The sequence below is a fragment of the Bactrocera tryoni genome, chromosome 4 (assembly GCF_016617805.1).
Source record: "Bactrocera tryoni isolate S06 chromosome 4, CSIRO_BtryS06_freeze2, whole genome shotgun sequence".
NCBI lineage: Eukaryota > Metazoa > Arthropoda > Insecta > Diptera > Tephritidae > Bactrocera > Bactrocera tryoni.
In genome coordinates, this window is record NC_052502.1 from 22460743 (window position 1) to 22527338 (window position 66596).

General features: G+C 32.8%; 2 protein-coding genes across 7 annotated transcripts; one reads left to right on the forward strand and one right to left on the reverse strand.

Moving 5' to 3' along the window:
• Positions 1-10515: 10515 nt before the first annotated feature.
• On the reverse strand, positions 10516-60308 carry LOC120775094 (monocarboxylate transporter 5). Of its 6 annotated transcripts, none has more exons than XM_040105095.1 (11): positions 60269-60308; positions 53812-53912; positions 29083-29702; positions 21953-22072; positions 21313-21872; positions 20957-21115; positions 20448-20624; positions 20271-20384; positions 11568-11898; positions 11307-11507; positions 10516-11225 (listed from the first exon to the last, which is right to left on the reverse strand). In XM_040105095.1, exons 3-11 carry the CDS (start codon positions 29222-29224, stop codon positions 11065-11067), a joined length of 1965 nt encoding a protein of 654 aa, XP_039961029.1. In that variant the 5' UTR covers positions 29225-29702; positions 53812-53912; positions 60269-60308; the 3' UTR covers positions 10516-11064. The 6 variants fall into 6 exon arrangements, with proteins under 6 accessions (XP_039961029.1, XP_039961034.1, XP_039961035.1 ...); XM_040105100.1 differs by having other exon boundaries at positions 21041-21115; positions 60269-60307; XM_040105101.1 differs by lacking the exon at positions 20957-21115 and having other exon boundaries at positions 60269-60304.
• Positions 13822-16412, forward strand: LOC120775095 (fatty acyl-CoA reductase wat). The gene is made up of 10 exons (XM_040105102.1): positions 13822-13873; positions 13959-14086; positions 14151-14456; positions 14516-14604; positions 14672-14781; positions 15226-15430; positions 15491-15665; positions 15727-15917; positions 16061-16210; positions 16274-16412. Exons 1-10 carry the CDS (start codon positions 13822-13824, stop codon positions 16377-16379), a joined length of 1512 nt encoding a protein of 503 aa, XP_039961036.1. The 3' UTR covers positions 16380-16412.
• Positions 60309-66596: the final 6288 nt, after the last annotated feature.

Sequence of the window (66596 nt, forward strand, 5' to 3'; positions counted from 1 at the left end):
TTTTAAAAGTCTAACAAAAAAAATATTTATAAGAAAAAAAGGAATAAAATATAAAGTCATTTTTTTGAGTTTAAATAAAAACTAAAAATACATCAATTTTATATAATTATGACATTCTCAGTGTTTTATTATTTGATTCAGTGCAAATAAAATAAACGATTTAAGTTTCTTAAAAACAGTCATTTACTGGTTTTAATTTTTATCAAATTAAAAAAAAATAATAAAAAAGAAACGTTTGAAAATAACTAAAATAAAAAATAAACAAAAATATATTGATAAAAAATAAAAAAGTTATTTATTTTTATTAAATGCAAGAATTAGTCGGTGAAATAAATACATATTAATTTTTATTTGTTAAAAAAAAATCAAAGGTAAAGGAAGAAATAAAATACAAATCAAATATATAATGTATTATTAATATAAATTTTTGGAAACGAAAAATTAATGTTTTTTATTAATTTCAGAGTAAATAAAATTAACCTTTTTATTTCAAGAAAGTCAAATAATTATTGATTTTAAGTGTTGTAAAAATATTAAAAAAGTAATTTAAAAAATAGAATTAAAATAAAGATAAAATTAAAATGAAATAAAAACAAAATGTAATAACAAAAGAAATTAAAAAATAATAGAAATAAATAACTTAAAAATTCAACATTTGAAAAAAAAACAAAAATTATTGAAAATCTTTTCGTGAAATAAAAAAAAAATAAATAAATAAAATATATATAAATAAATAACTTCAAAATATAATTTTATTTATTAGAAAAAAATCTAAAAATAAAAACTAAATGAAAATTAAAAAAAAAATATTATAGAATAAACATAACAATAAATACTGTAAAAACTCAATTTAAAAAATAAATTATGTTTTTTGATAAGAAAATGGAACCACTTTTAGAAAAATAAAAAAGAAACATTATAAAAAAATAAAAAAAAATCAGGTAAATAACTTCAAAAATTATATTTTACTTATTTGACAACAAAATCGTGAAAGAAAAAATTTCTGAATAATTTAAAAAAATACTAATGCAAAAAGATATTTTACTTAATTAAAAAAAAAAATAAAAAATATTGAAACAATTTTCGTTTATAATAAAGTAATTAAACAACTAAAAACAAACAACACAAATAAAAAACTTGAAAAATTAAATTTATTTGCTAAAAAATTAGAAAAATAGAAATAAAAGGTAGTAAAAATATTAAAAAATTAAAACAAAAGAAAGCATGTCATAAAGAAGCTTTAAAATTCTACTTGAAAAAAAAAAACTTGTTTGCTAAAAAAATTGGAAAAAATTTTCTAAAGATAAAAAAGTGATATATAAAAAAAAAATAAAAAAATCAAATAATTAACTTGAAAAATTAAATTGTACTTATTTGATTAAACTAATTGAAAATATTGTTTTTAACAATTTAATCTCACTTATTTGAAAAACGAGTTATGGGAAACAAATTTCGTGAATATAAAACAAGTTATTAAAATACCTAGAAGAAAAAAATATAATAATTTTGGAATACTCAAAGAAAAATTCATATAATAATATAATATCGAGCTATACTATATATAGTATAATAATAATTAAAATATTTAATTAAAATTAAAAAAAAATACAATTTCAGTATTTTTAAGTAATTATAAAAACAATTAAAATAATACTTAAATGAAGCAAAGAGAAACAAATTATACATAATCTAAAAAACGGTTAGAAAGGGCCAAAAAGAAATGCGAAATACTTAAAAAGAAAGAAAAATTGAAGTTGTAAGTCAAAGAACTAAAATAATTTAAAAATAATGAAAACATTAAATTTGAAAAATAAGCAAAATTTAAACATAACCAAAAAAGTAAAACTCTACTCATATAATAAAAATGAAAGTAATTTAAATGCAAATGGAAGAAAAAACCTAAATTTTTCAATAATTATAAAAGGGTCTAAAATAAATAAGAAAAAAACTGCGTAAATATTATAAATAAAGTAATAAACAATAAGAAAGTGCCAAAAAACCTTAAAATAATTGAAAAAATTAAGTTATTAAAATTATTAAAAAATAATTTAAAAAATTTAATTAGAGAAATAATGGAAGACATTTAAAGGAAAATGGAAAGAAACTAAAAATTCAATTTTTTCCAATAATTATAAGAAATAATAATAAAATAATAAATATTACACTGAACAAACTTGCAGAAATATTATAAATAGAGTTACAAATGATTAGGAAGATCCAAAAAAATTAGTGGAAATATTTAAAAAATATGGGGTAGTCGAAAAAGTCTTTTCGTAGTTTGTCAATAGATGTCGTTTCAAAGCTATATATCCAGTGCTACCAATCACATTGGGTACCATATAGTGTTGGAACAGTGAGATTAAGCTTAATTTAACCAAAAATTAAATTCGGGGAAGTTGAAGAAAAGTTACAGCTGTTCAAAAATGAGTGAAAATAATGAAAAAATTCGCTATATTTTGAAATTTTTGTATAGAAAAGGGAAGAATGCGACGCAAGCCACCAATGAAATTTGCGAAGTTTATGGAGACGATGTTGTTCTTGTAACACAATAATGGTTCGCTCGCTTCCTTCTGGAAATCTCGAAATTTCGATTTACACTGATTAAAGTTGTATACTGATGGAATAATGTCTCTTTCGAAAAAATGGCAAAAAGTGGTCGACCAAAATGGTACATATTTGTGTATTTATTAGTTAGTATAAATATAAAAAAATAAGTTGAATTTTGTTTAGAAGTACGAAAAGACTTTTTCGACTACCCAAAACTTCAACATAACCGAACATAAATATAATTTTATAAAAAAAAGCTAAGTATTATTAACATATTTTCCTATAACATGCATCAAATTACAACATTGATAAATAAAAAATAATAATTTTATTTAACAAAAATATAAAATCGTATTTAAGTATTAATTATACGTTTGAAAAAAATATATATTTTTGCAAATTAAAATTTCGTACAGAAAATTAAATTTTTGTTTTTCAAAATAATTAAATAAAATTGATTACTTTTAATTCGAAAATGTCTCGTCTTCGAAACTGTTTTGCAATTAAATTTATTGAGTTTATTTGCCTTTATGTACCTACTATTCTGCATTTTATTAAAAATATATATTTTTTTGTTAATAACACACAATTTCCTCAATCATAAAATACCTTAAAACCAACTAAATAAACGCAGAAAAGTCAAAGAATTTGGTATTATGCCAAATGGTTAGTATTACTTGCTACTGCAACGCTTAATAAATCTGTCAGCAGGCATTTAGAATCGGACACTATGCAACAATGTTCACGTTCGTTGTGTTCGCGTTGAGTACCTCGTAAACTGGGCGCAAAGATTTTCGCAGATAATCGCAACAAATGCAGCAATGCAAAAGCGTCGACAACAACACACACACGCACATACATGTGCATAACTTAATTCTCAATGAAAATGCAGATTGTTATGTGGGTTGTGGGACACTTGCTGTGCCGTGTAGGGAATAAGCAAATATTCGGGTTGTTATTCTAGTTTTAATAAGAAAATTGTTAGGTATCTGTTTTATCGAAATTATTTCTATATTTTCCATAAAAAGAATTATGTCATCCAGAAGAAATTACGTCTTCAAATAGGCCCCGTTGTTACAGTTTTGATTTGAGTTCCCTTGAAGCCCTAAAATTGTTTATTAATTCTTTCTTTCTAAATTTCTTATTTTCCCAGAAAACCCTTATGACACCTCTGCATATTGCTTCCCTCCATTCTACTTGGCACCAGAAATAAGTACTTACAGTTGCAAATGATTAATGTAGCCCTGATTGAAATCAAAGAAATTGTGGCACACGGTCGAAAATAGCAACGAGTTCGTGCAGACGGTGAAAAAGGCCGAAAATAAATGCAAGAAAAGCTGAAAATTACCACCCCAACATTGGCACTTTGCAACGTAATTAAAATTTACAACTAATGAATAAAAATATATTTCATAATTTCAACGAGGAAGACACAATTGCATATTAAATGGTGGCATGTCTGGGCGCTGGCTGCAATTTTGATTAACCCAGTGTGTCTATGAACGCAAGCGCTCGCGTATGTAAAGCATGTTCTGAGCAGGAAATTCAAATAACGAGAGTCTGGGCTATTGTCTGGTGAATTCTAAAATAAAATAGTGGGTGACTTAGAAAATTAATTAGAATTTCAGTCTCATAGATATTGCTAATAAATATTAATTAGTGTGTAGTTGATTAAGGTATGGCAATAAAATATTTTTAAAAATAATTTTTAGTTTTTTAATACTAAAGATATATATATAAAAAATTTAAATATATTACTTATGATTTTCAGTACTAAATTGATACCAAAATTTGGCCTGTACGACATGCCTTACTATTTTCAATCGTTAACCAAATTACGTGCTTATAGTTTTTAACTTGCTTCAAACATTATTTTCTATATTGTTGCTCCACCTTAATATACAAACATATTATTTTCACATGCATTTTTCAATAATTATGTCTGCTTGCCAAATTTTCATGGCGCTTTCCCTTGAAAATGACAAATACCTTTTTAATAATTGAAAATATTATTTGAGCAAAATTATGACAATAACACACGAAATGCAGACACAAAGAGTATTCAAATAATAACTTTATAACAATTAGACGTATGAGTATAATACATATACCAAATATTTCGTATATTACAAGGAGATGGGAAGGAGAACAAAGAAACAGAATTCGTTCAGCGAATTTTAAGGAGTCTGCAAAGCTAAAAGATGTTAGATATAGAATCCATGTTCGTTATTAGAAGAAATGGTGAACCAATTATCATTTAAGTTGCCTGAATAATTTAAGATATATCCCACAGGCTAACTGATGAGCATAGTATAAAGAGAATCATGAGGACGAAATCATTTTAAATATTTAAAAATTTCATATATTGACCGATATATCCAATATACACTCAGCCGATAGCACATCGATCAACAAATACGGTATATCTAAGCTAAAGGCTCCTACATAGATATTGTTATATCTCGTGATTTGGCAACCGCTTAGAACCTTTTGTCATACGAGCTCTATTTGTGTTGTTTAAAGTTACTTAAAATATTCACCTCGGTCAAAAAATGGAATTGGAATGATGACTTTAATTCAATTTTCGATTTAATAAAGCAGCTCCATCATGAAACAGTGATCATCGATGGTATGGTGCATTCGGTCGAGACCGTAAATCTTTCCAAGACGAATTTCATGAAGGACTTCTCCAAAATCAGTTATTCCTCTGAAAACTATTGATGCTGTGCGTAAACTGCAAGATTGAGACAACCATAGGCATTAATGGGACCAACATACATTGAATATTGCACGAGCATTTGACTGTAAAAATCTGTTCACGTGGAATCCTACACAATTTGTCTATCGCTCAAAAAAAGGTTTCGTGTCGATTGGTCGAGAGAAATGTTAAAACTAGTACTTGAACAACACAGAACAGAAAATTGTGGATGGTACACAACCATTTGTTTGTCAGTTTTTTTCAAGAAATTAGGAAAATCTACGGCTGGAAACGGACCATGCTTCAACTACATTTTTGAACACTCAGAACATCGACTTGATGAGTCTACGTATAGTCCTGAATTGGCACCGAATGACTTCTTTTTATACGCGTTCGTAAAAAATAAACTGAGAGGTCAAGGTTTTTCGAGACTTGATTATATACCCACTAATAGGTGGCGCCACCAGAAACAGTTTTATTTAAAAAGTTCTGTTTCTTTTGCGACAGACCTTGTACACCCAGCCGATAGCACATCGATCAACAAATACGGTACATCTCGTGATTTGGCAACCACTTAGAACCTTTTGCCATACGAGCTCTGTTTGTGTTATTTAAAGTAACTTAAAATATTCATCTCGGTCAAAAAATGGAATTGGAGTGCATTGATGACCTTAGTTCAATTATCGATTTAATAAAGCAGCTCCATCATGAAACAGTGATCATCGATGGTATGGTGCATTCGGTCGAGAGACCGTAAATCTTTCCAAGACGAATTTCGTGAAGGACTTCTCCAAAACTATTGATGCTGTGTGTAAACCGAAAGACCATCATGCGACTTTTCGTGAGATTGAGACAACCATAGGCATTAATGGGACCAGCATACATTGAATATTGCATGAGCAAAAAATCTGTTCACTTTGGATCCTACACAATTTGTATATCGCTCAAAAAAAGGCTTTGTGTCGATTGATCGAGAGAAATGTTAAAACTAGAACTTGAACGACACAGAACAGAAAATTGTGGATGGTACTCAACCATTTGTTTGTCAGTTGTATTTCAAGAAATCAGGAAAATCTACAGCTGAAGACGGACCATGCTTCAACTACATTTTTGGACACTCAGAACATCGATTTGATGAGTCTACGTATAGTCCTGACTTCTTTTTATACGCGTTCGTAAAAAATAAACTGAGAGGTCAAGGTTTTTCGAGACTTGATTATGCGGACGCATGTTTCGGAGATACAGAATGACAAAAGTTCTTCGACAAATGGTTCAAGCGCATACGAAAGTTTATAGATTTTGATAGAGAATATTTCTACAAAAGTTTGGGATGTGAATGAAAAGTATATTCGATGCTAGTATGTACGGAACTCGATTTCTTTTGCATAGCCACCATGGCCACCACGGGCACGCTTGCAGAAGGCCAGACGCTGAGCTCAATTTTCGACGATTTTCAAGCATAAATCGGCCGATACTGTTGCAAATTCACGTTCGATATTCGTACGAAGTTCATCAATCATCTCTGACTTGCTGGCATAGACCATAGACTTGACGTAACCCCACAAGAAATAGTTTAACAGCGTCAAATCGCACGTCCGAGGCGGCCAATTGATTGGGTCATTTCGTGAGATAACACGTTCACCAAACTTGGTTTTCAATTAATCGATTGCGACATTCGCTGTGTGGCTTGTGGCGCCGTCCTGTTGGAACCACATATTGTCCAAGTCCATATCATTCAATTCGGATCAAAAACATTCGGTTATTGTTCAGCGGTATCGATTCCCATTGTCACTAAGGTGCCGGTCTTGATCATCACGGAAAAAGTACGGCCAAATGACGCCGCCGGCCCATAAACCGCACCAAACCGTAATTTTTTCGGGAGACAATGCTGACTCATGGAGTACGTATGAATAGCTGCCTGAGCAGCTAGGAATGAGCCTCATCGCTGAAAATGATTTTTCGATGAAAATCCGTTTTCCTCAATAGATGTGCTAGCGACAGCAATATTCACGACACTAGGGGCACTTCTTTGATTCACTGGCACAGAAACATTTTGTACTGTGCCTATAGATTAAATTTTTCCACTAGACGCTCAATTGTTAAGCTGTCAGAACGATTATGACGCCCTTAAATTGGACGCATTGCTCTGAATTTCGGTAGTAAGTTTTAATAATTTCAACTAATTATTGGATTGCGTATCTTTCTATGATGAAACGGCAAACATTATTGAAGAAAAAAGTTCCAAAGAGCGGGAAAAAATATGGCATCGTTTGCTGTGCCAATCGGTCGACTTCTGTAGCGTCCCTATTGAAAAACCCAATATTTAACAGGTGATTTGAAAAATACCCGACCTATCACAGAGAAATGAATATTTTAAGCGAAATTTGTTTTTTTTTTATTCCAGATAGTTTCTTCTAAGAGTTCTACATAGATGAAAGACCCTCCATTATTTTGATACCATTTTTGTAGTACGATTTGACCTTTGCTTCAAAGTGGTCCACAGTTTCGGTGATTACCTCTTCATTCGACGAAAATTCGCTGGGAAGCAACAATCTTTTGAGAGCTGAGAACAAAAAATAGGCGCTGGGGGCCAGATCTGGAGAATACGATGGATGAGGAAGCAATTCGATTTACAATTCATGAATCGTTTTTACTAACTTGTGACACAATGCATTGTTTCAGTGAAACAGCACTTTTTTCTTCAAATGCGGCCGTCTTTTGGCGATTTCGTCCATCAAATGATCCAATAAACACAAGCTAATCATTTGACAGCTATCAAATTTGTACCCGCGCCTTTTAAAGGCTAACTAAAAATCATATGAATGTAATTTTAGGAGCGTCATCTTCTAGGTGTGTCAGCCCAGGGACTTCACAATTGACCTATTTTAAATAAATTAAATATCTTATAAAAAAATTATTATCTACATATGTATATTTTTTAAAAAATGCATATTTCATTATTAATAATCATAAACTTATTATTTTACGTAGTTAAATCGTGAGTTTTTGATGCAAATTGCTTAAGGATAAAAAAATTATAGGTTACGATAGAGTATTAAGAGGTTTAAATATTCAAGCGCAAACAAGAATATTAGTTTACAAATTGTTCAAACTTCATAAAGCTAAAAAGAAAGTAATAATAATAATAGCCAAATATTATTTGGTTTTATTTTTCAATCCACTTTGAAATGTTAAAGGAAATAATTATTTTCAAATATAAAATAAAATATAGTTACCAGTGAAACTCAAAAATTTCTCTCATTAATTATGATGTCATCAATGATTATACTGTAAGTATGTATGTGCTATTTTTGAAGGTGGAAATAAAATACTCCTTAAAGTTTAGCCTAAATATGCAAAAAATATTTGAAACTACCTCGCTTTAGTCATTTAATTTAATTTTAATAAAACCTCCTTCAGTCGATGCCAAAATAAACAAAATTAGTTAATTTTTCTTCGAATCACTCAAAAAGTTGCAATCTGGTCACTCAGGTGCATTTCACAAAATTTTTCGTTGAAATCACAAACATCGCATTCCACCAGGCAACCAGGACGGCTCAGTAGGTTGCTGGTGCAAAAATATTATTATTTGCTGTAGCATACCTCCAAGGCGCAAATCAACATCCTGTCAGCAGGTCGGTATAGCAGTGTCACCTTGCATTTTACACATTTCTAACATACTTGCGTAGTTCATGCAAAACTCAATCGATTTTCATAATTTGACCCGCAAATAAAAGCTTGAACAAGCGAGCAGCGTTTACCGGTGGTTGCTTGCTTTCATCTCATATGTGGTTCTGGCAAATTATATTTTAAAAATATCATAATAATTTGCTTTATTTTAAAGTATTTCTTTAAATAATAACTTTGTATGTCTGATTTTCAGCGCAGAGCACTTGCTTTTGTTCTTTTTGAGAAATATCATTGAAAGGTGTCTTCATATAACGTTTAAGTTGTCAAATTGTGAATTTTACTTTGAAAGTGTCACTGCCGAGTTTGCTTTTAAATATTACTTTCAGTTTGGCTTTCTTAATATTGCTGTCGCACTAATCTGCTAGCTGCATGCTTGCTCTTTCATTAGCTGCTTCAACGCACGCAATCGGTGCAAAATTAACGAAGTTATAAGCAATTATTGCTAACTTCCGGTTATTGCGGTCACTCTTGCGGAAGTCGGCAGCGCAGTTCGGCTTGCGCCTTTTGGGTATGCTATAGAAGCAGTTAAAATTTTTGCAGCAGCCACTTACTGCGCCACTTTGCGCGCCTGGTGGAAATCGACCAAAATGAAATTCAGCGAAAATAATTTTTTGGCCGCTGGGGTGACCAGATGCGATTTGTGCATGCGGATTGGGTGAGTTATTTAAATGCATTTTTGGTGACTGGTGAATGGATTTTTGCACAAATTTGCTTGTGTATGCATATTTTATAAAACATAATTAATTTTTTTTACAAAATTATTATTTTTTTTTAAATTTTTTTTTAATAAAATACATTTTATATCAGCGCCATAACTAACCGAATAGGCTAGTGATTTGCGAAAATGGCTTTGTGACGTAAGAAAAATATATATTATATTTTTACTTACCTTTTCATAACCGTTAAGTTAAGAAGTGTAATATTTTTGTTATATATTTTTCTAATTATCTATTTATTTAATAAAAATTGTTTCTATTTTATAGAATATGAACATAATTAAGTTGTGTTTATAGTATTGCCACTTAATTTTGGTATAACTTACATTTTTGAATTAATTAAAAAAAAATTATATACATAATTTTAAACAAACTTTTATAAAAAAATAATAGAATTACGTATAATAAAAAAAAATTAATAAAAATAATAATTAATAAACTTAAAAATAAAAAAAAATTTATTAAATTTATAAAATTAAAAAAAAATTAATAGTATAAATTTAATTTTTTTTAAGTTCTATTAATTTTTTTTTTTAATTTTTAAATTTATTAATTATTTTTCATTATGTGTTTTATATTTATAAGTTTTTTAATTGAAACTGTTTTTTTAATGTTGAGCACTTGATTTTAATATTAGATATGTAAGCTTATTATATTTGATAACAATTTATGAATACCGTTTATAATTCTTATACATTCAGTTTGAGCATTTGATATGTAAACCTGAGCGTTTATACTATAGTTCTGTTGAATATTTTTGTTATATTTTTTTTTAAATTTTTTTAAAGAAAATTATTATTTTCGACAAGATTTCAATTAAAATAGTATTTTAACACTTAGAAATATTAAATTCTTCAGGTGCTGCGCTTACATATGTTTTTGTAAGATTCATATGTTTGTATGACAGTTTTGCTTATAAGCTTACAACAAAAACAATAGTAAAATATGACTAAATTCATTGCACTTTCAACGACAGAGTAAATTTGAAGATCCTAATAGGTACATATGTATGTATGTGTGTGTATCTTGTTGCTTATATGTAATTTAAAAAATTTACAGTTATGCAGGCATACATTTATATTACAGATTACATACTATATGTACTACATATTACATAAATATTAAAGGCAGAATTGTTTCCCTATTTTTGTGTTGCGCCGCAAAGGTCACTTCCTGCACAAACATAACTACATATGTATGTGTTTGTATGAGTGCACATATATACATTGCTATATAGTAAATTACAACTGTTTGCATATTTACATATATATAGATATATATTAACTTCTAAACAAGTCTAAAAAGACGCCTAAGCAAATGAAAAACATACAAAAAATCGCAGCCAAATCGTGCAAGCAGGCAGAGAGAACTTGCGCCTGGCTAGGTCTCAGGTCTCAGGGGCTAAGGACCACATTAACTGCGCGTAACGGTAATCTGCTGTTTCTGCTTAGCCTTGGACTCGAGGTGCCTTTGCAGCGGTGGAATGACGAAGAGCATGAGGCCGCTGATGGCGATTGTGATGCCGGCCATGAGGAAGGCGGGTCCGTATGAATTGGTGATGTCATACATCCAGCCTGAAACACAGAACCAAATAAATTAATAAAGTAACATAAACTCAAGAAAAAATCCAACAAAATATTACAAATATTACATACCGCCAATTGGTGGCCCAATGAATGAAGCAATGCCCTGGAAGAGCAGCAGCAAACCGAAAGCGTTGGTCAGCTTCTCCAAACCGAGCAAATCGACCAATATGACGGAGGTTAGGCCCACGTAGGCGCCGATGGTGAAACCGAAAGCGGCACAATAAGCAGCGAGCGTATAAAAGCCGCTGCAGAGCGGTGATAGCGCAGTGCCTGCAAATTAATATATGTTAATGTACAATTCAATTTAATTATTTCTTTTTGTGTCCTTACAGATGCCGCACACCGTCAGACAGGCATTGTACACCCACAAACGATTGACCCATGGCTTGTCCGCCAAGTAGCCGAGCACTATGCGGCCCACGGTGTTGGCCACACCGATTGTGGCAATCAGGTAACTGGACTGAGCGCTGCTGATGTCGAGCGTTTTGGCCTGAGCGACTATGTAAATGTAGGGCACATTGAAGCCGATGCTGGTGAAGAAGTTCGACAGTGCAAATACCATGAAGACGGCATCTTTTAGCAACGAGAAATTCATCATTTCGACGAAAGTGTCGTGGGTCTCTTGGGAGCAGCTGATGCAGCCGCAACATTTTATTCTTACCTGTAAACAAGATTGTGGAAAATATCGGAAATTTCTTATTAATATAAAGATAAGTGTCAAAATCGAGTAGTGTTTATATACATACATACATACATACATACATATGTAGATATTAATGTAAATGATGCATCTAAAGGTACTTTAAGGAAGTACAAATATATTATTGACAATAAGGTTATTGTAAAATAATACATATATGTATATAAATTAATTTAATGTTCTTATGACGTTTTTAAAAACTCTCCACTTTTGGAGATTTAGGGATTTTGGTAAGGAGCTATTAAATAGTACCATGGTTATGTTCAGCGTATTAAAACTTGGTGTTATGTATGTATGTTTGGAATTCTTCATATTTTTCATACTTTTAGTTATCACTGCTAAATTTCAATTCCGAACTAAAAACAACACTCTACAAATTAGAGACTTTCAAATCTTTCTAGGAAGCATTTTATATTGAAAATTTACACTAAAATTTCAATAATTAAGTGATTTGTAGACTTTCAAAATCTCTACACTGTTTTGGAGACTTTCAAAAACAACTTTTATGGCATTATAAGATGACTTGTTAAAATTTTCGTTCTTTCAAAAATTCAAAAAGCTTCAAAATACTTAATTCGTATAAATGTATATGTTTTGATATTTTTAAAATTTACATAATGTATGTACATATGTACATATGTAAGTAACCTAAATACATACATAAATTACATAGTTCATTCACGTATAATAAAATAAGTTTACATATGCACCCCTTTCCCAATTAAACCAAATTGACGCACCTGGCATATTTATTATGCAATTTAAAGGGAACCAAATGTGTGGTGTATTCGTTACTTATTTATTTTCGTATATAAAAGAGGCAAAGTAAATTTTTATTTCGACTAGACTTAAATAAAACGGAGATAAATAATTATATGCGAGCTATTCGGATTAAACTTAAATATACACTAATGAAATTGAACGTATGTATGTACATATGTACGTATAAAAACAGCGCTCTACAAACTGAAGATCTTCGAAACTCTTTAAAACTGGGGAATGCTTTGAAAATATTTTATATTGCAAATCTACATTCAAATTTTTGGAATTAAGTGATTTGTAGACTTTGAAATTCTATACACTTTTTTGGAGACTTTCAAAAATTACTAAACTTTTATTGCATTATATGAAAACAAGTAAAAATTTTAAAGCTATGTTTCAAAAATTAAGCTTATGAACAAATTTTTAAGTTTTTTCTATACATAATTTGCATGATATACATGTGTAAGTAACATAATTAAATACATAAATTAGTTCATTCACATACGACAAAATATGTTTTACATATGCACCCCTTACTCAATTAAACCAAATAGGCGCATGTGACATATTTATTATGCAATTTAAAGACAAACATTGTATGTGCAGGATTTTCGTTACTAATTTATGCCCAAATTATTTAGCTAAAGAAGAATGTACTATATGTACATATGTATATAAAAACGATAAGTCAATTTTTAATTCGCCTAGACTAAAATAAAAACGGAAATAAATAATTTATATGCATGCTATTGGAATTATACCCAAATAAAGAACAACGAAGTTGAATATTACACTTGAACGTGAACCTTCGTACCTTCAAATAAACAAAACCAAATACAATTTTATCAGAATTAATGTAAAATACAAAATGCAAACATTTCGAAACGTTCATTGTACGTTTGATTCGGGGTTGGGCAATTATTTTATTCGAAACTTGAGGGATAGTACTGGAAGAGATCTCCAAGTGCGTGGTAGTAAGCAGCAGGGAAAAGAAAAATACAAAATAAATTGAATAAGGACACCGAAAAGTGCTTCAAGTTGCCACAGAAGCATAGTAAGTAAGCGTTTTTGGAATTTCAGACAAGATTTCGAAAAAGTGGAGAGATAATACAATATTTCAAAATGATACACGAATTCTACGCGAATACGGAGATATTTGTGACTGGCGGTTCGGGTAAGTGGAAAGGCATTACTCCATGTACAGTGCAAATTTTTGTATTTTGTTCATTTCGAAAAATAATTAAAATAAAATAAACTAGGCGCCGTTGGCAAATCTTTGATTGAGAAACTATTGCGCTCCTGTGATGTGCGAAAAGTCTATATACTACTGCGTACCAAGAAAAATCTGAGTGTGGAGCAACGTTTGGAGAAGCTAAAGCAGGCGAAGGTTTGCGCATCAACAATAAGAATACCCAAATAAAGTTTGAATCTTCTCCACTCCACTTTCATAGATCTTCAAAGTATTACACGCCACGAAGCCGCATATGTTCGAACGGCTCATACCGATACCAGGCGATGCAGCATTACCGAATTTGGGTATCTCGTCAGAGCATATTGCTCTAATGGCAAATGTTTCGGTCGTGTTTCATTGCGCAGCGACTGTGCGCTTTGATGAACCGTTACCCGTTGCTTTGAAGCTAAATGTGGGCGCCACCTATGAGGCGCTGCTGTTCGCTGAGAAGCTGCAGAACTTGAAAATGTTCATGCACGTCTCAACGTTCTACAGCAATCCCTACTTGAAGCGCGTCGAACCGAAGGTATGTGGTGGGTTAAAGGTTGTACGCAGGAAGAGTGTGTGTAATTTTTACATTTTCAGCTTTACGATTCACCATTAGATTGGCGAATGTGCTTGAAACTATTGCAGGATGATAGCAAGCGAGATACTTTGGACTATTTAACAAAGAAGTAGGTTTTCACGAGTTTGTTAAATTTTATGTAAACTTTTTTTTATTATAAATGCATTTTATTCTAGGCTAACAGTTGGCTTCCCGAACACTTACACTTTCACGAAGAATCTCGCCGAGAGTGTGGTCAACGACTTTCGTGAACGTTTGCCGGTTGCTATATATAGACCGTCTATAGGTGAGGTATTGACTTTAAAATAAGTGAAGAGTATGTGCGTAAGCTTAGTGTTTATCGATTAATCGATTAATAATAACATCGGTATTTAGTATTTATCGATTGGTAATAACATCGGTATTTATATATGTTGGTTCAAAAAATCGACTAATTAAATAAGAGGTTTTTATTTCATATTTCTTACTAAATTGAAATTTATAGTTAGATCGATAGTAATTATCTGTTTAAAAGGAACGGATTGCTAAAATTTCATTCATGTAATCGATTATTTTCAATAAAGCAACCCGATAAACATAAATTAATTTTTTTATAAAAATGGTGTCAGAAAAATCCTAATTTTTATCAATGGTATATATGTTCACTAATCTAAATAATCGATTTTACTTCCATAAAATCCTATCAATAGAAAAAAATTTACAATAATATTTTTTTTTTCAAAAATAATAGTGCTTCATGCTCTCTCCGATCCCATACCCGGTTATCCACCGACCTTGATGGGTGCTATGGGTCTCTTCGTACTAGTCGGCGCTGGCATACTTAAAACAGTCTTCTTGTCGTTTTCAACACGCTTTGACATCACACCACAAGATATCGGTATCAAAACAATGCTGTACTATGCCGCACGCGCCGGCAATGAATATGCGCAGAAAAAGTAAGAAATATTAAAAAAATTTAAGAAAATATGAAATAAAATCTAAACCATATTTTACAGAGCAATTGCTGAAGCGCCCGTTTATATGTCCTCATCATCGAAACTGTCAAGTCACACCTTCTTTCAGATGTGTCAGGTTATGGAGGGTGGACTGTGGTATCAGGCGGCGTTTGAAAAGAATTTCATGTTGCCCACTTGTCATTACACGGATAGTCGTTTTGTCTACAAATTTTTGGTATGAAAAGGGTATGCGTATTCATGTATGATCATATATTTTTTGGATGCTCTACATCTAGGTATTCACCAAGCAAATACTGCCTGCTTTGCTGGCGGACGGTCTAATCATGCTTACTGGACGCAAACCGGTACTTATGGGTATTGTACGTAAGGCCTATATCTCTTTGGAGGTTATGAAACCATTTCTCTTTAACACCTACGATAGTCCGGGCATGACACATATAGAAGAGATGACGGAGGCAACAAAAGGGTAAGTCTGCTCGAATGTGTAAGGTTGAAAGGGCAGATCGGATCTCTCAAAAAAATTGGACTATATAATGCCTTAATATTCTATATTTTTGGTGTTGTTCTTTCTAAATTTATATTGTTCCTATTGTCAAACTTCACTTGCAGCACCGAATTCGATCTTTTGCCCGATATCACGCGTGCCAAAACCGACGAAGGACTCCTTGACATTTGTACTACTATGATTTTTTCAATTCGTGAAAATTTGCTCAATGAGAATCCAAATACCATTCCGATTGCGCAGAAGAGATTGAGAATGTAAGTCGTTAATTATAGCTTGTATTTTTTTATAGGACTTAATGATGTTTTCCAACCTTCCAGCAAGCGTTGGGTCTACAATATTCTACGTGCAATTATAGTCTACTACATTTTGCGTTGGCTCTATGCCTTTTTGCTCAATTATATTGAAGGACCTACAGCACAATAATTATTTGACATCAGCTTACTTAGTATCTATATACTCTTGGGATATATAATACATAAACTATACTATATGTACGACGTTTGGGACCATTTTTGCCTCCATGAAGACTAAATTTTATATTTTTTTGGGGGTTTGCATCTCTTTATTGATTTGTTTTATAGAAAATCACTTTATTATTGAAAGATTAAATTTTGTAAAATAAAGTCTTAAATTTATAATTATAAAACTTTTGTAATAATGAGTAAATTGTTGTTTTCTAAGTGACTTATGAGAAATTAATTTTATAGCACTGCTTGTAGTTAGTAAAAATTAAAAAACAAACTGGTCGAAAAATATTAAATATTTATATAAAAAATTATGCAAATTAATTTTTGGGATACTTTTAAAGATATAAAAAAAACTAAATATTTGGGATAAAGGAGCTTGTAAATGCACTGGTGAGAATGGAAATAAGCGAATTTTTGATGGGTTCAAGACGTTTTTCTGTACATCATATCCATCTAAAAGAGTTTTCGGAATTCACAAAGGATGGTCCTTAGAAATCGAAGTGTGATCGCTATCTTTGAGGATCAGCAATGGTATCTAACATATATTGGAACAAAAAAGTACCAGAAAAATGTAATTAAATTCTCCATGTAAATGATATTTCAAACAAAAAAACTGGAGCTGGAACTGGACTGGAAAAATCGTTGGCATAAGTGTATTACATCTGGTGAGGGCTTAATTTGAAGGCGACAAAATAAATATTGACGAACAACTACATTTTTTGAGTTTAATTTATAATTTCCAGGTATTTTTTTCTCACAAAATATTTAATAATTTTTGATACGAAATACGAATACGAAAACCTTTAATAAACATATAGACAAACAAAAGTAACAAGTTGCCACCCGAAACATAAATAAAGGCTAATTCAAAATTTACGTAACGATTTAAATAAAATCGACAGCTGATAGTTTAGGCTTAAATGAGCGGTTCAGGATAGAACAACGTGTCTCCATTATTGGACAATATTTCAAAAATAATGAAAGTTTGGCTTTTCATACAAACTATGGTGGGAATAGTGTTTTAATTTCGCCAACTGTGAAGAGATTAATTTAACTAACGGCAAATTTAAGTCTACTACCTACTTTTGGAATATGAATCCAGCTTGCTGTTACTGTTGATATTTGTATCCATAGGGACACAGAACATTTTCTTCTAGGTGAAAATGGGGTTTTTACGAGTTTTGAAAAGTTCCTAGTATCCTTTTTTGATAAATATATTTATAATGAAGTATAGAAGAACACCCATTATTACTCGTTAAAGGCAAATATAATTTTTCCTCTCAAATATTCATATATAATGGAGAGTTGGTAGAAGAAAAGGGAAGAGAAAATGTAAGTGGAAGTATGAAGAACTGCTTCATTATTAGATATTTTGGAAGACATACATTTCTAACAATATTTCTTAACCGACGCAATCAGGTCCGTATCGTTGTGAATGAAAACTCATGGTTTGTTGACAGATTTTTGTTCCACAATGCGAGAGATAAGCGGAAAGTTCTTGCAATTTTAACGCAAATTTTCTTAGAAAGAAATAATAAATTAACTCAAATTAGAGGAAATCTGATGCTTTAAAAAAAATTCTCTTTAATCCAAACTTAATATGAAATTGAGGTAAAAAAAATTGTTTGGGATCAATGGAAGGTTTCATCTCCACAATTACCTATCCTGGAATATGATTGATCTGTGATTTAATGATAAACTTGACTCGATGGAGGCGATCTTGTGGCTCATGCCCAAAGCATACTGAAATTATGGAGGGAACACTTCTCTAGCCTGTTGAATGGCAATGAAAGCTAACGCCAGGAGAAAGCGAATCCGATTCCCCAATCGATGACGATGGAGCAGATGTTCTATTGCCGGATCATGAAAAAGTGCGAATAAGTATTAGAAGAACAACAAAGCGGAGGGGCCGATAGATGCTATTCAAATAATGCGGCGATGAACTGATAAGGAACATGCATCAGCTTCTTTGAGAATATGGTCCGACGAAAGTGTGCTCTGTCTAATCCACAAAAACATAGACCCCACAATCTACGTCAACTACCGTGGGATAAGCCTTCTCAACATCGCGTAGTTGTATCGAGCGTATTGTGTAAAAGATCAAAGCCCACCGTCATCAAGCTGATTGGACCTTATCAGTATGGCTTTAGGCCTGGAAAATCAACAACTGACCAGATATTCACCATACGCCAAATTTTGGAAGAAACCAGTGAAAAAAGAGAAACACCTCCTCTTCGTTGATTTCAAATCAGCTTTTGATAGCTTGAAAAGAAGCTGCTTTTAGGCCGCTATATCTGAATTTGGTATCTCCGAAACACTAATGCGGCTGTGTAAACTGACGTTGAGCAATACCAAAAGCTTTGTGAGGATGGGGCAAGACCTCTCCGAGCCGTTCGATACTAAACGAGGTTTCAGTCAAGGCGACTTCTTATCGGCCGACTTCTTTAATCTACTCCTGAAGAAAATAATTCGAGCTGCAGATCTTAGTAAAGAAGGTACAATCTTCTATAAGAGTTTACGGCGATGATATTGATACCATTGGCCTCGACAATGGATAAGGAATCGAAGCAAATGGGTCTGGTAGTGAACGATAGCAAGACGAAATATCTGATATCAAACAAACAGCTATCAAACAAACAGTCGTCGCACTCGCGACTTAGAACTCACGTCACTGTTGACAGTCATAACTTCGAAGTCGTAGATAATGTCGTCGATATTGGAACCAGCATCAACACCAACAACAACGTCAGCCTCGAAATCCAACGTAGAATATGTCTTGCCAACAGGTGCAATTCGGGCTAAGTGGGCAATTGAGAAGTAAAGTCCTCTCCCGACGAACAAAAACCAAACTCTACAAGTCACTCATCATCCCCGTCCTGCTATATGGTGCAGAGGCATGGACGGTGACAGCAACTGATGAGTCGCCGTGACGAGTTTTCGATAGAAAAGTTCTGCGAAAGACTTATGGCCCTTTGCGCGTTGGCAACGGTGAATACCGCAGCCGATGGAGCGATTAGCTGTACGAGATATACGGTTGGCTAAGTCATGTCGTCCGAATGGATGAAAACATTCCAGCTCTGAGACTATTTGCGGATTACTGCGGCTACGCTGACTAGGTCATATTGTCCGAAAGGATGAAAACACTCCAGCTCTGAAACTATTCGACGCAGTGCCCACCGGGGGAAGCAAAGGAAGGGAAAGATCTCCACTCAGTTGGAAAGACCATGTAGAGACGGACATGGCTATAATTGGAATATCCGATTGGCGCCAAACTGGCACGTTGTTGTAAACTCAGCAATAACCGCTTAAGCGCTGTCTACGCCAATACAGAAGAAGAAGGTTGACTATTAACCAGATACTATTACATATTACATTTTTTTCTTAGGAGAGAACCTCATTGCTGAAAATTCTACTGGGTGATATAAGAAATTTTTAAAAGTTGGCAAGGAGTTTGTAAGGAAACGTCAAAGATCAAAAATAAAAATTATAAAAATAAAAATAAATAATAAAATAATATTAACTTTTTCAAAATTAGAAATATTTACATAGAAAGAGTTGAAAAGAAATTATATTAGTGAAATGTTTCCGCTCAGCATCGGTCTATCGTGGGAAACGCCCATCTACGTGCGAATCGTGATCATGTTTATCTTACTGCAATTACTGGGACTGTTCTCTTTTCTACTAAGGAATTACGTGCAAGAGTATTCTTATAAGTTTTGGCTACCAGATTGAACTAATAAATTTAGAATAACGAGTAAAAATGTAAAAGTCTCCACTTATGTGTCTAAATATTTATGTAAATGCTACTATAAACTAAATAAAAGCCTTATAAAGAATTGCTACTCACATCATTTTGACTGCCGCGCACACTGTGGCGCACCGAACCATAACGCTTCATCATGCCGGTGCTGGAAAGATCCTGACGAGAGGCTGTGTACTCCGGTATGTTGAGGATGGAGCCCTAGAAGCAACAAAATAATTATGTAAAAAATATCATACAAGAGTATTTAGTGTATGTGCCTACCTGATACAGGATATCCGGCCGATACATGGTGCCACTGCCCCAATTCTCATGCGGTGGCGTTAACTGATCCAAATGCGGCTGACTGCGATGACGCACCATATCCGTGCTGCTCGTGCTTTGTGCGATTGTTGAAGCTGCGATCTTGCCATTGGCGCCATTGCTCACAGCCTGATTGTTCTAGTGTCACATATATATGAAGAGAGGAAGATAGTTAGTTTAAAGCCACAATAAGCGCATGACAAAAACAAAAAGGAAAAAACAAACGTCAAGTGGGGATATAGAGAAAACACAACAATCACACGGGTTTGGGGGGTGGGTAGTGTTAGCATTTGGATAAATAGATATTTGCGTACTAGACCCCCTTAAGGGTGCAAGCTTTACTTGTGGGAGAGGTTTTCATAAAGATATCACAGCGTGCTTGGATGGCGTGCAGAGAGAAAGAGAGGTTGTACGATTATGTATATTGGTATTATTTTGTAAGTTGCGAGCGTGCTGGGTGGGGCACATACATTTGTATATAACAGGAGTGCAGTAAGGTCTGTTTCGATTGTTTGGGAATCAGCGTTAAGTGTTGGGAACGAACTACATTTTACTTGCGCTAACAGCATGGTCAAGTCGAGCGAGAGCATCCGGCAATGCGCCAACGAGGGACGCAACTGCTGTCGCAACTGAGTATGTATATGTGGTTATGTTGTTGTTGTTGTGAGTTGGAGACACGCGCGCACGCGCACCGTAAACGACGAGAATAGAATAGAAACCAATTAGAATAATATGCAGAGAAATTTTCTTAAAAAGTAAACTAAAACCACTAAATTTACCGAGAACTAAAAATTTCGTAAAATATCACACTTCCTCACACACTTACATTGTTGCTGTTGAAGCCGTGTCCCACGCTGTTCGAGCGACACAAAGCCGCGTCGGCCCGTTGCGGCAACTGTAAATATTGATCACCCTCCGGTGTGCCCGACTTCAACGGCTTCAGCTCAGCACTTGTTGTATTATTGTCGATAATATCACTTTTCTGCGCTTTAGATGGTTTTGGCGGTTCCAAGGGTCGGAAGAGCGCACCGAATAGTATACAATTCAGCACAATGCCGCCGATGATGAGCATAGCGCCACGCCAACCGAACGAACCGATCAGATGTTCGGTGAGCGGCGCAAATACGAATGTACCGAAACCGGAACCACACACGGCAATGCCGGTGGCAAGCGAACGTCGCGCCTCAAACCATGTGGTCACACTTACAATGGCTGGCAGATAGATGAGACCCAGTCCGAAGCCTGTGCCAATACCAATTGTAAATATGAGTGTGAGCACATTCTGCGCGAAGATACTGGCGACAATGCAGGCGGCAGCAAATATTGCGCCGGCTATGGTGACCGCTCGACAGCCGTAGCGATTGACAAACGATGACGAGATGGGACCTGTGAATCAAGGAAGCACATATAGGGAATATAAGATTTTTTTTCCTAAATTTTAACAGTTTCTTTATAACATTACGCACCTGAGGCATAAGTAACGCCCACCATAATGGACACGATCCAGGCCGTATAGCCTGAACCTTCATTGAAGTAGGTGAGGAACTCATCATAAAAGAGACCAAAAGAATATGTCATGCCATCGGCTGTAAGAAAAAAGAAAATTTGAAAGAGGAAATATTAGTTTATATTCTATAATAAAGCTGCTAAAGACTTCCTATAGGACTCCAGTGCAAAAATATTATAAGAATCAGCTGATGATACCATCATAAGAATAATACTCCAAAAGAAGATGTCTCTCAACAAAATTTTTATAGTATAGAGCGAAAAAATCGATCGCAAAAATAAAAAATCGATTATAACCCACGCTTATCACTATTCTATCGCATATACCATAGGAGTTCAATAGTTCAATTTGTTCTTGGGACGGTCAGCTTTTATTAACTAAGGCAGTCGGCAGATACGTGTTTCTTCAGATGTAACTTCCGAAGCTTTGAAGCACTTTTTTCTAAACGGCTAATCAATACGAGACCAGCTGGGTAAGAATGTAGCTTTTCTACAAGCTCCGGATCGCGATAAAACTAACAGGTCAAATGAAAATTGATTTGATTTTAGTCCTAGCTTTCAAAATGCGCTGGTGTAAACTTGACTGTGAACGCAGTGGACGCCCAAAAAAAGTTGTTACCGAAGAAAATATCAAAAAAGTCTACAAAATAATTTTGGATGATCGTAAAGTGAACTTTTTCGAGATCATTCTAAATATATCAAGCGAACGGGGTCATCATATCGTTCAAAGAAGGTGCCGCGCGAGCTCACTTTAACCAAAAACCACGACGACCCGCTGATTCGTAGTAGTTTTTATTGACTATCTGAAAAATTATTAATATTAGATAGCATTATTGGACCGTGTGCAGCACGAAATCCCCGAAAATGGGCTGCAATTGAAGAAAAAGTAAGTGCTGTGTCGCCAAGTCAATGCACAGTGTCACAAGTGAGTAAAACGATGGCAAAAATCCGTGAATTGGGCTTCGAGTTGCTTTGCTTCCCCCGTAATTCTTCATATCTGATCCCCAGCGACTACTTTCTGTTCTCATACCTCAAAAATATGAACTATTTTGAAGCAAAGGACAAGTCGCACGGAAAAAATGACATTGAAAAGTTGGAAAATCGCTATTCTCATTGTACCTCACTTGCAGGGAACTACATATGTTGAGTAAAAAAAACGAGTTTTGTCAAAAAAATGTATTTTACTATACGGAAAAACATAACTTGGTCAATGTCACCACAGGATATGTAGTTGGCTTAAGCCCCGAAATTTCCTTAGAACGAATGTACTTCGTCGATGGGTATAATAATTTTTTAACCAGTAAATGTTTGCCAGAAATATCCGTAAAAACCTCAAGGTTGTAAGTAATTGCTTAATGTTCATAGTCAAACAATTAAAATAAAATAAATGTTGTTAGGACTTAAAAAAAGTAATGAACTTTTAATTAGTCAAAAATCTGGAATTGAAAAATTTTAATAAAAAATTAAGAATTAAAAATTTTATTTCAAATGTAATTATTTATTAATGCTCTTTATATAGCCTACTCGTATTGACCTATTGAATGTCGGCAGTACCTGAGAATGTACTTGACAACGGATGATGAAATAAACAAACAATCTTGAAGAATTGTAACCAGTTTTCGCCGGTTTTCTTTAATTGTTTCATTTCCAAGCAGGAACTTTTGAATTGGCAGTGTTAACGATATTAAAAAAAAAAAAAATAAGCAAATAAAAAATCAAGTTTTGAGCTCAAAACAAATCAATTATAATATTTAGTTGTCAGTAGATTAGGCAAAAAATTAAATTTTGTGACGAAACACTTATGTTAAAAATCCCACCGCAAACAAACCACTTGAACAGTGAAATGATTGGGCAAGTGCTACTTGAATTGTATGTATTTAAATATTAATTTTTTATTTTAGTTTAAAATTAGCACAAATAATTGCGTTGAGGGATATATTTGAAGAGCTGGGGAAGCGAACGTACAATATTTTTGATTGTTAAGCAGCTTCCTAATTTAGACGATTAGCAAATTCAATATGCATATAGTTTACGATTTAGAAACATTTATAAATTATTTGACCCTCTGGAATGTCTACTAATTGTACACTGTAATATCCAATAAAATTAATAAACACTTATTTTTTATATCCCAAATTTATCTGGACGTTAGTAATATCCAATAAAGTTAATAAACACTTATTTTTTTATATCCCAAATTTATCTGGACGTTAGTACACTAATGTATATTTCTATAAAAGTACGATTTTAATTAAGGATATAAATGACATTTACAAAACTTATTATGTCATCAACAAACGTAGTGCCAAGAACTTTCGGGTATATTTAACTGGAAAGTATATGAATCTTTATAATTTGCAAATCAAATAGATTATTTAATAATTGAAAATTAGTAGTTTACATTACTTGGAGGAAAATAGTTTGTTCGATTCGTACTCTCTAACGCTATGCGTTTCAAAACAGAGTAGTTTAGTTTGAAGGAATAATAAAAAATTATTAAACTACTATATATATATATATATATATATATATACTACTCGTAATCCTAGTTTAAAATAATAATAATCGCTACTGTGTAGACATTTAAGGAAAACGAGCAAAACACATAAAAACGAACCACTTTTTCTTCATCAAAGTCCAGTTTATGAGATGAGAAACCTTCCCCGACTAAATCAATCACTTATTATTAGTATTCCTAATATGCAATATTGTCACATATTTGAAGAGGAGATAGTCCGTGAGAGAAAATTCTTACGTACATATATGGTATAATGAAGGATTGAAGATGGAGCATTGACAATTTTTTTTGAACGATGAAAAAATTATATTAAAAAAAAATTAAAAAAAAAAGAAAAATTGAAATTAATGAAAAATTGTTTCTAAAATTTAAAAAGTGTTGGGAGGTTAGATTTGAACAATAAAACTGTAAATTGTTCAACCATGTTCTCATAATAATAACGATAATGAACTCGCAAGTTTTTTAGTTGTATATAATATAATAATTAAATTTATATTTTTAATGCAAGTTATTTATTATTATTATTTATTATTATTATTTTTAAAAATTATAATTTTTCCATTTTCGTCGAATTTTTTTACTTATAACGTTAAAATAAACTATTAAATTCTGATTTTATAGGAAAATATTTTTATTTTTTATTTTTAATTTATTTCTTATTTTAAAAAGAATCACACACCCCTAATAAGTATATTTAAATGTACGATTTGATAAATCCGTATTATGCCAGTATTTATTGTACTGAACGATTTGTTATCGCGTGACACATATCTTGCACGCGACTTATCACTCGTCTGTATGTATTGACATTATATTTACTGTGTTCATTACGAGTATCATATTTGTTTCTAACTGTTAATTGTTCAAGAAGGTTTTAGTGGCGGAAATGATAATTTATTTTATCAAATCACATAAAGTTTTAACAAATAAGTATTGAGCAAGTATTAGAGCGAGTCGATTTACAGGGAACCAAAAAAACGGAAAAATCGCGTATGCAAAGAATGCTCTACGCATTATCGTGAACAATTTAGCCTAAGATACTATTGGTCCTTAACCGGTTTCGAGCCAACGGTTTTTAATGGGAAGTTTTTTAGGGATCATACAATCTTGTTCGTCAGTTTTTGAGATATCCGAATGAAATTTAATAAGTATGTGTATTTTGATATTCTATTGATCATTTGTCGGAATCTGCCAGATCGGACAACTAAATGACATATTTCTCATACAACCGATTAATCAGATTTTTTTAAATTTCACCTTAAAATCGCGTGCTTGAAACTAGTTTCTGACCCATAGTCTGCTAGTCAAAGTTTTTCAGAATGATCCGTAGCACACTTTCCGCATACACGATTTTATGATTTTATGGAACAATTCGACCGGCTCTAATGCACATTGTTTCCAAGTCAATAATTGTTGACACTTGATAGTTGCTGAAATGATCCTAACTATCGCTTCAAACTGGAAACTTTTGATATGCTTATCGATATCGAAAGTTATGAAAGTTTTGTTTACAAATATTAGAAAATATATTACTTAACTGATCAAGCAAGAAGATATTGTGAAAGAGCGTAAAATATTGAGAGAAATCGCGAGTGTTGAGAGTTTGTTGGGACATTTCTGACAAAAAGCTTTCTAAAAAAATATATTGGTTATATAAACAGTTGTTTTTGCTTTGATTATCATACTAACTATTAAAAGAAAATGGTTATTTAGACCAACTCAGAAAATTTATAGTTTTTAAAGCTTGTCAATTTGTTGACGTAACCGTCTGACTTCAATTAGTGGGCATAAATCACTTTTGCTTTGACCATTAGGCTTGTGTATTTAAACTTAATTATTTACTACACCTGGTGTCCATAGTTTTACTGATATGTTGAAATGTTTGTGACTAATAAGCCTTGAAGGTTCGATTACCTATCAGTTGATAAGTGTAGAGTTTTGTACTAACATATATACTTTTGAATTAAAATAATGGTAGCAACAATAATTATGAGCTAAAAATGTTATTTTCTAATCAAAATTTGCGATTTAATGACTTAATTTTAGCATGAATATCATACAAGTAATTGTCAGTTTAAGTTTCAGAGATATTAATTTGGTATTACGATCATCGGGAAGCGATACGGGAAGATAAGTATTGACAGTTGAAATTTGCAATTGACTATAAAAAAAATTAAAAAAAAAAAAAAATTTATTAGAAACAATATTTTTTTAGACTTCTTCTGTGCTGTCTAATTACATTGGATATCGCTATAATCATAAATCGTCGGACAATAAAAAAAATTAAATTTATTTTCCTGTTCTCATTGACACACTTAACTGGAAATTGCAATCAGTCGCGCGATAGAAAAAATAATATGAACGAAGGCTAATAAGCAACGCATGTCAAAGCGCCTAACTAGTGCATGTAAATAAATGATTACACATGAATAAGGGGATTAACTAAGCGATTACAGCTCAATAGCTTTGCTGAGACAAAGTTAGTGCGAAAAGTAAATAAGCATGGAGACGATGAAGTCAATTGAATAAATACAAATATTTGTATATATGTATATGAGTAAACATACTTGTAACTCACTGTTCCTGTTCTATTGTTTACATGTTGTAAATTTTATAGATCTTTTGGATCACTTCTATTTACTTAAGGCAACGTACTGGCGTATACATATGTAACACCAGAAGTTACTCATACGCACTGGCTTTATGGAAGATGCCGTAAGGTTAAGGCAAACGAATCAAAGAGTTAAATTAAATGCTAGATGTAAGTCTTTATTCTCTACTTCTACAGTTCTGAAGTACTCAATGTGCTTGCGGCTTGCTATGATACAGACAATAGCTGGGAATTTTAACTTCAAATCCTTATTGATGATACCTTAGCCAGCAAAGATTTCAGCAGAAAAGAGCAGAAATGGAAAAACAATTGTTGTACTAAACTGTTTTCACCGTCAAGTTTAGCTTCAGGCCTCTGAGTTATTGTAGTGTATTTCAGAATAAGTGGCTTAAGTTGCAGTAGACTTAGTGCTCCGATCAACTTCTTTCAGAGAGATGAGCGATTACCTCGTCAGCAGAGCGGCAATACTTGCGTTGAGCTCGGTATCAGTGCGCTCGAAACTAGTCAAGGAGTGGATATAGTAAAAAAATACTTGATTAACAGCTCATTTGCGATGAGCCAACAAGAGGGAGCAACCTAATCCCGCTCACTTAGAGTGGGCGTCTTACGTTCTAGCACTGGATCTATGACCCTAGTGTGCGCTTAATAGGAGTTGACGAATAGCCGCTGAGCGGCTGCGAGATCTTGCCGGTCTATTTTTCAATTGGAGTTCACGTTGTAAAGCTAACAATCCAGTCAGACGCAAAACTGTGATACAAGCAGTCTCCGTCAGCATCTATTGACAAAATGCGAAATGACTATTTCGACCAGCCAAATATACTACATGAGTTTCTGCAGTAGAACCAAATTGCACACTTTTGTGCTTCAACTATTTACAGTCGTTTCGCAGTTCATAGAGAGTTGTATATCGAACAACCAACTCGTATCAAAAATAATGCCTTCCTTCCATTTTCGACTCGCCGTTTCGGATTGAGTGAGCTAAATTCAAAATTGCGGATGACCCATAAAAGTAATTTTTTTGACATGTCGTTTTCAATCGGGTAATACTTTTTTCGCAGGAGGTCGTTTTGATAGCGATTACTAACGGGTCTATGCAAAAAATGGTCGATAATTATAATTCTCGGCTGGAATATATTCGAGCCAGCCGCGAGTTCATTTACCCGGAAATATTTTTAAAGCATAATGGCAAAATTATATCTTTATAAAAAAGCTATAGTCTTGGCCACAACATTAACTTATATGCTTTTTATTTTTTCTTGAGAACCACATGTCTAAAACACCTTTTATATAAATGATCAGCGTACGAGCTGCGGCGTTGTCTGTCTAATTGTCCATCTATATATGCGCAAACTACTTGTAGATCGTTATTTTTAGATATCCATCTGCTATGTCACTTTCACCCCACGGAGCTGCTTGGCTGTAGGAATCACCGACATCAGATTACTATGGAATATAGCTGCCATACTCGTATAAGCTGATCAAAATCATACAAAGTCTTTTTATACCACCTTATGCCGTAAGAAATATACCTGTGAAGGGTATTATAACTTCGCTGCAGTCGAAATTAAAGCAAGATTTTGCAAGACATATGTAAGTTTATAATATGTTTTAGAAAAGTAAGACATGGGGGCAAGCAAAAACATAGGAGCTTTTGGCGCCAAAAGAAGAATTACTCCATTATCTTCAAATTCGCATGCGTCAGAAAACATATTAACTACCCATTTTTTGGAGCAAATGAAATAGTTTGTTTGATTCGCTACTCTCTATCGCTTAGAGTATTGAATAAAGCTACAATCAAATTGAAAAAGTTGTTATTTACTATCATCAAATGACAATAGAAAAGAAAAGTGGCTAACCGTAAACCACTAATACATTTCAAGTATTATAAATAAAGTGAAAGTTCTATGAAACGAATGCTCCATTAATTCTAAATTTAGCTGTAAAAATAAATTTGTACTTACTGATGATGTGTATCATAAACGATCCGAAGACGACCATCCAACCCCAGCCGCCATCTGGTGGCACCGGTGTCAGTACATCCTCCACCAAATCACAATTGCCATTTGAGTTTTTATTATTTTTACGTGCCGGTGCATGCACCATATTTATGTTTAGTATGAGCTACTTAAGAAAGTAATCAGCGACTGGAATGTGTGTGTATTTGTGTGCAGTAAAGCTCTTCTCTTTGGGTTGGTGAAAGCGCAAGGAAGCGCCTTTTAAATCAGTCTGTTGCTTATGCTCCTCACCAGCAGTATGTTTTTCAAATTATGCCGTTAAAACTGCAAATGATGGCTGGTTGTCGTGTGCAGCGTGTTGTTGGCACGCAATTTGCACTCAATTGGCGGTGCTGTTGTTGATGCTGCTGCTGTTGTGGCTGGCAATTGTTCAATTCCTGCTGCGCGCCACACAAAATGCAATTACTACTCTCTGCTCGATGCAATCGCTTGCCAATTTGACATTGCTTTACTAAGTTTTTCTGCGTTTCTTTTTGTGAAAAATAATTTTTGTTGAATTTTTCTATGACTTTTTATTGTTGCTGTTGCACTTATCACGGTATATACTTTCTCTGCGCGTTTTATTTCTGCAATGAAAAAGAATGTGACTGGTTAGCCGTGCTTTGGCATATATGTGTGTGTAAGTATAGAAGTGTGAATGGCTGTGTAGACTTTGATTGTTGTTTGTATGCAGCACGTGGAAATTGAGCTGCGTTTCTGTAGGTGGCAACGCTTATCCAAGAGCAATTTGCTCCAAAGTTAAAGTGCGAAAGTAATATGTTTTTATGGCAAACGACATTGATGTATATTTGATTGAATTATTAAGTAGCTTCTATTGTTATACACATATGTATGAGTAATATATATTCAAATTTCCAACTTTTTTTGTTTAAGTAGTGTGCCGAATGGTACTAAATATAAGCGAAAGAATCCCTGCTCACCAGACATAAGAGAAAATGAGAAAGTTACAAGTTTCAGATGCCTTAAAGTACTCTCGGAAAGCTTGTCAGTGAAGAGCAAATATTGAAATTTTGAAATGATAAAGATAATGGGCGGTTTGTGGTTGCCGAGGCTAATTTTCTGTCTGAAAATATCTATTTTGTTTACAGATCCATTGATGATGGAATGCCAAACTGTAAAATATCGCTTAAAACTTGCCTACTACATATACAGGGTTTGTCCGGAAAGTAATAGGTCTGAGTTTCTTCCGCCACGACTACATATACTTCGTAGAGGGCGTTCCTAGCTAACGAACGAGCGGCTGGTCAGTTATCTCCGAGCACTTGGAGAGTAAGAACAAATATTTTCGTGAGACGTGTTTTTGTGAGTGCTGCAAACTGAAAATGCAGCGTTTGTTAGAACAGAGGTACGGGATTAAATTCTGTGTGAAGTTCGGTAAATCTGCGACAGAGATGTTTGACATGATCAAGCAAGCATACCCAGATGTTACTTTAGCAAGAAGTGGTGTGCTTCGGTGGCACCAGGCATTTTTGGAGAGCCGGGCAGAGGTCGTTGATGAAGACCGTGCTGGGAGACCTGCGACTTCGACAAACACCGACAATGTGACTCGTATGCGCAAGGTTTTGAACTCAGACCGTCGACTAAGTATTCGTTTAATTGTCCAGATGTTGAATTTATCAAAATCAATGGTTCATGACATTGTGACGGAGCACTTGAACATGCGCAAGGTGTGCACGAACATGAACCCAAAAGTGCTCACCGACGACCAGAAATTTCGGCGAGTGGAAGAATGCTAAGCAACTTGAATATGTGTGAAAGTGACCCTTAATTTTTGAATGACTTGTAATCACAGGTGACAAGTCATGGATCTTTGAGTATGATCGCGAGACAAAGAGGCAATATTCCGAGTTGCACACGCCGACGTCGTGCAACTCGGCTCTCAAGACTATTCCGGAGAATGCCTTCTGTGCCGCTTTCAATGTTTTGAAATAATTGTAACGATTGGTTAAATACATTTTTTTAAATCGACTCAGTCCTATTACTTTCCGGACAAACCCGGACAAAGGTTCATTCCAAGCAGGATAGAAAAGTCGGTAGTATCGGCCGCAAGGGAGCAGCCAACATACTATTCAGCTTTAAGTTAAAATCGAGTGATTCCTATAGTGGTATGATTAGTCGGCATTTAAAGTCTTCTTGCCCATTTCAAAACACATAATTGGGAAAGTTAGAAATTAACACTAAACAATTTTTGTTCAACGTTTTGTTGTACATCCCATATTAAATTTGGAATTATTACTATCCCAAGTGTTTTGTAAAATATACTATTTCATTGAAAGCAATTAATTATAGACCGGAAGTGAGGAAGAAATAACGGTATCTCTCTGAAAATACTACAGTGATTTGGAAGCCTAAACTTATAGTAATTCGAATCTCTCTGGCGGTGGCCGCACTAGACTAACTTCAGATTCAGAATCATTGTGAAGAACTATTCAATGGCCATCGTATCCATTATCCCAGAATGACTGTTAGATGTTTACCGTAAGCTCTAATAACCCAATTAAGTGAGAAATTTATACGATTGTTCATTGCCTATTAAAAAATTTCCTACAAGTATAACTCCAGATTTGGCTTCAAGGAAAAGTTGTCACAACTCAACAAGTAATATTAATATTCCGGAAAGTGTCAAAAACCTTTTAAAAGTGCCAGTGATATTTTTTAAAACTTATCTCCGAGCAAACTAAACGTGTGATCCTATTAGAAATCTTTACTTTAGACCACATACAAGCCAAAGTCTATATAGAAAAAATTTCATAGTTTATACATACTTTCATATTACATAAATAGTTTAAATTAATACTTGAAACAAAAAAAATTGTGTGATGAAATATGACAGTTTTTTGCCAAGCGAGCCCCTAAAAATTTCCATTCAACACACGGAGGTTAACGGTGGTCGTATAGAATTATCAGCCGATTTACTTATCAACGGGAGTGCGAAATTGCTTTCGCCTCTTACTTGTTTGGAAGCACATATATATTTTCAGTATAATGAGGATGTTATTAATGTTCACGCTATTTACGTGATCGGCTTGTAGTTAAAGATGGGCATCAGCTCAAAACTTGATCACGATTATTGTAGATTGTGGTTAATTATAGATTTTATTACAAATATTTAAAAATAATATATATACTTTTTATATATAACAAAAGTATATAGTACATAGTTTTTATAACTGTAATACAAACATAATAAATATTAACAAGTAACTAATAGTCTCACAGGAATTATTAACACATCAAAGCGTTGCAAATGCAGGCAGTTGAAAAGAGAAAGCATGAGCGGGAAGCTGACTTTCGGAAAAAAGAGATAATTAAAATCATTAAATGAATTTATTTAAGCACGTGATGTTCAACTTGCAATGCTGTGTGTTAGTATTTGTGTACGGTGTTTGTATGTACAAAAATATTTCAAAAGTCGCAGAGATGTTATTTTTGTATTAAAAATATTAATTACGCAAGTGGAGCTGTAGGGTTTCGACATGAAAACAACACGTGCAAAATAATATTTATAGACAGAATAAAAGTTAAAGCTGCATGGAAGAGATACACCCTTCATTGCTTATACTATCTATGTACATATGTAACTAAATCTGACAACTTTACCGGCGAACGCAAAAAAGTTCTGCAATTCTTTACTAGTTGTTTAATATGCAAAAGCTCCATGTCGTGTTAAGATTGCTTACTAAAGAAAAATGTCTTTAATGACGTTCTCTACGAATTTGAATAGATATCTTTAAAACTTTTCTTTTAAGAAAGGAGGAAACCGTTTCGAAAAACACCATTCTGAGAAAAACGCGTTTAAAGTCTGGAGTTTCTCTGTTCTCCACTCTGTTCCTTTTCTACAAGAAACGCTGTAGCGACCGTAATAATTTTTAATTTCGATTGCAAGTTTTGAGAGAATGTTTATAACAGTGTGTACTATCCGATAATGCAACAAAAAAATCGATTCTTCGAAAATTTCATATTGAAACGATACCTTAAAGAAGTTTTCCCAACAAGTCCTGGATTTGGATCGATCAGTTTGCGTGACAGCTGTGTAGGTTGCCTTTAGTATTTAGGGATTTGTCAACCTGCTGTAATCTGGTAATTCAAAACATCATCGTAAAGTTTGACATTTTTAGAACATTTCGACTTACAAGTGTTATTTGTGCTGTTTATAGTAACTTAAAATATTCGTTTTCAAACTTACTGTGGCCACAAAAAAAAAAGACTTTTTAATTTAAATTTCGATAGAAGACCCATTCGTCGAAATGTTTTCTTTCTATGTTGATATGACTGTTAGTGACAGCTCTGCCAAATGTCACATCTAAGTAATCATTAGTTTAGTATACATTAGACTTTTTGAAGTACATAAGATTCATTCGGCGATAATTATGATGAGTGAAATTATTCAACAAAAAAGTTTCATTAAATTTTGTGTGCGGAATCAAAATTCTGGTGCCGAAATGTTCAGAATGTTGGAAACAGCCTTTGGTGATAATTATTTCTCGCGAGCGAGTGTTTTTTATTGGTAGAAATTATTCAAACGTCAAAATCATTATTCAAAAATCAAGGTTATGTTGACAGTATTCTGTCATTACCAAGATGTGGGACACTGCGAATTTCTTCCGACCAAACTGTCAGCAAGGAATTTATGTCGGAGCTAATCGAAAAAAGAGGTGGAATTTATGGGACAACAACTCTTGATTTTTGCACAACGATAATGGACCGTCAGATGCTGCATTGATTCTTCGTGAGTTTTTCGTCAAATTTTCAATTACTTTGAGAGAGAATTCATGGTTTATGAATAAATTAAGAATATTAAAATTGAGAACAAAGTCTTACTATTTTTTGCTCATATTATTAGGAGGTACGTTTTAAGTCAAGAGAGTTGCCGTCCAGTGAAATATACTTTTGAAAATAATTGTTATGGATTAGGTCTAACAGATTGACGTCTATCAGTTAAGATCAGCAACAAAAAAAGATCATACGATCTGTTAAAATATTACTAGGCAGAAATATCAAATGAAATGGCAGTGCTTTACTAAAATATTTTCTATGAAAAATTAAAAACTCAAATACAGTTTTAAAAGTTAGAGAGAATTTACTTTTAAATCTGTATTTGTTACATTAAGTAGTCATGAATGTAAATATTTACAAGTTTAGCCTTAACTTAAACGCCGGTAGATATGCTAATTAAAATTATAGTTTCATTGGAGAACCATGTTACATTAGAAATTGGTCCAATTGGATAGCAAAACTACAAGTATCATTTTTGAAGTGAAGAATCATGTCCCTACTATTGTTTTTTGATTTGTTCTCGGACAACCATGTCGGAACTAGTAATCTTATCCTTCTTTAGTAATCTGGAGATTACTGTAATTGGTTAAAAAATATTACATTAAAAAAAATTAAAAACTCATCAGTTTGAATATATTAGATACATACATAGAATAGATCTAAAATAACAATAGAAGTTTATAACCATAATACACACCTTTTCCTTTAAGAAGATATTTGAAAAAGCTGCTTGTGGATAAAGGCATGCCATCAGATTTTTTATTCTGATGTATGCCATTTCTTCATAAGCAGTTAAATTTCTTAAAAATACCTTTCATGAGACATATTTATGATGCAATATGTCAAAAGAAAAATAAATTGTCGATACATTTTAATTCGATAATAGTCTTAGAAGAGCTAATGGTTAAATGTAGTTCGACTGTTAGAGGTACATAAATACATATGTATTCGTAACAAATAAATATCTAACTAATAAGGCATACTTATAATCAAATCATCAGCAAATATTAATATGTGAACCAACTGTATGTTGTTGACAGAACCATTTTTAGGGCGTATTGTACAGAGGCCATAGTGCAGTGATTACTTCGGCAATTATGGAGAAAAATAAACAATGAAAAATATTATTTTAAAAAGTTGAACTCTCATTAAAGAATATGTTCTCAATACATTTGGTATGTATTTCAAAGTTCGTAATTTTATACTACATAACTATAATATTTATATAATAAACTTTAGAAAAATATTTTTCCTTTGTTAACACAAAAAGTTTTATAAAATAAATTTTATTTCAGAAATGTATACCAAAATATTTTCCGTAATGTTCTTAAATTAAAAACGACCACACATCAAATCATTTTAATTAGATGATAAGTTCATATTTCACTGCAGTTCAAACTCTCACTTCCGCTAATTTTTTATGTCGTCTATTTTTTTTATTACTTTTTTATTATTTTTTAAATCACATGTCACACTTTCAAACAAAGCAACGAACCAATTCTTTATATAAAATTCAATGTAGTAGCACTACCTCCGAATAACTTTCAGCAACCGCTTTCTACCAGTTTAGACCTTGTTAAACTATGTATAACCCGCTTAAGTATCGTTAGGATTATGAGCACGCTTATTGAAGTATGGCGTCCGTTACCGATCAACCGTGCCGAGAATCTGTCAAAACCTATTGTGAAAACGATTCGAAACCCAGCCACCGAGCTGATAGTCACAGTGCATAGATTAAGTCAACACAAAACCTTCACTGAACCAAATCGCCAAAACAATAGGAAGAGATAGGGAGAAAGCGTGATAAGACGCCAGCAACAACACTTCACTTCACAAATATTTTTGTATATTTCTATAAATACTTATGTAGGAATATTTGCTGAACTGTGATAAGCTGATCACTTAAATCGCAAATATTTAGTAATTAATTACATACGTAAATATATTGTACGTAGTTCATATAACATTACTGATTGAGTGGTGATGTTTAGATGTGGGATGTCTGCCAAAATGAGCTGAGAGGTTGAGCAAAATCTTTATTTGGGTATTTTCTGAATAATTTTGTATTTATTATTTTTAAAAATATTTTTTCTTTTCTTACAAATTTCATAGTTTTTTTTTAATAATTTTTTTCATTTATTTTTATTTTTTTTTGTACTCAGAAGGGACTTCTTTACCAGAATGTATTATAATATTTACGCAGAAACGTAGAAATTTGGTTATTTTTGTCATCCTACCATAAACTTAACCTCACCTTGTAGAACATTTATAATTTATTTTAAACAAGATAAAATACTTGTTATCACACTGACATTAGAGTTGACGTCATGTTCAAGAGTTTAAAACCGACTCTGGACGGCTAATGCAGGAAAGCCCTGTTCGCAATTATCTATTATCTACTAGGTGGCAAACAATTGTTTGAAGTTATCAGTTTGCGCGGTCTACACTATACATAGACGATGAAAGAATTATAATATGAAAATTATTAACTTCGGTTGCATCGAAGCTATAACACCCCTTACGAATGAAAAAGTTTTCGTATAAATCTTGATTTTGGTCGGTTAGTTTGTATGGCATTTATATACTAAAGCAGTCCGATTAGAACAAATTTGTTCGGAGTTAAGTATAAAGTAAAGGTATAATTTACTTTGGAAATAAGCGGTGTCACATCTCGTGAAGATATCATGTCGAATAAAATATTTTTCCATACAAGAATATGATTTTGATTGTTCAGTTTGTATGACAGTTATCTGCTATAGTGATCCGATATTGGCGGCACCGACAACTAAAGAGCTTTTTGGAGAGGAAGTGTGCGAAATTTTATATCTATATCTCAAAAACTGAGGTCGATTTTTTTCTAAAAAGTAGATTATATGGAAAATATTCCACAGATCATTCTGAAAAATTCTGCTTAAGAGACTTTGGGCCTAAAACCAGTTTCCAGCCAGATACTTTTAAGCCTAAGTTTAAAAAATCTAAATAATCGGTTGTATGGGAGATATATGTATGTTATTTTCCGATTTGGCCGATTCCGACCAATGATCAATAGAATATCAAAATACACCAACGTATTAAATTTCATGCGGATATCTCTAAAACTGATGAACATAATTTTATGATCCCTAAGAAGCTTCGCCTTGAAGATCCGATTGCTTGTTCGAAACCCGTTTTAGATCCATAGTATCTTGGGAAAAGTTGTTCAGAATGATTCCTATAACATTTCCCGCATACGCAAATGGCCACCTGTAAATCGTCCCGCTGTAATGGACATGGTTAAATCGGCTATTACACATATATTATAGGGTCTTGAGAATTTCCTTCTAGATGTTATAAATTTCGTAGCAAACTTAGTAAACACTGTTTAGGGTATAATAAAAATGAAAATTTATTTGACAAATAATACTCCGTGTTTCGAATTTTTAGTAAAATTTAACTAGAGGCATTATCATCGACAGATACAAGCTATATACCAAACAAGTTAAAAATTGATGCCGGTTTGGACTGGTACACCAAAAATGGCAATTCCAACTTTCACTTTGCCATTTTAGGCCTCATTCTCGGCGATTTTCTCTTTGCCATTAAAATACTGATTGTCTTTTGACTTCTGAAAACAGAAAAGTTTCTCTGGGGGCTAGATACAAAGATTTTTCGTCCATAAAACTTTCTTTTGGAAATATACATGGCTGTTTTTTGATAAGCAGTTTTTCAAAAAATAATAATAATGATTTTGTTGCTATAATCTCTTAGGTGGTACTTACACAAACTTTACTATTACAGAGGATATATTATATTTAAGAGTACTTTAAATTTCTCTAATTTTTGGGACAAGCATATATTTGAGAGATTGTCAGCATAATTATTAGCGATAAAAACCAGGGTAATACTACTAATAGCTGACTTCGTTTCATGTTTTAAGAGTTTTTTCAAGTAACCGAGCTTGTGAACTATAATTTAAGATCTTAGATCACCGACAAAAGAAAGCACATTACAAAACGTTGCCCACATTTCGGAGCGAATACAATTTAAAGGATTCTAAAGAGGAGATTTTAATAAAATTTTATGATATATAAGATATATATAAACAAATTAAGGATCTTTACGAATGATGCAAAACAAAACTACAAACATTTCTTCCTGGTTTTCACGTGATTTTATACCCACAAATTGTCATTTATTGCTTTTAAATACACAGAAAATATTTATGAATACTGTGAAGTGCAAAAGTTCAACTCCATTATAATTGTCACTCACTTGACTCAAGTAGTGGCCAATGCATAAAGTTATTTTTATGCGTCAGCAGATGTACTGATGCCACAGATAACTACTCATATTTGCTATTATTATGCATACAAAATATTTATTGTTATTTACGGACATTGTCGTCGTTGAAGCAATAAAAAAAGAAATTTAATTTTATATTTAACAATGCGTATATTGTATTTATAGTATATATTGGCTTTATTTGTGCGAAAGTTGTCATAAACGCAACTTGTTCGTGATTCATACAAATGCACAATCAACATTGCGGTAAAAGTCGCTGCGCTCTAAGTGATCCTCTACCCTGCCGCCGAATCGAACATTCTGGAGCAACAGAAGAGTATTTAATTGAACTTGTAATCAATAAAGCGTTGATTAAATTGCGTATATTTATTTATTCGCTAGAATGTAACCGTGGCGCATTTCTCTTTCGACGAGTGGTGGTATTTCGCGGAAACAAAAGCAGATGAAAGCTTCGCAGGGGATTTCACATTATCTGACAATAAGTGTAAGTGATCACTGTTGATTCATAATCTGAATTTGTTATCAAAAATTGTGATTGAAACCACTAATTCGATTATGTGGTCTAAGAAAGGTAACACTTCTAATTTCACCTGCTCACATTTGTAGCTTTCACTTTTTAAGCTCTCCACTTGAAGTTAATACGTTTGAAAACACTTGAACGCGGTATCTTTGAGACACAACCTTGCTGTTTAACAAATTAATTGCAAATGAGGAAAAGTTTTGTTAAATTATACTAAATATGACAAAGAATGTTAGGTTTATGAAAAAACTTTCAGATTAAAATCGCGAATTCATTAATGGCCAATAAATGTTATTAAAATGATACGCCTACTTTCTTGGCTTTATACTCGTATAGTCATAAAGACAAAAAAAGCTGCAGCTTGCTGCGCGTACGAAAATTTGATTGATTGGTGCAATAAAATAATTGAATTTTGGCAAATAATCGAAACCATATGTGTACATGCAGATAAGCCGAATTAATAATTAATACTAAATTTAAGCGCTACTGCTACTTAGGTGTATAACATTTTTCATTTATTGGCGTTTTTATTATTTTATCTGAGACTTTCATCGCTTTGTTTGACCCGTAGGATGTTTGTTAACTGCGATTTTTGGTTGTTTTTATTATACTTGAACGCAGTTTATGATTCGGGGTTTTTTTGTGATCTGACTCAGCTACAATGATAGTTTCAATTGAAAACAAGTCTAGTAGCACGATTACTTAATGGAAGTAATGTTGTTATCATAATTAGCGCGACCTTGGGACCACTGGATATTTTCGCAAATCACTATAGATAGAAATTTTGTTTGAAAATTTAGTTATAAAGAGCCATTCCAGAAACCCACAGTTGAACTTTTGAATCCACATGCGAATATCAATTATCCCATGATAGGCAGAGTGGACCAAATTTAAGCGATTTTGTAAAAAGAAATCCTTAATTTTTCCAATTGATGGGTTTGGTGATGTGTGTGTATTGCTACACGGCGTGAGCAAGATAAGATTTCGTACTAAAAAAATGTCCCTAACAGTTTCCTGATTTCTTAACTCTCTACTATTTGAGCACGCGTTAAAGATGGTCACCAGCAGAGAGAAAATTCTTCATATTTTACAGTTTTTCTGCCAATAACGCGCAAGGGGTGAGTAAGTGTAGCTTGACAAGCTAGCCGACACGGGTAATGCCGGAGCATACCTTCCGGGGTGATGTAGTGACTGACACTTCTCCAGCCTGATGAGCGGCAGTGAAAACATAACACCAGGAGATGGCGAACCCATACCCATCTGAAGATCAACAAAGCGGCGGGGGTCGATGGAATGCCGGCCGAGAAATTACCATACGGTGGCGAGGAACTGATAAAAAACATGCATCAGCTTCTTTGTTTAATATGATCGGACGAAAGCATGCCCCACGATTGGAATTTAATGTGCTCTGTCCAATCCACAAAAGGGAGACCCAACAATCTGCGCCAACTATCATTGGATAAGTCTCTTCAACATTGCATATGAGGTTCTATCGAGCGTATTGTGTGAACGATTAAAGCCCATCGTCAACTAACTGATTGTAACTTATCAGTGTGACTTTGGTTCTAGCAAATCAAGAACTGACCAGATATTCACCATGTGCCAAATCTTGGAAAAGACCCGTGAAAAGAGGATCGAAACACACCACCACTTCCTCATAAAGCATGAAAAGGGGCTGCCTTTATACCAAAAGCAGCGTCAGGATCGGGAGGGACCTCTCCGAGCCGTTCGATACCAAATGAGATTTCAGACAAGGCGATTCCCTTTCGTGCGACTTCTTTAATCTACTCTTGGAGAAAATAATTCGAGCTGCAGAACTTAATCGAGAAGGCACAATCTTTTATAAGAATATACAGCTGCTCGCGTGCGGTGATATTGATATCATTGGCCTCAACAAAGGCATTGTTAATTCTACTTTTGCCAGAATGGATATGGAAGCGAACAAGGGCAAGACGAAATATCTCCTGTCATCAAACAAACAGTCGTCGCACTCGCGACTTGGCTCGCTCGTCACTGTTGACAGTCATAACTTTGAAGTCGTAGATAACTTCGTATTTCTTGGAATCAGCATGAACAGCAACAGCAACGTCAGACTCGAAATACAACGTAGAGTAACTTTTGCCAACAGGTGCTACTTCGGACTGAGTAGGCAACTGGGAAGTAAAGTCCTCTCTCGACGAATGCACGAAAACACTCTGCTATAACCGTGTAAGCGGTCCAATAAAGAAGAAGAAGATATGAAACTAAATTAGTAAACGTTACCAGCTAATGGATTATATACAACGGAAGAAGTTATACTAGTTTTATTTATATACATATAAGAATATACTTTGAGGGTCTCCGTACGTTTTCTTCGTTGTGCGGCTCCTGGCCGAAATAAACTTCGTGCCAAACTTCAAACGCTCTATTCAGGGTATGAAAAGTGCTGATCGAGAGAGCCGACTTTAGATATTCTAATGGGGGCAAAAAATAGTAAGTTTTAATTTAAATTTCAACAAAACAGTTCCTTTAAATTTGGTTCGCGTAGGACGACGAACCACGTCCAAGACGGCCATGAACGTTAACTGGTGATCAACACGTCAATAAAACAGAGGAATTGGTGTTTGAGAATCGACAATTAATAGTCAGAGATCTTTCCGGCATTGTTTGTATGTCGGAAGGAGCAGTTTCATTGGTTTCCCTTTTTGGAAGACAATTTGGACCTAGGAAAAGTGAAAGCACGATTGATTCCAAAATCACTCAAGTTTTTCGACTAGCATCGTCGCGTTAACGTCTGTGAAACAATGCTTTCCGACTACCAGGATGTCATTAAACGTTTTATTACTGGCGATCGTGACAAAGTTGAGCCGAAAAAAAACACGTCAAAGCAGGTCGGAAATCAAGGTCCGCGGAAACCGTCAATTAAGTCAATTAACGGCCACGGGTGATTACTTTTTAAAGAATAAATTAAGAATTCTAAAACTATGAACAAAGTCTTACTATTTAATGCTCATAATAGCATTAGTTCATGAAAATTTTAATAAGAGCAAGTTCTGTTCGAGTGTCGCGCGAGTTCACAATCAATCAATTTACCGATTTAGAAATCAATAAAATTATCGTAGAAAAAAAATAGTTGTTTCTAAACGTTTTTTCTTTTCAGTCTTTACGATAATGATAGCTGGAGAAAAATTTTTTATAAAATAATAATACGAACTGAGGAATACGAACTTTCTGCCAGACTGATCTTTCACCACATTGAGAAATTTTTTGAAAATTTTCAGAGCAAAAATTTTGTAATTACATTACATAAACTGCAATGCTGATCACATCAATAATTAGATTAATCAATTATTATTAATACACAGATATTTTTTAGAAATGTCAAAAATAAGTATTACAAAAACAAATGTGTTAAAAATAATTATTGAGTATTATTTTCTTTACAACACCCGCGATCACGTGGCACATTTTTGTAATCGTATAGTAACGTCACTAAACCGACACATGACACGTGGTTTGTTTTGTCTATAAATCTGTAGCAAATACCGTTACACTAAAAACACATATGGGCAAGTACAAATAGTAGGTATATTAGAAAGTAATTGCACTTACTGCTTTTTATTATATATACATAAATAATAGTTTAAATTTTATTTGTTTTATGCTTTTATGCCAATGCTTCTACAAACTTCTGTAGTCTACAACCACCTAGTCCACACTAGTGTGCTTAAAGGCTGGTACACATCTCGTAAACACATATTATCTTTCGACAAAATATATAAAACTTCCAATGAAGTAATCGAAGTGTCATAAAAATTTGTAGTCATAAAATTGAATCGACGATAACTTGCCTATTGGACACTGGTAATCTAAACAAAAGCAGTAGTTCCCAAACTACTATTAAATTTTGCGCTAAAGGATGCGCGAGAGAAAGGTTGGAATATGTTAAAGGTAAGTTTATAAATATATTAAAAGGTTATTTCGGAAAATCTGCGCCTATAACTTTTTAAGCAAGGAAATATTATTATTTCCCATGAATTGACACTTGAATAATTTGTTTTTCATTTTGTAATCTACTTTTGCCACCAACAAGGTACTGTATGCTCCAACTTTTGTCATTTTCTCTGGTAGAAGTATATTTTAGTTACTACGTTATTCTTATCTAAATTACTTGTCGCTATGGTGACTCGATAACCAAAAATAAAAATATCGGCACGCTTTCGAAGATATCTGTTTAGATTTAAAAAACCAATTGGCAGTCTTGTGCTTGCAAAATACTTTTTTTAATATTCGACCGAATAGACCATGTCCAGCACGCAGTGCAAAAAATATAGCAGCCGTAGCTGAAAGTGTACACGAAGACCGTGGAGAGTCGATTCGGCGCCGATCGCAATAACTCGGACTGACGTATGGCACGAGTAAGTATATCGAAAAATTGGCAAGACTTTTTTTGTAGAGCATTCAATTCTGTACAAGAATATGACTTTTTATTCCTCTAAACGAGAAAGTTCCAGAGAAAAAAAATATTCGTAAAAAATGGTAAAATACCATGTTATTTAAATGGGAAAGGTGTTTGGGGCAAGGTTTATTATGAAAATTAAGGCCTTTTTATGGTCTGATATTTTTTAGATAGAAAACTAAAAGTTTAGGGGGCGTCTCGTCAAAAATAATCAATTCGGTAAATAACGGATAACCTAACGTATAGTCTAAAATCTATGCAGACAATCCCGCTTCGATTCAGGCCTTGGAGCAAAGTATTACGCGTGTCATTCCCTAGCTTCTTCTTCTTAAATGGCGTAGACACCGCTTACGCGATTATAGCCGAGTTAACAACAGCGCGCCAGTCGTTTCTTCTTTTCGCTACGTGGTGCCAATTGGATATTCCAAGCGAAGCCAGGTCCTTCTTCACTTGGTCCTTCCAACGGAGTGGAGGTCTTCCTCTTCCTCTGCTTCCCCCGGCGGGTATTGCGTCGAATACTTTCAGAGCTGGAGTATTTTCGTCCATCCGGGCAACATGACCTAGCCAGCTTAGCCGCTGTCTTTTAATTCGCTGAACTATGTCAATGTCGTCGTATATCTCGTACAGCTCATTGTTCCATCGAATGCTATATTCGCCGTGGCTAACGCGCAAAGGATCATAAATCTTTCGCAGAACTTTTCTCTTGAAAACTCTTAACGTCGACTCATCGGTTCCTGTCATCGTCCAAGCCTCTGCACCATATAGCAGGACGGGAATTATGAGTGACTTATAGAGTTTGGTTTTTGTTTGTCGAGAGAGGACTTTGCTTCTCAATTGCCTACTTAGTCCGAAGTAGCACCTGTTGGCAAGAATTATCCTGCGTTGGATTTCTAGGCTGACGTTGCTGTTGCTGTTCATGCTGATTCCAAGAAATACGAAGTTATCTACGACTTCAAAGTTATGACTGTCAACAGTGACGTAAGTGCCAAGTCGCGAGTGCGACGACTGTTTGTTTGATGACAGGAGATATTTCGTCTTGTCCTCGCTAGCTGCCAGTAAAAATATACACCAAAAAATGTACTTTCAAATTATAAGAAATATTCCCCATTATATTTAAAGTTTCTGAGTTTTTTCGGTAAAAAAGTAGGGTACCTCGAAATGGATCACCTTTTACATAGGTTTGCCTTCTGACTTCACTATTGAGTTCCTACTAATACAATTACGTTATGTTATTTTAAAAATATTTTGTTTTTTTATTTAGCAATAAAATGATAACCTTTCAATATAGATATTAAATTAGGTGCGTGTCTTGGCTAAGATATGAATATTGAGCCTAAAGGTAGGCAACATCATATATTATAAGAAAATATTTCGGAGTGAAGGGGTTATATCCACTTGTAAATAAAAAAAGTTGATTTCTTCTTTTATGCTTATATATTTAAGAGCATTCTCTGAAAATATGAAGTTGTTTTGGAGAAAAGTTTTTTAGATTTGTGTGTATTTGTAAGAATTAAAAAACGCGTTTTTACTTGAAATGCTGTAGGTGATGGACCAATCGACTCGAAATTTTTACACATCTCCCTTAAATAAGTTTTCCAGATAATGAACGAATGATTGATATTTTGGATAACAATTTCAATTTTTAAGCTACTCTGTTGTTTCATAAGAACTACTTTTTTTATTGGGAAGCCGCCACATTGACAAAAATAACTATTTTGACGTGAACTTTCACCATTTCCTGTAATTATTTATTTCTATATTAAAAAAAATGTTGGTCTTTGGATTCGAAATGATTTGAAGCAGCAAAATTTTTCTCTCCGGCACATACTCTGTTTGGGATCTACCCCTGGAGACGGGGATAAAGAAAATACTATACTTTCGAAATAAGGCTCCGATTTTTAATGTAAATTAAATTATGGAAATTTAAGTTACTTTTTACATATTACATAGAAATAAAATGCCTCTTCAAGCAAAAAATTAGATTAAAAAAATTGTTTCTGTCTTATATGTGGATTAAATTCCTTAACGTGCTTATCAAAACCAAACGATTTCTTCTCTATATATCCATATGAATATTAACAACTTTGATTTGTTGCCCAGTGTATTAAAACGGCACTTGAACACTTTATTTAATATTTATTATCATTGTAAATTAAAAATGTTGTGTTTGCAGAAATCATTAATTAAGTTATTTATGACCAAATAATTTTATAAAAATTCCATACATACAGCTGCACATGAAAACAAATAAGTTGGCGATATGCATGAGTTAGTAAATGAAACTCATTCTTTTATTAATGAAAAAAGCTGATATTGCGAAGCAATAAACATCATTCACGGTATTGAACTTGAAAATTTTGAAAGCGAAAGTGTAAGCGTATTTCTCAAAAAATAATGTTATATTTCCGCAATGTATTAATAAAGTATGAAGTGCCAAAATTATTACTTAAAAGTGTAACTTAATATATGTACATACATATAAATAATCTACTGTACGCATATAAAAGTATACAGTATACGTATGTATGTATGTATTTTTTGGCCCTCACAGCTCTGCTCCAAATCAATTAAGCGGTCAAAGTCAATAACTTGAGCGCTTCGCTGTCAACTTCGACGCCAGCGTCAATAAATTTTGAATAACAAAACGTCATTACATTAGCAGAGAGTTGTATTTGTATTCATATTAAAATATATGTATAGGAAGAGAAAAAAATTACAAATTTGTTGGCGTTTAGCACGCGTAGCCGATTAAATAATAAATGAATAAAAACTATATGTTATAGCAATGAAATCGATCAGTGCAGTATTTTAAAAGCATATTCAAGTTTCTGTCTAAGCCACGCTTTCCCTAATATATTATTGTTCGATAACTAAGCCATTAGTAAAGGGCTCGGCTATAAACGGGTAAGCGCTGGAAGGAAGCCATTAGTAAAGATGACTGAATAAATAAATGCACTACCCAAATATGAACATAAATAGATTAATGCCTCCCAAAGCTTGCCAAAATACCCTTATATCGAATGTAATGATTTCTTACAACGAGTACATTTATAGTAAAACAAATCTAATAAAATTAAACATTAATTTAAACATGGTATAAAAATTAATTTATACAATTTTGTACCACAAATTGATGATCATAAAGAAAATTGGTTCTGTGTGCCCACTAATGCTTTTATTTGGAGGCTTTCAGTCATAAAATTCTACTAAGAAATATCACTAAGGAATGAGTGGTTCAAAGAAATATATGGATTTTTGAGATATCTGGATACGTTTATATAGAGGGTGAGTCATATTTTATTTCGGTAGGTAAACAAATAATAAATTTAAAATTTATTAGCCGCTTGAGTTAAAAATCGCAATTAAGAACAATACCAAAAACACTTCATAACCTGAAATTTGCTTTGTATTAAATAATCGGCCAGTTTTACGTGTATAGTATACATTAATCCATGGATTGATATTGTAAGATTAATAAATTATCTCTCACTGACATTTGAACAAAGGCCATCATTGGTTGTTATTTTTTTAAACGAAGCTAAACAGCCAATAGAAATGCATATAATTATATTTGTATTATGTCTGTACGAAAATGCGTGTAATCGAATTGAACGGTTACGGCTTGCTATAAGACGGGGCGTCATGCCGCACTTCAAATTATTTGATTCAGTTTCTGGAAGAAAACCATTCAGGAAATCTCATATCAGAAACATGTGACTTTCGCTGGTCAACCAGCCTCCCAGATTCCCTTTGTAATTGATTTAAAAAAAGTAAGACTATGCAATTGCTTGATGACCCCTCAGCCAGTATTTGTGCCGAAATTATAGCTATATTGCCCTAGATTCTCAAAAAAATAATGAAATTCGTAGAAGAAAAGATTACTTTGAGGTGTAAGCCTTCCGGCTACTTGTTTGATGAGAAGTGGAGTTTGATTATGGAGTTATGTATATTAGAGTGATTCAAAAAAAAAAAAAACCTAGAGGTGTCTAGGAACCTATTTTTCCGAGTACGAAACGATAAAAAAAATTTTTTTTTTTAGAATCACTCTAATGTATATGTATAAAAATGATCAGGATACAATCGTACAATCGATTTCCGTACACGCGATAACCTGATTAAAAATTAAGATATGTATCTTGACTTTGTAGCGAGGGACACCTGTGGAAAAAAATTTTGAAAAGTGCGTGTAATGTACACATATTCCAAACCATTAAGGGTAAAACCGCCAAAATCGCTCAGGACATATTCCTTAAGCTCCCTTAACTGCATTATAAAAATCTAAAAAACCGGGAAATCAATAACTAAATATGCCAGAAACATTTAATTTTACTCCAAAGATGGCATGAGAGATTTAAAGGAGCCGATGTCAAAATTTGACGATAGGCGTGACACCGCTCACATTTAGATTAAAAGCTATATATCGGGACCTGCTCGACCGATTTCAACCATATTTCCTTTGACATTCCAGCGCGGAAATAGGCGGAAACGGACTACATAACACAATTTCAAATTCTATTTGATTCTTTTAATTGATAGGATACAAATGAAAAATAAATTAATATCACGAGATAAAACTTTGGGCGAATAGTGCCTTTAAAGTACCAATAGTTGACTTTGGCAGAAAATATTGGTCAATCTGTGAGATACGTAATTGAAATTCGGAAGGGATCCGTTCCTCATAATACTATGCCTGCGTGTAAAAACAGGTTAAATCCGTTCTATACTTTCCTTAGCCCCCATATTACCTAATAAAAAGATTTTCTAACTTCCGGGTAACTTTATATCACATAAATCGGCCAATATGTAAATTATTTTAATACAATTGAGAGAATTGCTTAGAATGAATAAAATTGGGTGAAAACTTGCCCTAGCATCCAAATAACTAACAAGCCAGCAAGTTGCTAGAGTATAAAATGTTCGGTTGTGTCCGAATTTACAACTCTCTTCCTTGTTCTTAGATTAATTTAAGCAAAACCAGTGTGATTTTGAGCAATCGTGCTTCGCTTGCAATTGTTGCGTATTCGCCATTATAGTTATTTGTTTTCCCATGTCAATTCGTTTCAGCACTTATGTTTATTTATCAATTTATTTTAATTTTTCGTTTTAATTTCATTTTTAATATGACAAAGTGATGCCGCACAGCAGTAAATGGTTGATTATGGCAGTGATTAAAGCAAGAGCATTTTGAGCTTCCGCCCAAGCTCACGCATGCAAGTCAATTTCTCGAAGATACATAGGTATACATATCATATATATGTACATTAAACATATGTATTTATCTATAGTTTCGAACACATATACAGTTGTGTGCAGAAGCAGGCTAACATCGAACGGAAAAATTACTTTTTCTGATTATAACTAAATCTCTCGAAAAAACTAGTTTGATTTAATATCCAAAATCGATTTGTAATGAATCTTTTACCTAGTCTTGTGTACACTTTTACAGAAGCTAAATATATTATTTTTCAACAAGTTTTTTACTTTGAATTTAAGACAATACTTTTATTTTGAACACAGCTGTACGTACTCGCTTACAAATAACAGTTATAATGCTAAGCAAGCATGAAACCTTTGTCAATCCACTAACAACAAAACAATGCAATCTATTAAATACTCGAACATACATATATACATATGTATCATTCATGTTGTTGTTAATAGATTACTCATACATACATGTGTAAGTAAGTGTGTATGTTCTTAGCTGAAGAAAACAATTTGTAATACAAGTATCATGTTTCGAAATGTTGACTGAATGATGCACTAGTTCCATGTTGAATATCAACAAATTTTATCACACTTTACTGAACTTTGCACTAGTGTGGTAAATGGACATAGTTTGATGATAAACATTATGTATGCATGCAACTGCAATGAATATCAATAATAAAGTATAATAAAACAATTAAAAATTTAATAATAATATTAAAAAAAAAATATGAGAAACAAGAAAAGAAGGGAAATTTCGGGTGTAAGCGAACATTTTATACTCTTGCAACTTGCAGGAATCAATCCTTTAGGTTATGGCAAAACTTTGTATTAAAGTAAAAACATGTTGCTTTTAAGCATCCATTATTCGAAGAAATGGTGAATAAAATTCAATTAAATACGTTATTTTCTGTACTTATATTGAAGGCCATAAACTTAGACTTAGTTTTGTTGCTATTTTTTAGTTTGCGTCAGCTAAAATTATTTCGAAAACTTTCAACTGAAATATGTATTATTAAGTCGACCCAGAGGGCTAAATTTATTATATTGAGTCAGTGTGGAAAACGTCAATCAGAGCATCGTAATTCATTATATTAGGGATATAAGGTTCAGACCAAGGTGTACATATCTTATCCATTTAGTTTCATTAAAATATCACACATTTTGATCAACCTGAACGGTATAAATGCTAGTGGAAAGACGGAATCCATTATATGAGGAGTATTGGGGGCAGAAAAAAGGACGGCTGATCGCATTAATTTGAAGCAATTTCCTATAATTATAAATAAAACTCCCTGATTGACATATTCAGCATGAAATTTGTTAGAATAACGAAAATAATTCTAAGTAGGATATGGTAATTGGGCTAGTATTGACTAGATTTCTATCTATTTTAACCAAGAGTAAATGCAATTAAGATACAGATAAAACTCCCAAGGTTTCATCAAGCTTCCTCACATAAAATCATGAATTAATCGCCTTCAAAGTAACATCCATTTGAAGTGATCCACATGTGCCAACGCTTCTTCCAATCGTCAAAACATTTTTTATAGGCATTTTCCGGGATTGCCTTCAGCTCTCGCGTCGAATTTGTTTTGAGGTCTGTGAATTTGCTAAATAGCCAGCAGTTACACGAAGGTAAATTAGATGAATACGGTGCTTGCTCAATGATACTTGTTGAGTGTTTGTTCAAAATTTAAGACGAATACGTTAAAAATTTTTGTAAAATTCGACAAACACTACTGTGGCCGACTGACAAAAACAGCTGCTATAAACACACTGGTAGACAGATCGCACTAATTTTTGCCATCATAATTAAGAACAGTTGTACCAACTTAGGACAAAAATGTACCTGTCTTCCATATAAGCGGGAGATAAGAAGAATTCCCGATACTTTCTTGACAGTGTGTATATAGAGTAAAGTCAACCGGATGTTTGAATATACTCAAATTGGCTACATGGGGGTTCGATTAAGCTTTCGCCCAATTATACCCACATGTATAATACAAGTAGATAAACTAATATGAGTTAAATATCTTCTGTAACTTTCATTGAGATAACTCACATGTTGGCCGATATATGCGGTATAAAGTCATCCAGAGGTTCGAAAATCTTTATGTTATGTATATGGGGGCTGAAAGAAGTATTGATCCGAATCAACCCATTTTTTACACATAGACATACTAACAGGAACGATTTTTTTCTAAATTTCAATAATATATCTCACACATGGACCGATATTTTCTGTCAAAAGTCTACTATAGGTAATGGCGTTCGCATATTCGGTACATAGGGGTTTGAGCTGTTTTAGTTAGATTTGGACAGTTTTTCAAAGGACTAGTGCAAAATTTTGTCGCGTTATATTAATTGCTTCTTGAATTGTATACCGGAATACCGGAATGTGAAAGAATCAAAAGGAATTTAAAATTCTGTTATATGGGAAGTAGGTCTGGCTATAGTCTGAGTTCACCCATTTGCACACTGTGACATAAAAGTATTAAAATAATATTATGTACAGAATTTTTCTGAAATCGGTCCAGCAGGGTCTGAGGCGTGTGAGTTAACTTTGATTAGGGCAGCACCATGACCATAGTCCAATTTTGTCTACGGCTGTTCGAGATTTTGTGTGTTTTTTTTAATTTTGAGTAATGTTATATCTGAAAACATTTCCTGAATAAAGTGATTTCACAACAATTAATGGAAAAATAGTGAAAGACTGAATGTTAAAAAAGATTTTTATAATCGATTTGGCGTCTTAAAATGAATATTTATCTTATTATTACAACAGTCTACAGCAATATACAGAGTGTTTAACTAAACCAATGGATCGATCAATATTTGTTTCATCTTATTGAAAGTCATCAATAATTATAGTCAAAAATTTAAAAATATGAAGATCATTCACGTTGGCCTCTTATTTCAATATAAGCCTCGTGTAACAATTTTTGGTCCAAACTATATAACAGATGATAAAAGTCAGGCCAGCATTTTTCTAAGCGAAAATTCTATTTTTTTCGATATTGGTGTTGACCTCTTATACCTTTAAAATAAGAGACGAATTTAGATGATGAACACAGTTTTAAATAAACCAAGTAATGATATCAATTTCTTCGGCAATCGAACCTGTTAATCCAATTAATCTAAAATCGGATAAAAATCTTATTTCATAATTCCGATAACCTGTACATAACATATGTTGAGTTCGTTTTCATTATAATAATTCCAAGAACAAAAATAAATCTTAGTAGTAAAAGAGCTCAACGACTGAAAGAGTTATCTTATTATTTTAGAATCCCAAGCGACTTCATTATAGTTGCTATTAAATTACATAAATTTTCACGTAATGATTGATTTATGCAAGTTAATTGTATATAGATCTCTTAATATAAACCTCAAAATATTTATATATCTATTGTCAGTTCGACCAGCGATTACGTAGACTACCCATAAATCCAGAATGGAATATAATCTGCTGTCGAAATTTGACCTCATTAATATGCGTCATATTTACTATCATTTTAACTAAATAAGGAATAATAATAAATAAACATCAAGAACTGCTGACGTATCAGTAACGTATGCAAATTTTATACGTATGTAGTGTGTATGACTTATGCCTAATACCAGTTATACTCTGGCACCATGTTGCTACAGAGTATAATAGTTTTGTTCACCTAATAGTTGTTTGTATCGCCTAAAACTAATCAGGTTTAATATATATTTATATGTATATATAAAAATGACTAGAATGACGAGACCGGTGGAAATCTGAAAAGTAGGGACAATAACTTTTCAAGCCCCCACATATAGAATGTGTGGGCTACAGTGCGTATGGCTGCCTTTTTGCGGAAAATATCGCTCATTCCAATATATATTTAGTCGGGATTGACAATATAATGCCCATCTGTTAAAAATAGGTTGAATCCGGTCAATATTTCCCTTGGCCTCCATATTCCTGATGTAAAGAAGTTCCAACTTCCCCTTGACTTTATACTAGAGATGCATAGCATTAACCTAAGTATCACGAAATATTAATGTTATTGCAAAATAAATATAAACATATCAAAATAGACAAAAGATAATCATTTAAATCATTTATATTTTGAATGAGTCATTAGTCAGCATTTATTTAGTCAACTTGCAAATGCTATAATAATGTAGATAGAGGATCTAAAACGCTTTGCTTTTATTGACAATAATAGATTGAAATTTGCAGGTACGATAAAATCGTAAACAAATATTTTTCGAGTTCTTTCACCTTTTGTTTAGGGTAAACAAAATGACATTGCTCTTAGATGCAACTGTTTGTCAACAAGCTAATTGCAAACATACCCTGTAAGAAACTTCAAATTTTATGAATTTTTGTCTCCTGGTGAACTTGAACTTCTAACTTCGGAACTAATTATTTGTCCTCTTCAAATAATGAAAATATTTAGAAAGTGAAGGATATGGTGCTTAAAAATCGTTAGTCTAGTGTTAGAGAAAGTTAGAATGATTTGGGTGGATATTTTGGGTATGAAACGCCTTCTTCATACTAAGTACCTTTAACAATAGTAAGCTCTTCGACCAGTTTATTATCAAAATGTTAACTTCGGCTTTACCGAAGCTAATATACCCTTCACAGGTGTATTTTTTTTTGGTAACTATGTGTGCAATTTGTATGGAAGCTATATGCTATAGTAATCCGATCTGAACAATTTTTTCTGAAATTATGTTATTATCTAAAGCAATAATCCATGTAAAATTTCGTGAAGATACCACGTCAAATGCGAAAGTTTTCCATACAAGCCCTAGTTTCCGATCGTTCGGTTTGTATGGCAGCTATATGCTATAGTGAGCCGATGTAAACAATTTCTTTCGATATTACAATATTTCTATAAACAATAACTCATACCAAATTTCGTGAACAGATCTTGTGAAATGCAAAAGTTTTCCATACAAGTACTTGATTCCGATCGTTCAGTTTGTATGGCAGCTATATTTTATAGTGGTCCGATATCGGGCGTTCCGACAAATGAGTAGCTTCTTGAAGAGAAAATGCCTTTTGCAAAATTTCAAAACGATAGCTTAAAAACTGGGGGACTTGTTCGTATATATACAGACAGACGGACGGACGGACGGACGGACGGACGGATGGACAGACAGATAGACAGACGGACATGGTTAAATCGACTCAGCTCAACATACTGATCATTTATATATATACATACTTTATGGGGTCTCCGACGCTTCCTTCTAGGTGATACAAATTTCGTGGAAAACTTAATATGTATACCCTGTTCAGGGTATAAACATATGTTTGAGTACTCTGGATAGGCCTAATCTTTCTTTGTTCAAAATTATACAAAACATTGTTTTCAGGAAATGTGTATAGTTATTTATCTTAAACCTTATCTGCTAGGATCAAATTTTTCTCATTCCGTATTAATTAAGTGGCCACAATTTTACTTACATATTGTATATCAGCCGGAAGTTTTTGGAGGACACTTGTTGTCAAGGTGGTTGCATGGGCTTTGAGGAAAGCAGGAAGTATTCGAAGAGAGGCGACAGCAACTGAAAGAGAAGAAAAATCATGCCTTTAACCTTTTTGAAATGTGGAAACTAATATCGTAAGTACGAGCGTCAAACCAAAAACGATATTTATCAGCATAATTTTGCTTCTAATAAATCTCATGATACATAATACTGAACAATATTTTGAATACTCGGGTATATATGCGCCCAAGTAAACAAATTTTGAGCGATTTTCATCTAATCTGCTAATTAATTTAAACTGTTTGTTTAGTTGATTTTACGAAGAGGTTCGACGTATTTTTTTTTTGGTTTTTTTAATTTACTTTCTTTGTTTGTTGCTGAGGTTGCTTCCCTGCATACATTTCGTAAATTTTTTCTTTGTTTACTTGCAATTCACTTTGGCCCATTTTCTAAGCGTAATTATCGGGTATATATACATATGTATATGCAGTTAAACAAACAAGTGTATTTATAAGTATAAAAATAGGTTTATATTTATGCAGGTGTATATTTATTTTAAAATTTGAGAGTAGAAATTCACAAAGTGCATTCAGTGAGATTTTCACAGTTCATTGCCAGCAAAATACAAATTTAGTACATTTCAATGTCACAAAAATTATATGTATAGTATTTAGTATATATATAATTGTAAGCTATTTAAATATATATGACATTTAAATAAAACCGGATACAAAAATAATGTCGATGTATATGTATGTGCCACACGAGTTATCGCAAACAGCCTTTTGGCTAAGAAAACGTGTAACGAAACTAAATAGCAGATATACCAATTTAATGAGGCATCCACATATAGTATGTTGTTGCACTAATTCAACTCGATAATTTTGCTGTTGCTTTAACATGTAATGTTTTTTGACAAGCGAACTGAAGCGAGCAGAGAAATGGCGAATCGAATACAGCTAAGGTATCTGGATAATCGTTGCTGATTCAATTTTATTATTGTTTGAAACAAATGAAATATTTTGTAATTTCTTGAACAGTTTTTCGAATTTTCGTTGTAATTCTCTTCGTAGAACAATAAAAAATGTATCGATCTTTAGCGAATTTTCACTCTTGTATATAATTTATATCTTTTATACTTCGGGATTGAAAAACAGTCACAAGTATTAATAATCGAAAATCGCTTTATAAATTTAAAAAAAAATCTCCATTAAGGTCTCTACAATTTTGCGTGCGCTTGAACCAATTCTCAAAGCACTTTTGCCGTTCTAATTTATGTATCTCCAAAACATGTATTCTAAATGCATCAACCTCCTCTTACGGTGGCGAAAAACGTTGACCTCGTAGTTTTTTTTTTTACGTACGAAATAAGTCATTCAATACCAACTCTGGACTTTACGGTGGATAACTCATCAAATCGGAGTTTAAAGGGCTCAAAAATGCAGTTGTTTCAGTCGATGTGCGAGAGCTCGCATTATCGTGGTGAAAAGTGGACGTATTCGGTAGTTTGTTTTTGATATTTTGAAACAGAACCGGGAAAAAATAGTTGTATACCACTCCGAGTTTACTGCTCAGTGCTTTTTCATACCACTAGTTGCATCATAATCAGTTTCTTCAAAAAAGCAGGCAACCATTTTCTTGTAAGTGTTTCGAGCGGGAACAACTTTTGTTGACCCAAGCAATCAACTGTTATTTGTTTTCAGGCTCATATGCATAAATCTACAATTTATCACCTGTCACCAATTGACAGGAGCCGTTTTTATGCGATTGACAAATTGTGTAGGATCCAACGTGAAAAACATTTTTTACAATCAAATGTTTATGCGATATTGAATGTGTGCTCATCACTAATTAGTTGTCCTAATCTTAAAATGAGTCTCATGCCAATCTTGCGCTATCAGTTTGAAGACAGCATCAATTGTTTTCGGAGGAATAACTGATTTTGGACGAAATACATATTTGCAGTGATCTACGACCTCGAATGTATTCACCATAAATTTGATAAACATAGGTCTTGAGTAGAGCTCCTTCTTATAGGAGAAGTTTATCGAACTTTATTATAGCAGAAATTTGACCGTTTGGTCAAAAGAGTTGGTAACTCATATTCAATTCCAAATCCATAGAGAGAAAAAGAACATTATGACTTTTAAAAGGCAGTGTCTAGTCTAGTTAGTTTCATAAAAGTATTACCTCGTTTAGCTCATGAGAACATAGAGTTATATAAATATGGATCAAATCCTTTTATCTGGCTAGAACATACCTAATGTCAACAATGGGAATATTATCTCTGTAATAACAAATCGTAGGCGTCATACTTTTAGTAATAAATTTTTACTTTTTGTAGCTTTAATAATAATATGAGACCAAAAATCAGTACACTACCTAACCATAAGACTGGAGCCCTGATTAAACTTCTAGGTGGAAATTCAGCATGCCGCAGGAAAGGCAGCTTAAGTCACTTCCCAACAAATGGCCAACATTGTGGGCCCAGCGAAGTAAAGAGAAAGCTCCCAATGTCGATGACAATCAGTGTCCTATTATACGGAGCTCAGATCTGGGCAGATGAGCTTAAAAAGGAAACCGGCGTAAGGTAAACTGTAAATTCGGAGAAATCGACTTTTACGCAACTCAGCTGTTATATGGTCACGGGTACTTCAAAAAAAAACTCCACAGAATGGGAAAAGGCGAAGAGACCTGAAGTAATGCAAATGTGGCTCCAAAGTGGGCGACCTTTCCTTAGAGGGGATTTTTAGTGACCTGCAAATGGCACATACCATTCGTTGCTGTGACGACAGAACTGATGATGCGCTAAGTATTTTCTATCCCCCCACCCACAAAAAACAAAATATGATAAGAATATGAGAATTTCATGTATTAAATATAAATATTTTAAAATGTTGCATATGACACTTGCTATAATACATTTTTGGCAGTTTAATATGTATCAAAGTAGTTAAGTACTAATTTTAGCAATACAAAAGAGTGTGTACAATATATTAACCAAATACGCTAAATAATAAAACAAATTAACACTGAAGCGTCAGGCAATAAAAAAAGGTGTGATATTTTTCTGTTGATAAACACAAATAAAAGATAAAAATAAAAAAAAAACAAATAAGAGAACGCCGCAGTTGAGAGCACCAAACGCGACAAGCAAAAAAAAAATCACAAAACATATGTTGTATATCTACAAAAGAAAGGTTGTATTTTAGCGCCACTTAAACGTGTCGCAGCGCAAACAAAGCGTGGCGTGTGACCCACAGTGCTGCGGACGATGGTGCTGATTGGCGTATGAGCGATTTTGATTGACTACGCATGGTCACTACATAGTTGCACTACAAAACCATATATGAATGTTTATTCTATATATAAGTATCGGCGCCCATTCATAGGTATATCCACATGTATTTGTATGTTGCTTCCTACATGCGATTTAATGGGGTGAAATAGATTTTTCACATGACAGCCGGCGAGCGGGCATAACAACAAAAATGCAGCAAATCCGATGCTACAACAAATTGCCAAAAACAAATAAATAAAATAATAAATTTGCAATTTAAACAAAAAGCGACAACAAAATATTAAATTGCCTTCGCTTGTATATTGGTTAATTTGTTTTTGTATTTTCTATTTGTTGTTGTTTGGATTATTTGCACAGATTGAAATGTTTGTTATTCGATTAACTTTCTGTTTTGCTTTTGTTTATTATATATTATTGATATCTTTTGACTCTCGTGATAGCAATTTTGCTGAACTTTTTCATTGATATTTTTATTTTTATTTTTTATTTTTTATTATAAAATATTTTTATATTTTTAGGTTACATTGTATTCAATTTGAGAAAATGGTTTACATTAAAATTGTTGGATTATATTTTATATGCTGTACTTAATTTTGTTGTTTTCACAGAGAGTGCAAATGATCTTCTTCTTTTCAGTCTGTTGTTATAAACAAATCAAATCAAATCAAATCAAATCAAATCAAATCAAATCAAATCAAATCAAATCAAATCAAATCAAATCAAATCAAATCAAATCAAATCAAATCAAATCAAATCAAATCAAATCAAATCAAATCAAATCAAATCAAATCAAATCAAATCAAATCAAATCAAATCAAATCAAATCAAATCAAATCAAATCAAATCAAATCAAATCAAATCAAATCAAATCAAATCAAATCAAATCAAATCAAATCAAATCAAATCAAATCAAATCAAATCAAATCAAATCAAATCAAATCAAATCAAATCAAATCAAATCAAATCAAATCAAATCAAATCAAATCAAATCAAATCAAATCAAATCAAATCAAATCAAATCAAATCAAATCAAATCAAATCAAATCAAATCAAATCAAATCAAATCAAATCAAATCAAATCAAATCAAATCAAATCAAATCAAATCAAATCAAATCAAATCAAATCAAATCAAATCAAATCAAATCAAATCAAATCAAATCAAATCAAATCAAATCAAATCAAATCAAATCAAATCAAATCAAATCAAATCAAATCAAATCAAATCAAATCAAATCAAATCAAATCATATTGGTGAAGTTGTTTACAAGACAAACAAGAAAAAACGCTAACTTCGATTGCATCGAAGCAATAATAATACCCTTCACAAATAAAAATTATTACAAGAACTTGGTGTTGATCGGTTAGTTGCTATGGCAGCTATATGCTATAAAGGAAGGCTACTTAAACCCAGCCTCAAAGTAACTACCAACAGAGCTGAAGGACTCTACCCTAGACAACACGGCTTTAGATCCGGCGGATCCACTCCAGGAGCAATAAAATGCATCATTAAAAGTGTACAAGCCGCACCTCACTGCAGCCCTCAGAGCAGCATCAGCCTAATGAACAGAGTCAGGTGATGCAATATCAGTTATAAACGTTAATGCATCAATTGATCTTCTGGCATACGAAAGGAAAAAACTGTGGGAGCTAAAGAAAACATCCGAAATAACAAGAGCGCAATAGAACAAATATAGTAAGATACAATAACAACATAGAACTTAAGATGGGAGAATGAGAGGTTCGGCAGATGAACGGCCAGACTTATGGACAGGCTGTGAATTCGGAAAATTGAACGTCACCCTAAAATAACGCAAATGCGGTTCCTTACAGGGGTAGTTTTTAATGACTTGCAAGTCGCATACGATTTGAACAATTTTAACGAAAATTAAAGCATTGCTTTGGGCAACATTTAAAACTTTTTTCGTATGATAGCTGTATGCTATAATAATCCGATATAGGCGATTCCGATAATTATGTAATTATTTTGTCAGTATATAGACTGGTTCCACTTTGCCAACCTTCTTCGACTGCTAAGGATTTGATAATCAGCTCAATCGTGCTGATCATTTCGCTATTGACAATCCATCTATCTTGGTTAGCTTAATATGGTACAAACAACCATCGATAGAACAAAAGGTAAATTATGACAAATACTAGATTATTTTGTTATTATTTATTTAATAAAATATAATAAGTGAAATCCGATTCGAATTTGTATTAAATGGCAAACTGCAAATTTTCGAGTCTCGATTTCAGCACCAACTAACTGATAAGAATTGTGCTGATTTTCTAATTCACAGTTGGCACTGATTTGTTTCAATAAAATATGTATTTTACCCAATTGAAGAAGCATGATTTTAGAATAATAAGCGAAAAAAATGAAATAAAAATAAAAAAAAATAAATAAAATAAATAAATAAATTAAAAAATAAATAAATAAAAAAAGCTAACCGATATTTCTGAGCTAACAGGAAATGCTATTATTAATATGATTATGTATTCCCATCTTATTCATAAAGTCATTAATCAACTAGCTACCACACAACTAGTGCAAATCTAGTTACTATCAAACTAGTATCAATAAAAGCGATTTTATTAAGTAGATATGTACCTATTGGAAACCATTAAGCATGCATTGCTAGTTTACTCGCTTTAGATAATGGCGCGCAAAAAATATTAATATTTTTTTGGTGTTTACTTTTGGCGTTGGTGTCAACCAGCACGCGTTGGCGGTCGAATGTGGTACAACAATGTAAAAAAGCGAGACAATTTTCAACAGAGAAAAACACAAATCAAAAATAGCGCTTTTCACAGCAGCAGTGTGACTAAAAAGATCGAAATAAATATAAATGTAAAACAACAACAACAAAAGTATACAAAAGGCGCCAACAGAAATTGCACGAGTTGTAGATATTTTTTTAAAAATAGCACTGCAACGATCGCAGCTATGCACAGCGACTACGCGGAATCGGTGTTTTTTTCATTGCTATTACATTTTATTTATTTATTTTTTTTATTTCTATTTCTATTAAATTTCATTTATTTATTTTTGTTTCTATTTCAGTTTGTTTATTTTTAATTTTTGTGTGCAACCAAGTTTTTATGAACTTTATATTAAATCTTGTTTATTACCTATCAAATTGTTAACACATTCACACTGCGCTGGTCACTTTTATATATATATATTTTTTTAGCGCTGATATTCTTGTTTATATTAATTTATTTTATATAATATATATATTTGTAATTTTTAATTTTTAATTTATTAGTGCCATAAAAACGAACTCGCAGACGAAAAATTAAAATTTTAAAATTTCGACCGTATGAACACCACGTGCGCGTTGAAAATTCGTGCATAAACTGAATTGGACAGACGAAGTGCTCAGCGGCGCGTCCACAAATACGCTGCGCAGTGATTGAATATTGTTTGCGAGCGAGATCCTCTTTACTGCTGATAACAGCAGTCAGCGGACAGTGGATGACTGAGCAAAAACAAAAAAAAATTCAAAAACAAAAACAAAAAATTGTAATAAGACATTAAAAGAAAAACAGAGCACTAAACTGCTGTAGTGGACACTTTGATTGAGTTTGTGTGATAGAGTTGCCATCTTCTTTAAAGATTTTGCTAACTTAAAGGTGCAGAAAAATTTAAATTTATTGCAATTATTTTAATTTAATTTGATAAAAAATGTATAAATATAAAAACGAAAACCAAAAATTTATTAAAGATTTATTTACTGGCATTAGGGGGAGCCCAAAATTTGCCTGACGAATTCGAATTCGAATTTAAAAAAACTGTTTAGAGGGGAAAGACTATACTTGCAGAAAACTATTTTAGGTGTTGAAAGGTGCCATTATAAATATGTAAAAAAAATAATTTCAATAAAAAATACCTTAAATGTTTAACGCTTTAAGAAAGAATTTTTCCATTGTGAGTTCTTTTAGTTGAAAAAAATTTTTTTAGTTCAAAATTTGAAATGTTTTAGTTCAAAATTTTTTTATTCCAAAACTTTATTGGTTAAAAAATTTTTAGTTTAAAATTTTTTAGTTCAAAATTTTTTTTCTAAATTTTTTTAGTTCCAAATTTTTTAGTTTAAAATTTTTTATTTCAAAATTTTTTTAGGTAAAAAATTGTTTAGTTGAAAAATTTTTAGTTTAACAATTATTTAGTTCTAAATTTTTTATACATCGTAAATATAAAATTTTTTAAAGTTAAGACATTTTTAATGAAATTATGATATTTTAATAAATTTTTTAACTTCAAACTTCATCAACGTCTTTTGAAATTAATTCTTAAAATTTTTCCTATTAAGGATATTTTTCTCTGTATATATGTTAATTTTAACTCATGAATTCGTTTTTTTACTTTTTGACTCACCCTATTGTTTACAGATCCAACGGTAAGTCTATATTATACAAAACTATCAAATTTCTTTGATAATAAAAAGAAGTAATATGCAAAATATGGTAAATAGTTGCACTATAATTTTCAATTCTATTGCACACCTGGTAACCCTAATCTATTGTTAGCGATAAGCGAGAGCGCCATAACGCTATCAACTCTCAGCGCAATCGAATAGGCGTCATATGTTTTTGTGCTCAGCTGATACTGTGTAATAGTCTAAATATGTTGGACAGATATACTCGCATGCACTGCTGATGCATTCCCAAAACAACTTAGAATATTTTCACCAACTACTCTAATTCAAAGGGCGTTTATATTACACTGACTTATTTATAAAGCATAAAACATAATTATTGGGTATTCTAACAAATCAAATCAATACACATATAAAATACATGCATTTGGAAGATTTATGGAAAATTTTTCTCACAATGAGTTGTTGTAAAACGAAATGAAATATGAAAGTTTGAAAAAATTGTTTCTAGCGTAACTGTGGACAAAACTAGGAACTTCTAAATGACTCCGATTATCAGAATAGAGCAGAGTTAGTGTCCCACGCGGGATATATTTTTTCCAAATTGGTATATAGTGGTTGCAGTTTGAAAATGTTTTGCTAAGAAATTTTTTAAATTTATTTTTGAATATAATTGTTAAAATTACACCAAAAACTACCGCTACTTTTAAAGAAAACTAGTGTTTTGTTCTCAATGCATGTGAAATGCCATTGCAACTCAGTTACCTCTCGACCAAGTTGAACCAATTTTGATTTATGTTTGCCTCTACAGTGAAGATGAATTATATTCTGGGTCTGAAAATAGGATAGTGGTACAAGTATACTTAGAACGTAGCAGAAGCCTTTTCCGTCCCTTCACATTTCTTCTAACCAAGTGAACTTATTTATTAAGTTCTCATTTCATCCTAGAGAATATTACTACAAAAACTCGGATTTGCAGTTAGATATATCCATGAGTGAAAATGGGCCTACGAATAATAACAAAGCCGCATTAGATCAAAGAAGTGTATCCCATCTAGATGAGTGCTAGGACTGCTTTTTGAAGCGAAACATTATCCAATTTGTTATGTTGCCTCTCAAGGGAGCTGGTATATAATTGCGCCGTATCGAAGCTGGCTCGATAGGCGAAAAATTAAGAACTGATTTATTAGCTGTTTCTCAGGCCACTTTACAAAGGTTATCCAAAGCGATTGAGAGTTCACTGAAACCGACTAATTGAAGGCGTAAGCGGAAATTGTATTCCACGAAATACTTAAGGGGTTTCATGGGTTTACGGGTTTCAACTCGATTTTTTTATTATTTCATTGAATTCTAAAACACCTTAAAAAAAATTATCCTAAATTTTCAAGTAGATCCGGGTAATATTTTCGGAGATAAGGCCTTAAGAACTTGTGCGCTCGTGGCTAGCTAGGCTAAGTGCGGTGTCTTTAAACGCGTTTTTCTCGAAACTGTGTTTTTGAAGTCGGTTTGCGTGATTTCTCGAGAGCTATTTAACCGATCTTGTTGAAATTTTACACAGCTATTTGACATACAATTCTTAAAGACTTGGACGAAGGTTTTTTTCGATTAGAACTATTTAAAAAAAAAATGTGGCGAAATTTTCACTGAAATTTTAATTTTTTTTGTAAAAATATCTACCAAAAATCCAATTTTCAGTTTTTTTTCTTCGTCCAAGTTCTAAGTTAAGGTTTTAACTAAACACGTATTTTTTCATTTTAGATGATCCTGTAAGGAGTTATCCTGCCATTGCAGGCACATCTCTTTTCCGAGGGGTCACCGGTAATGGCGTCGCAACTGCCGAATCTAAAATATTTTTTCTAAAATGTTTAGAATTTCTTTGATAATTGTTATGTATGTATGTAACAATAAAAATTAGAATAAAATATTTCATTTTTTATATGAGAAAAAAATGTTGAAAAAGGGCTGTTTTTTACCCGAGGAAACCCATGTAATCGCTTAACTGCTTAAAGTACCGGCTTACGGCTTCCTTTTGGGACTAAGACTAACGCGATAATTACACAAAAAGCGGAAATGGAAAAAAGGAACTCGGGGAACAAAAAAAGACCTCCTAAAAAGTAATCACTTGAGCTTGGACCCATATAATATGTATGTTTGTATGTATTTTGCAGCCTGTTGCGTAAAACTCCGAGGAAGTTATGCAAACACGAGCGTAAACTACAGCAAACACACACGTGTTGCCCACTTAGGGAAGGTAAGACCGCATTTCATATTAAATTACATTTGAAACAGTGACAGCGTGTGCTCAACAGCGTGAGCGGCTAAAAATAGCACCGCGTTGCGCACATAAATTCATAAAAATTGAATCGAGTAAGAAAGAAATTAGAAATACATAAGATGTATGTATAAACTCACGTTTGTTTGTGTGTATGTATGAGCATGTTGCAATCGTGCAGTAAACGTGCGCGCCGGCACACATGCACCTTCTGAACATGTGATGTTGCACACACATATTTGAATATGTAACATAAGCATACATATATGTATATGACACCACAGCTGATTTTTACACTCACGTGCAATATGTCCCAAGAGGAGTTTTACAATTTTTTAATGGTGTGAAAATTGTTACTAAAGAAATACGATTCCTGGCACGAATTAAAAAAGTTACATGAGCAATATATTTCATAGGGTAAACTTATTAATTTTTACTCATTATTAGTTAATTGTATACATATATATATATTGTATATGTGACAGAACTTGGTTCGTATAAGAGATTATAGTAGTACATTGGGGCATATGGAACTAATTTCAAAGTCAGGTGCGTAAAGTTCCTAAAATTTGTTTTCTGGAACAGAACAAAAAATTTTTTGAGACCATACCATTAAAATCGCTAATATGTAGAAATTCAAAAAATAATGCTGAGAAATTTTTATAATTTGTTTTTGGAATATTTTTGGTAAAATTGCAACAAAAATTTACTTCTACTAGTACCTATAAAGCAGGGCAAAGGCCTCCCATTCAAAACTTGGTTAACCCCTTATACTGTTTGAATTTTCAAAAAATCGATTTTATTTATTTTCTCAATGTAAATATGTTTGTGAATATACACAAAAAATTTCATATAGTTTCGCTGAATATTTTCGAAGTTACACGCAAATTTGAAAAGGCGCTTCAGAGTGTTTTGAAGTACAAGGTCTAACTTTAAACGCATTTTTCCCAAATGGTGTGTCGAGTAATGTTGGTCACTCGAAAACGACTTAACTGATTAGTCTTAAATTTTAAGACGAGCTTCTTAAATATAATTTTTTATAAATTAATCCAAAATTGTTTAGCACCGATATTTTTTTTTTATAACCAATTTAAAGCCTAAACTTTGGTCAAGAAACAATTTTATCAAAAAAAATTATTTTGCTTATACCTTCGATACCATAATATATATGAAATTTTGGATCAATAAATTTAGAAGTTTTGTCAGAAATTCTGAAAATATGCAGAAAAAATCGTTTTGCGGCCTTCTATCTATCATAATTATTTAATAGACCCTCTTGTAGTTGAAACGCCATAGCAATTCAGCAACCTCTCAACCAAATTGAACCAATTTGGGTATATGACATTTTTCACTTTTCTTTATGATACTGTTTAAAAATTAGGCCGCTACAACCATGTTTATTTCCTACTACTACTACTATTTTAAAGTCAGATTCGTTAATTTTGTAACAGATAAAACGAGCTCAATGAATATGTCGAAATAAAAATTATCAGCATCTGAACACATATGTACATATTTCAAGTCCATCATGTGCCATTAAGAACTCTTTGCCTATAGCTGGCTTTATATAAAATGATCAGTTATTTTGCCAGAAATCTTAATGAACTCAAAGTGTTTTTCTCACAATAATTAAATCTGATGTAAAATATTGATAAAATCGGTTCGGTACTTTGCTCAGTTTCATACAGTACATATGGAATAATTTAAGTTATTTTACTAAATTTAAAACAATTTATTATTGGTCATTCTGGGAATAGTGAGTAAAATCAGACCATTTGGGCAGTTATTATAGATTTTTTCTGATCTCTCTTCAACACCGAATTTTTATAGAAAACTCCTTTGCTTCAAAACTATGCGATAAAAAATCTAAAAAATATATTTCCAATGAAATATTCTGGTATTAGTTAGACTGCGAACATGATTACTAAAAATGATATAAATCGTTACACTCTTATCCGTTCCTCTGCCGTGACTGGAACTCCTGGTGTTTTTTAACGTCATTGACTCGTCATAGTCCTAGCTCCCTCCTTACGATTCACGGCTCTCAATAGCCCTCATTCCTCAGCTTACAAATATAATTTCATAATAGATAACACAAGTACCCTAAGGCAGCTTAGAAGATGTGTGCAAAATTTCTTTAAAAAGTTGGCCCAATTAGGTCAGTTAGTTTGATAAACTGTGTGAATGAATATATTATTGACCCTACGGTTGAGATAAAACACAGTTACTGTCACTGTTTTAATACTAAACATGGATAAATTGGCGACACCTCTAGTCTATTACTAAATATTGTTTGAGCAAACTTGAACTCAATAATGGCACTCTCAATTTTTATGTTTACCAAACTCTTTCAATCTGCTCCGATAAATTAATATTGAGTCGCGCCTGCACTGAAAGTTACCTTATTTGTAAAACTAAATCTTTTGTATTAAATTAATATTATTTTGCTTATTCAGTCTCAATTACAGTTTGTTGACAGTTAAAAAAATTGCTTACAATGCAAAGTAAATATGTATGTATGTATATGTAGTATGTGTAATTACTCAAAACAAGAGGCGTTCATTCATAATATGGCGATATGAAATCATACGCATGTACAAGTATGTACACGTGTACAGTTCTGTACTATATATTTATTGTTGTGTTGTAAACTCAATTAGTTTGATAAGTTATCACAGTCAACTAAAAAGTCGCCCAGATTGGATTTTCTCTTTTATCTATGTCATAAAAATTTGCCATGCATTATTATATAATATTCAGGTAAATATTAAGGGTATATAAAAAAGAAAAAGGAAAATGCAAGTTGAAA

Coding starts and splice junctions, on each gene's coding strand:
- LOC120775095 (XM_040105102.1), top strand. CDS start 13,822: ATGATACACGAATTCTACGCGAATACGGAGATATTTGTGACTGGCGGT. Junction 14,605..14,671: donor TTGGACTATTTAACAAAGAA/GTAGGTTTTCAC, acceptor ATTTTATTCTAG/GCTAACAGTTGGCTTCCCGA. Junction 15,431..15,490: donor AATGAATATGCGCAGAAAAA/GTAAGAAATATT, acceptor CATATTTTACAG/AGCAATTGCTGAAGCGCCCG.
- LOC120775094 (XM_040105095.1), bottom strand. CDS start 29,224: ATGGTGCATGCACCGGCACGTAAAAATAATAAAAACTCAAATGGCAAT. Junction 11,508..11,567: donor TCTGACGGTGTGCGGCATCT/GTAAGGACACAA, acceptor ATTAATTTGCAG/GCACTGCGCTATCACCGCTC. Junction 11,226..11,306: donor CATTGGGCCACCAATTGGCG/GTATGTAATATT, acceptor TCTGTGTTTCAG/GCTGGATGTATGACATCACC.